Genomic DNA, 60,948 nt, shown 5'->3' on the forward strand with positions numbered 1-60,948 from the left:
AGCCTAAAATCAGTTCTAGTATAGGAGAGAGAAAAATTTAGATATTTTAAAGCTGTCCTCTCAAACAGCATATCTAAAATTGACGACCTATAATCCTTTCTACAATCCTTTCAGGGACTAATTTACAAATAAAATCTTTTTTCAAGAACTAATTCATAACTTACACTCATCTTCTTCGACTCTTCTTCCTCTCATCCCGTCGTCGGCTCCCACCTTGAGCCGCCGCTCGCCCCACCCATGCAGGCGTGCAGCTCCTCTTCTTCTCCCTCTCTCCTCCCTCGCCGCCTTCTCCTCCTTCCCCCGCCGCCCCTCTCCTCCCAGGCCCGGCGCCCTCTATTCCCTCCCATTACCTCCTCTGCTCACCCACATCGGTATCATGGCAACCTCGCCATCCGAGCTCGAGTCAATTTGGCATGGCAGCTCGAGTCGACGACCACGATCACGATCTACTCCGGGTCAATTTGGCATGGCAGGTCCACTCGTCATCGGTTTGGTGCGAGATACTCCGTGTCGTGTACGTATGCAGCTCGGTAGTCCGGGAGGCTGGAGAAAAACCGAAAAACAACGGGGCCTTCGCCGTCACAAGTCGGGTGAAAAGCAGCAACAAAAAAGAAGTCGGATGAAAAGCAAGGGCGAGACGACCGCGCGAGGGAATGGAGAGCTCCCCACGCAACGCAATCGCCGTGCTTGCTTGACGTTTCTGCCCGTCTGACCGTGATCTATGTAGAAACAGAACGTCCTAGGTGGGGCCAAATCACCCAAAAGTGTCGTTCATATGTCGTGTCTCGGCTCACTACTGGGCTACTGGCGGCTCGGAATCGTCTAGTCAGGCAGTTGCCATTTTTTAGGCTTATGACCTTCTGAATTTTTGTATTTCGTTGGGGGCGCCAGGATTCAGGAAGGAGGAAATTTGGGAGCATGCGTATCAGCATTCAGCAAGGATGTATGGAAATTCTTTCTTTCTCTTATTATCTAGGTGGGCGCTCCTTAACCGTATAATAATTAGCATATGAATTATAGATCAGGCCATACAGATTTAGTACCATTAGATTTATATTTGAAAAATGCTTTTATGTGATGTCAATTTCAAATTCATAAATGTGCAATGCACGTGGAATTTGGAGCTAAAGAACCGTGGTGCATGGTATTTGAGGCAAAGGTACAACTGATCAGCTATCCATCTGATGATGTTTCCCAAAACTTAGCAAGGTGTCGTAGTAAAGAAAGTTGACTTAATTAGTGTTTCTGCACTCAGCAGCACGTGGAACTAAGCCTCACATACAGAAATATCTTGATAGTTAGTGGTATATTGGCCTGCAAAGGATATAAGAATTTTGCAAACTGAGAGTAGCTAGGTTGATTTTCTTATGGTCTACTTAGGTTTAAGTCTCCGGTTCGACGGCATAATCGTCGGAGTAGTAGCGTGCATGTATACCAGCATTCACATTTATGTACCGTGCTAAAGAAAAAAAAAGAAGAGAGAATTTCAGAAGGAAAAAATAAAGGATAAGCTTTTGAAATTTGGCAGAAGATCTTTATATGAAAATATGAAGTATTGCAAGGTCCAATTTGTAAAAAAAGATCTCCGTTAAACCTGAACCAGAAGAATTAGTGGCGGCAGAGGCAGTGTCAAAATGGCACAGCGCAGTCCCGCAAAGAAAAGCAAACCCCTTGCCGCCGCCCCCCCCTCGTTCGAGTCCGATCTTGCTGGAGGTTAACCAATGGCTCCCCCTCTCCTCTCGCCGCCGCTGCTCGCCGAACCACTCGTGGCGCTGCCGCGCTCTTTCCCCTGCTCCCGCCCCACACCGCAGCTGGCCACCGTCGGGTTCGCCGGAGCCGTACGGAGCGACCGGCAGGGGAGCTGGAGCGCGCGGAGAAGGAGGGATCTCAGGATCCGTGCCACTGCAACGGAAGCGGATTACGAAAGGCCGGAGGAGGATGTCGCCGACGATTACTACTCCGTTCTGGGTGTGGTAAGTATACGCCGGAACCTTTGGTTCGCCATTTAGCAATCACTTTAGTTTATTTAATTTGGTCAAAGAGGAAATAATTAGTTCTTTGGAGTAAACCACTGTGAATAATCGCTAAATTATTTTGTCTTGGTAGCAATAAGTTCGTAATTTTGTTAACATGCTATATAAAGTTTTGGGGAAGAATCAAAATGCTACTTTTACTTCCAAAAAGGGGGGAAATGATTACTTCTTTTCTTTATCTAGGTTCAGATAATACTCCTGATCTTATTTGTCTCTGAGATAGTGAGTTTGCTCCTAATATGGGATTCCTCTACCACCAGATGCCAGATGCAACCCCTGAGGAAATCAAGAAGGCATACTACAGTTGCATGAAAGCGTGCCACCCCGACCTTAGTGGGGACGACCCTGACGTGACTAACTTCTGCATGTTCATCAACGAGGTTTACTCGGTAAGAGCCAGCAGTCAAGTCTTACATTTATGCAGCTGCGTTTTTTTTTTTGCGGAATTTTTGCCCTGAAATTTGTCATTGCACTGAACTAACATGGGGACTGGGGTGCGTGAGAGCAGGTGCTGAGCGATCCAGCGCAACGTGCAGTGTATGATGAGATCCATGGGTACACAGCAACAGCAATCAACCCTTTCTTTGATGACAGTGCACCCAAGGATCATGTGTTCGTTGATGAGTTTACCTGCATTGGTATATTGATAGCTCTCTTCTGAATAGAAGATTCTCTTTTGGATCATGAGGAGCATAATTCATTTATCTTTGTGGATGCACACCGCTGCAGGATGTAAAAACTGTGCCAATATCTGCCCTAACGTCTTCCAAATTGAGGAAGATTTTGGGAGGTCAAGGGTCTACTCCCAGTCAGGTAGCACAGAACTAATTCAGGATGCCATTGATAGCTGGTGAGACTTTTAAGTGCTTAAATCTTTTCAGTTGTTAGGTCTTGTAGTTATACACAGCATTATTGAAAGCGTTCTTGCAAGTTATTCAGATTTCAGAACAGATAAGTGAATATGTTGCTTATGTTTTCCAAGTTATGCGTATGCTAATGTTTCTGCTCCAAACTTTCTTCTATTTTCATTCTCAGCCCAGTCGATTGTATCCACTGGACTTCCGCTGCACAACTATCACTCCTCGAGAATGAGATGCGTAGAGTAGAGAGGGTGAATGTAAGTAGACTTTCTGTCAGATGGAACTTTTAATTCTGTGTGGTCTTTGTAGCTTTATTGTCATGTTTGACTCTAGAGCAATTCCTTCGCTTAATATGCATTTCTAGATAAGTGATGTATACTGTATATTGCAGTAATGAATTTATAATTGAAGAATTCTCTGGTGGTATTATCCGATATTCTTCTAGCAGTACATTAATCGAAATTTTAAATCTGAGCAGGTTGGTTTGATGCTTTCTGGTATGGGAGCTTCAGTTGATGTTTTTCGGATGGTAATTATCTCTTTATTCGTGTAGTTTTTTTCTGCTTTGTCTAATTTACCCCATGGCATGCTCTCAAGGTTCCAGTCTCTTGTCATGGATGTAAATTGTAAGAAAAATGGCCTCACAAACTAACTTAATTTCTCTGTATGGAAAAAATCAAAATAATATGTTCGTACCATACAATCAATATTGTGGTTACCAAATTGCAATCGTATCAGTAGTATAATTTCTTCTGGACCTCAACACTGTTTGTCTGTCTGTTGTTAAATGTCAACTTATATTGATATATTTTCTATCTGTGGTAGGCAAGTGTTCGCTGGGAAAAGAGGCAAGCAAAAATCTTGGTACTACTCGTTTCTACACCTTATGAAATGATTTTTAAAATACAAAATATAAATGTTTTTAATGTAATTCTGCATATTTTTACAGGAAAAGGTCAGAACACGGATGGTGAACCAAGAGAATTCGGACACAGGCAGGTCTTGGAGCGATATCTGGGGACCCCCACCACGAGATGAAAACAACGGTAATGCTACTAGATTGTCAGAACTCAGAAGTACCCTGATTACTTTGTAGCATTTGAAATTCGCATCGACTTACTGTCTGTGTATCAACTCTTGTATTGTTGAATCTGATTGTTCCTGGTGCGTGCTGTCAGAGGAAGAAGCATCAGAGAGAGCCAAGAGGGCGGCTGCTGCTGCTAGACGTTGGCGAGAGTTCTCAAGGCGAGGCGCAGACAGGCCTCCAACATACAAACTTCCAGAGGCAGTGGGCAACAAGGATTAGCCCACAGAATAGAGAAACACGTGGCATTATTTGGCGAATTTTGGCTACCTGTACAGTGTCATTGTTTGTAGCTCCCAGCCCACACCCACGCTCCATTTGTAAATCTAGACGTAGTGATGTTGATAACCTGTAGAAGACAAGCACCAAATGTATTATATATACATTCAAGGTGTAATAAAAACAAGTGCACATATATGTACATTCACCGTTGCAGTAAATATATAGTACATTGTAATCAAAGGTCTGTTTCCGCCTTTGTGTGTGGTTGTGCAGATGAATTCCGGGGCAAATTTCCTTTGGCAGCAGCCCCAGCCAGCAGCACATCTGCCAAAGGAGAAGTTGCCCAGCAATGCAGCTGCACATCTGAATCTCACGCTCAGAAACCAATTGGGGCTCCCCGTATGGTATGACTATTTGTCCCGTGTGTGTGCAGGCAGGCACACATGGTATCGATCACTGTGCAGGGGTTCTATTTATCCTCCTGCTGCTGCTGCTGCAAGGGCACGATGAGCGGATGAGGAACCGAGGATATGCTGTAGAACAATGCCTTGGTCCAGGACTCTAGATGATGCCCACCTATGAGAACAAAGGCAGGCTGACTGCCATGTGCCTTGCCAAGATTAAGGCCTTCTCTGGTCCATATATCATCCTTGGCCTAATTTTTCGTTTAAAAAAAGTAACTGGCAAGAGCTTCGTCAGGCGTACTCTGTCCGTCATGTAATATAATATAAAGCATTCTAGCGATATAATGCATCGTAGGCACATTTGGATAATTGCTCATTTAATTCTTCCTGAAATTGATATGATAAGGGTAGCTGATTGGTGAATCATTACCGTAAATAAATGACTTGTTATCTGATATGCAACTATTATTACTAAAAATAATTTAGAGGTACATGCATTTTTTATACTCTCATAGTATGACATAGCACGATCTTCCAAATTAAACTTTGATCGTTAATTTATCTTATATTATATTATTTATAGTTATAAATTTATAATCATTGGAGAGTACATTTGATTACAAATCCAACCAGGTCAAATTTACATTAAAAAAATAAAAAACCATTGGCTAAATTTTTATCAAAAATCGTAAACTTTGAATCTTGGTATGCATGTACGCCTTATAAATACGAACGGAGGAGTATGTCCTGAAATTTCAAGGAAGGAAGTATATTAGTACAGAAGAAGCAACTGAAAAACGACAAAAAGATTACACACCCACATGACCATATCCTTGGCCCCATTTCCTGCCAAAGATCCTCCGTTACGTGCGTAATGCAGACATGCCGTGCTTTAAGCTACACGCCCTCGCGCCGGGGTACGTACGCGCTGGGCAAAGAGCGTGCTGCTGCAGTAGCATGCCATGAAGATGGTCACGCTGGCTTTTGCGGATTATTCCCGGTCCTGATTGCGAGACCACTGCAGCGATCGAGGAGATGGAATCATGGAAAGGCGGCCGATCTATCGACGGCACCAAAGGCGAGCAATGCAGGCCGTAAAGAAGAGCATACATATAGGATATCCGTGAGCATGTTCTCCCCTGCTGCTCTTCTCGATCGGCCTGCTGGGAGAGGGATCGGAGGGACCTCATTGCCCTCCATCATGTTGCGCGCCGCATGACGAACGATGATCAGGCTGGTACGCCGCCGCCGCTGGGACTGGGAGCGGCCGGGAACAGCAGCAGCCAGCAGCCGCGCGCCGGTGTACGTGGACGCGCACACGCTGGCTGATGCTGCTAGCTGTCGTGCCAATAGCTGATGGATGGATCGATGCTTGGGCAGGCCAGCCGGCGGCGCGCGCGCACGGTGCTGATCAAGGGGGCGCGCGGACTGGAAGCGATCGGCAGCGCGTGTCAGGGCATGATTGTGCATCGGTCTCGTCCTCTAAATTTCAACACAGTTGGGTTTGCGTGGAATCTGATTTGCTTTACTACTGGTCCGTCTGAGCCTGACCACGATGGACAGGGGCACAGGGCCGGCCGATTGTGCAGCGGACATGCATTTCGATCGGCCGTAAGTCGTGGCAGCTTCAGTCTAAACCGTACTATTCTTTTCGATAATTTCTCCTTTCTTTTTTTAACATGGTATATACGAACATATAAGCTCGTATACACAGATACACACTCAGCAACGCCTCACTTTCGAGGAACATGACATGCCCTCGCCATTTAAAAAATAATTAGCTAAAATCTAAACACCCGTTAAGAATAATTAGCTTGACACGTACGGGAAGAAACTATATGGGCAACACATTTTATTTTATTTAACCAGTACAGTTAAAAAAATCATAAGCTAGCCATCATCATCCATCATATATTCATATGTGGCTATGAATGCAGCCAAGTTCATTTTCTTATCATGCTAAAATGGTTTTGACTTGCAAAGAACCTACATGCATCCATACATACCTCATGTGTTTTTTTTTAAAAAAATTGTAGATACATGAGGTACTTGTTGGCGCTTTTTCTAGCTAACACACGGGTGCGCTAGATCGTGTGGGTCGTGAACAGACCGAATAGCCAAGATGTTGCACAGGTCGATCAGACCGCAACCCGATCAGACCGGTTTTCTCGGGATTAGCTCGAGCTGGTCGTTCGAGGGGGTAACTACCACACTTACGTGTTGGAGGACGGCTAGGTTTACAAGCAAACCAGCAAAGGGATAACCAACGCACTTACGTGGCGAAGAACGACTAGTTTACAGGCAAACTAACGAAGGCCGTCGAAGCTCTCGCCCGAGAGGGACCCTGTCAAGGCGTGGACGTCGCCGGTATGCCCTAGGTCGACCAGCAAGCCTAGAACGCCATCTATGATCATGGAGAACAGTAGATGAACAGCATGGAGGTTGGAAAAGGATTAGAGTTTAGGAGATAAAAGTAAATTGTAGATTGGTTCGATGGGATGCCCTCAATCGGCTGTGGCCCTTTATATTTATAGGGTGGGAAGGTATTGCCCCAGTAGGAGTCAAAGGTTACATAATGTTGGCGCTAGAAATCAGTTAATCGAATTCCCAGCGTCGGACACACGACCCGGGAGAATCTGCTTAGCTCCTGTTCGGGTGATCGCCCTGGTGCGGTTCGCGCGGCGTGCCAGCCAATCTGACCTGTTGATTGGCAAGGAAATAAACGTGTCAGTTCCCAGGGGTTGCGATCAGCTAAGGTTCCGATCTCAAGAAAGCTTATCAGCGATTCAGCCGATTTGCAGTAATAAAGAAATCGGCTATAATGCAGCCGATTACCCGGCAACGTTTGTAAAGAAAACTGCTGAAGTAATCTAGACAACGCTACAGTAGCAATACTAGGAACAGATCTAATCGGCTATGTATAAAATAGATTAAATAATGAAGTACAAGAAAAGCCGAAATTATCGATTCCTAGCTGGATAACTGGTGATAAGACTAGAACAACAGGTAAAACCTAGAATTCTAGTAAATATCGATAACTGATGAATAAATCTAAACGAAACGACAGCGATGCGCCCGAAGTTAAAGCTTAGAATTTACTCGATAAGCGGAACTTACAAGATCGGCCGGAGGTCAAGTTGATGCAGCCCCGCCAACCCGTACGAACTCGTGAAAAAGAAGAAAGTATTGGCGAAGTCGCCTGCTTGAAAGTAAGAACGAGGAAATAGTAGTTTGTTGTATTGAGTTGATGATGAATACAGATCTATAAGGGTGGCTATTTATAGCCCCGTACAAACGACTTCTTATCCGACTAGAACTCTATCCCTAAGTTTAAACAGAAAATGAATATTTACAAGTACGATTCGTACTATTTTCACGCGCTTCATGGGCTGACCCCTTCTTCATCTTCATAATCTTTTTTAAGCCCACATCGGCCCAACTATTCCAACCTCCTAATCGGCCGATCACCTCTTTGGCAAGGGGGTAACCGATCAGGACCCACATGTCGAGGGCTCAGACTCATCCCGACCCTGAGGACTAAGGTCGGACGAGGCGGAGATCCTCCTTTAGAGGGTCGGGTGCGTCCGATCCCAAACCTCAGGGGTCGGGCGAGGCAGAGATCCTCCCTTGGAGGGTTGGGCGCGTCCGATCCCAAACCCCAGGGGTCGGGCGAGGCGAAGATCCTCCCTTGGAGGGTCGGGCGCGTCCGATCCCAAGCCTCAGGGGTCGGGCGAGGTGGAGATCCTCCCCTGGATCAATCGGCCGATCCTCGACTATAGCATCAATTGGCCGATTTCCAATCATCGCCCTTGTATCTCGCCGCATCTTCCAATCTCTTCTTCTCCTAACGCCGATTTTACTCGTGTCAAAATCTGGCGTCAACACATGCCCCCCAGTTTCGGAGTAAAACATAGTCTTTACTTCGAAATTCTTTTCAACTTCCCATCCGAAACAGACGCCATGAAAATATCCTTCTGTTTCGCGGTTTCCAACCTGATGATTGCAATCTTTTTGAAACGGGCGCCCACGACAACCACTACTCGCTAAAAACTCGAAACGCCGGCGCGGTAAAAATTCCACTTTTACCCCTTCTGAGACCTTCTTTAAATATCAGCACATCTCGTACTCGTTACGAGCTCACGTCCTTCTTCTTCAGCGCACCGGCTTTCTTCTCCCTCCAACACTTTTCTAAATCCTCCAATTCTCCAGCGCATCCTTCCTTTCGCATTCCCTCCTACTTTTCCAATGGCGGCACCTTCAGGCACCTCACCAACGCGCGAAGCTCCAGAAATGGTGCCTTCGGCGGAGGTTCCAGTAGCGATAGTGGCGGCTCCATCGACGGAAGAAGGAGCTCCATCAGCGAAAGTTGAAGCCTCATCCGAGATCCCATTGGCGGCTTCATCGTCTGCAGCTGCATCGGCGACGCCGCCGATTACGAGGAGCTTCATCCCGGAGGTCATTACCGAAACTTTCCCTTATCAGTAATGCATTTACTTTAGATCTATTTCTTACCCTCGCACCCCCTTTTCCTTTTTAGGCGGTTAGGCATCGCATCACCATTCGTCTTACAGAAAACCTCGGCCTTATCTGCCTTGGGCCCATGGGAAACCCAGATCCAACCGACTTAATCAATTTGGAAACCCATAGGATCCCCTTCAAACAATCAACTATGGACCTAGATCACTGGTCGGGTACCTTTAGGTCCTGGCCGAACGAAACTCCCGGTTGGAGGGAATGGTACCAGCGGATAGCCGCCTCCAAGAAGGTCCAATGGGACGAGCTCAAAATTGGCCAATGCATCGATCTATCCTTGTCCCAAATGGAACGGAATGAGCCGTTAGTGATGGCAGCTTCTTACTTCTGGTCCGATGCTTTCAACGCATTCCTGTTTGGACACGGACCCATGACCCCCACATTAGCCGATGTAGTCTTGCTGACCGGCCTGGACATTTCTTCCCCGGACACCCCTTTCCGCCTTATAGCCTCAACATCACATCGGCTGGACACAAGGGGAATCGGCGGGTGGAAAGATTTCATCAGATGCAACAAAAGGGCCGGATCTGTCGAGAACAGAGAGTATACGGCCTTCCTGATGATGTGGCTAGAGAAGCACTTCTTCTGTGGGAGAGCAGCTGGTCCATCTACCAATACCCAAGCTCTGGCCGAAGTATTATCGATAGGGACTTCTGTTCCTCTTGGAAAGCACTTACTGGGAGCAGTCTACCACATGCTTCACCAAATCGGCATCAAGCTATCCCAAGGGGAGCCGATTGGAAACCCAGGTGGACCCTGATGGTTCATTAACTTATGGCTGAACTTATACATGAGCGAGATCTCTCAACAGCGAGTGGAACACATGACATTCCCCAGCGTCGAATCGGCAGAGAATCTTACTGTCCAACGCCGGTGTATGTATTTTGGCGAAGCGGCATCAGCCTTCTCTGGTTGCCCGTACTCTGCTACCAAGGTGGCCGAATACTTCCGGTGTTTTTATAACGGCTTCAATGAAGATGCAACCGTCTGGTTCCCTTATCGGAGAGATGACCCAATCTTTGAACTCCCCTCTTGCTTCGACTCAACCACCGGCCGATTCGACGAAGACCTCACAGATGAACTAATTAAACCGGGGATCTTACCGGCCAACTTCTTCTCAGGAAAGGATGCCCCTACATATGAATTCTACAACCCCTCTGTTGCAGCACGACAATTCGGCATGGGTCAACTGCCGATTCAGGCATACTTCGTCGGCCGAGCAAAGTTCAGAGATGAGCTCACCAAGGGTCTAGACTACAGTCGGCTGCGAGATCAGATACCAGACTCCAGTACCATAGACTTGAATGACTGGATAGTAGCCCCCTTTGCTGTCCAACTATTCAAGCTATGGTGGGCCGAATGGAAACAGTACCTGTTCTGCACCTCTGCATCGACATACTGCAATCTCCTCGATCCAGCCAACATCGATCCGAACGCCGAGGTATTTTTTCCCCTAGCCGATTTTCATTCCTTTATTAATGCAGTTAAATATGTACACTAACATCTTGCTGTTGCTTCAGTCTGAAAACCGCGTTCCCCCAACACACAGTCGGAGTAGCCGGCCGATAGAGGACCATCACCCATACACCATCTTCCCCCTTATCGGCTATGATGCCCCTTCCGTGGATGTGATTGCCGGCCGATCGAAGCAGGCGCGGAAGAAGGTTACCAAGAAGACCAGTCGCCGAGTACGAGCTCGTATAGCACCGGCCAACCCTCCTATGATCACATCGGCAGAAACTTCAGCTGCATTGCCCCTTCCAGCTGCTGGAGAAGTGGATACTCAAGTCGTCACACAAGCTGGGGCGGCCGCTGTATCATTACTCGTGGAGGCTATGCAGGTAAACTTGTTGTCTGATCCTACCGATTGCCATCCTTATACTGACTCATCTTATTTTAGACTGCACAAATCACCTCTGTGGACTCACAACAATCGGCAGCAACCCAATCGGTCACCAACACACCCACGCTTCCATCTGCCGAGGTATACTACTCTTCAACCGATTCTTCTAGTATTTGGATAATATTCTTATTCAATCTTTTGACACAGGTCCCCGGTACGCTTAGTGCCCCACCTAACCAACCAATGGTCATCTTTCGGGAAGCTGGCCCGAGCAAAGCACCAATCATGGTGGAGTCTTCTACCTCTGATGAACCAATGGTACCAGCCCCTGAATCGAGGATAACGACCTCCCAAATGCAGTTTGAAGAAATCCGTTTCAAGGAGGTAAGAGATTTTTCACCCTTACTCGGCCGATTTGCTATCATCATCGGCTGACTTGTTCTTCTTCTTAACTCACTATTTTTTCAGGAACAGGACACCCCCAACAACAGCCTTTTCTCGTTTGCGGTCGCACTCTCCGATGACGAGGAAGTCGCCTCTCGCCAGGTCACTTTGAGTTCCGTCCCTGATGACGTCCGTGCCAAACTCGCAATTATCCGATCCCTTCTTCAAGAGGACATCGGCCAATTGGTAGAAGACGCCTCGCCGATTCGGCAACTTTTTGGTGACGTCAGCGGGCGAGTACCAGAAGAAGCGGAAGAGGCCTTGGCGTCGGCAGCGTATATTGAGTCAATGAGGATTCCGGTCTTTAGGGCCCTGCGCCATATGGCCGATCGCGCCAAGTTGACCAAGACTCGTGAAGAAGAAGCCACGTACAAGCATCAAGCTCAAGAGGTGCATCAACGGATTCACTTTCTGGAAGACTCTCGCCCGGGGATCGTCAGCACGATAGATCACCTCAAACGCCGAAGGGCAGAGCTTGCCAAGGAGATGGAGCAGGTGAACAAAGCAATAGACGCCGAAGAGAAGAGGCTTCAAGAACTCCCTTCTGTCATCGCCGATCTGAAACGGGAGAGGCAGCACCTGGCTCACGAAGCCCTCAAACTCCACCGCCATATGTCAGAAGTCCCCGGATCGGCAGAAGATGACCAACGGGTCCTGGACTCTGCCGATCAGATCCGGCACCGGGCCATCACAGCTATCAATGCCCTTCTGGGTATCCTGTAAAAGCACTGGCAGCTCTTGTACGAACATTTAATGACCCCTTTGACCGTCCTTCACGGCGCCCCCTTATTTACTACCTTTTTCACTTTCGATGGGACGCGTCTTACCAAACACCCACGCCTTCCTTTCTTTATAAACACCGGCCTAGGTGACCGTTCCGAGGGTACCTGTTTAGCTCGGCTTCATCTTCTCCGACCTGTTCGCGTCGGTGCGCCTTTCAGTCATGTCTTCTCCATCCTCTACCTCTTCCTCCGTTAATCAGGTAAAAGATCTGCCTTCATTCTCTTTCTTAGTTTGGCTCCTCTGAAGGGAATCACCTTTTCGGCGACTATACGTATATTGTTGTTCTCCGCAGCTGCGGCGCCTTAGCCCCGAACTCGAACGAGCCATCGGACTCGTGTACTCCGACGAACCGTTGTCGCAGGAAGACAAGGATTTAATCAGGGCTCATCGCGATGAGCTTCAAGAGCATGTCCCTGCTGACATCCGCCAAATCTGGGATTTTCTGGACAGCAACGACCACCGGCGACCTCAAGCTGACAGAAGTCATCTGCTTCCTCATCAAATCGTCCTTGAAGATGCAGCAGCAGGAACATCACGCTCGGTAATGGACCGGAGTCACCCTCTTCCCCGTCAAGCCGAAGCTGAGGCTGCGATGAAAGAGATAGAAGAACAGTACATCCGCCTTCTGATAGAACTAGGTCGGACTGAGAGAGAGCTTAAGAAAAAGCGTGGTTAATTATTTTTTGTTCTAAGGGCGACTTGTACCTTGTCGGCCGTGTAACCCACCGTCCGTACCGAATGAAATATATCGGCCGATTTGGACGATTACGTTTTTTCTCTAGACGAATCCTTTTGTATCGGCTGTGTGTTGTTCATTGTGGTCGATCCTTATGCTCCGACCCATATACTAGGGTAGTAGCTTTTCAAGTATCTTCCATTCAGAGCCCTAGTAAACTCTTCTCCTTCGATTGTTTCCAGAATATAAGCGTTTCCTGGAGCACATCTGCCGATTTTGTACGGCCCTTCCCACGTAGGGGACCACTTACCGAATTTAGGATCTTTTGACCCGATCGGCAACACTAACTTCCATACCAAGTCCCCCGGAGAGAATTGTTTGACTTTGACCTTCTTATCATACCACCTGGCCACTTTCTTCTTATTTTCTTCGATGCTTATCAAAGCTCTCAATCGTTGGCCAGCCAAGTCATCAAGTTCCCTTTTCATGAGCGAGGAGTAGTCGTCGGCCGCCAACTGGTCCTGGAGCGAAGTGCGTCTCGACCCTGCCCTCAACTCCCATGGTAGTACTGCCTCGTGACCGTACACTAACTGATAAGGAGACATCTTGGTGGCCCCATGGCAAGCCATCCTGTATGCCCATAGAGCTTCAGTCAGACATAGATGCCACTTTTTCGGCTGCTCCTCTATCTTCCTCTTGATTAACTTGATTATCCCTTTGTTGGAGGATTCGGCCTGGCCATTAGCTTGGGCATAATACGGAGAGGAGTTTAACAATTTGATTCCCATATCGGCCGTGAACTCCTCGAACTCTCCTAACGTAAACATCGTCCCTTGATCGGTTGTGATAGTGTGGGGGATGCCGAAGCAGTAGACGATATGGTCCCTTACGAAGTCAACCATGGCAGCCGATGTTACGACCCTTAACGGAATTGCCTCCACTCATTTGGTGAAATAATCGGTGGCCACCAGAATAAACTTGTGCCCTTTGCTTGACGGAGGATAAATTTGGCCGATGAGGTCTATTCCCCACCCTCTGAACGGCCATGGTTTGATAATGGGATTCATGGCCGATGCAGGCGCACGCTGAACATTCCCGTATTTCTGACAATCTTGGCACCCTTTATAATATTTGAAGCAATCTTCGAGGATCGTCGGCCAGTAATACCCATTATTCCTAATCATCCATTTCATCTTATGTGCCGATTGGTGGGCACCACACACTCCTTCATGGATTTCTCCCATCAGAGTCTTAGCTTCCTCCATTCCTAGACACTGGAGTAGGACGCCATCGATTGTTCGGTAGAACAAGTCATCTTCCAACAACACATATTTGGTAGCATGGAAACGTACTCGCCGATCCACTTTCTTAGATGGATCTTTCAGGTAATCGGCAATCTCTTTTCGCCAGTCATCGGCCGCGAGCTCTAGAGCCATAGCGCCTTGAATCGCCCGATACCCAGATGCGTGTTGGGCGAGCTTGTTGGCATCCTCGTTGTGATTCCTTGGGATGTGCTCAATAACTGCCGATTTGAATTCTTTCAGAAGCTGCAAGCAATCTTCGTAATAAATCCTCAACACATCATCCTTGCATTCGGACTTCCCTGTTAAATGATCCACGATAAGCATGGAATCTCCAAAAACTTCAATGGAATCGGCCTTGATTTCCCTTAGCAATTGTAATCCCTTTAGTACAGCTCGGTACTCTGCTTGATTGTTAGTGGCGGATGCTTCTATCAGCAGAGAAAAATCATAGCTTGCCCCCCGAGGCGATATGAGGACGATGCCGATTCCTTATCCGGCCCCACATGACGATCCATCAAAGTATAAGGTCCAAGGTACCGGTACCACGAAGGTAGTCTCTGGTCCGCAGTGTTGAGCAACGAAATCGGCCATGACCTGACCCTTAACGGCCTTTGCCGATTCATATCGAAGGTCAAACTCCGACAGAGCCAAGATCCATTTTCCGATTCGTCCCTTCAAAATCGACAGCGACAGCATGTATTTTACCACGTCATCCTTGCATACGACCACACATTCCGCTGACAGCAAATAGTGCCTGAGTTTGGTGCATGAGAAGTAAAGGCATAGGCACAACCGTTCCACTGGAGGATACCTTGTTTCAGCGTCCAGAAGTCTTCTACTGACATAATAAATTACTCGTTCCTTTCCCTCGAACTCCTGGACCAGAGCCGACCCAATAGCTCTTTCATCGGCTGATAAATATAGTTTAAACGGCTTACCAGTTTGAGGGGGGACCAATACCGGTGGTGAGACCAAGTACTGCTTGATGTCTTCCAATGTCTTGCGTTGCTCTTCCCCCCATATGAACTCCTGGTCGGGCTTCAACTTTAATAATGGTGTGAAGGCTTGGATTCGCCCAGATAGATTAGATATGAATCTTCTGATGAAATTCACCTTGCCGATTAGAGATTGCAACTCAGTTTTATTCTGCGGGGCCACGACTTTGTTGATGGCCGCTATAATCTTCTGATTGATTTCTATTCCCCGCTCGTGCACCATGAATCCTAAGAATTGTCCGGCGGATACGCCGAAGGCACACTTATTCGGGTTCATCTTCAGCCCATGTTTCTTAGTGCACTCCAATACTTGTCGTAAATCAGCCAGATGCTCCTGGTGTCCTTTTGACTTGACTACGACGTCGTCGATGTAGATTTCTACTAGTATGCCGATAAGTTTGTGAAATATGTAGTTCATGGCTCTCTGATACGTGGCGCCGGCGTTTTTCAAGCCGACAGTCATTACCACCCACTCGAATAAACCAAGGTGACCCGGGCATCTGAAGGCCGTTTTGGATATATCTTCTTCGGCCATAAGTATCTGATTGTACCCAGCGTTTCCATCCATGAAACTAATAACCTTGTGTCCCGCGGCGGCATCTATCAGTACGTCGGCCGTCGGCATGGGGTACCCGTCCATTTGTGTGGCCTGATTGAGGTTCCTGAAATCGACGCATACGCGTACCTTTCCGTTCTTCTTGTATACTGGTACAATGTTGGAGATCCATTCGGCATAGCGGCATTGCCGAATAAATTTCGCTTCGATTAGCCGCGTTATTTCAGCCTTTATGTCTGGTAGGATTTTAGGATTGCACCGCCGTGCAGGCTGTTGATACGGCCGATACCCTAGCTTTATGGGTAACCGATGCTCAACAATAGATCGGTCTAATCCGGGCATCTCATGATATTCCCAAGCAAAGCAATCCTTAAATTTCCTTAACAAACTTGTCAGTTTACATTTGTATACCGGATCTAAATTTGCATAATATATGTCGGCCTTGGTTTGGTACCATCACCTAAATCTATCATTTCTAATGAATCGGCCGACGTGAATCCGTGTCCCAGCTTCCCATCTTCTCGGGCGAACTGATCCATCTTAGTCTGAGTCTTCGGAGCCGACTGCTCAGATTGGCTGTAGGCCAAAATCGGACACCTTCAAGAAGTTAGTATCCCATACTCTCCCGGATATGCACTTGACGGTTTCGCAGCTCCACTGCTGCGTGTCGGCTGCCGCGATGCTGTATGCGGAATCGGCGGTGACCATCTCGATGTTGTCGCCGACCCATTGCACGAGGCATTGATGCATTGTAGATGGGATACAGCAATTCGCATGTATCCAGTCTCGGCCGAGTAGCATGTTGTAGGACCCCTTGCCATTAATGATAAAGAAAGTAGTAGGAAGGGTCTTACTGCCGATGGTGAGGTAGACGCAGAGAGCGCCACGAGCGGGGGATACGTTGCCCTCGAAGTCCTTGAGCATCATATCTGTCTTGGTCAGGTCATCATCGCTCTTCCCTAGCTTCCGGAACACGGCGTACGGCATGATGTTGACTGCAGCCCCTCCGTCTACCAGTAATCTGGTGATGGGTCGGCCATTGACATGCCCTTTAAGAAACAACGCTTTCAGGTGTTGCCGTTTGTCTTCTTCGGGCTTCTCGAATGTGGCTGTCATTGGCTCCAAAGCCAATTGCGCCATCTGCTCTTCCATTGCCGACATGTCATGTCGGTCGGCAGGAGTCATGAATTCCATCGGCAGTATGAAAACCATATCGATGTCGGCTACCGATTCGTCGCCTCCTCCGTTGTTTCTTCTGGGGCGCCATACCTGAGACCTTCCGTTCTTCCCGCCTGCCGAATGCCCTTGCTCTTCCTCCTGTTGTTCCCACTGGCGAAGACGTTGGATTCTCTGTTTTTGAGACTTGGTTAATCCATCAGGGCACCATCTGGGGTTCACCGGTTTGGTTCGTGGTCTAGCACGTTCCCATTCCGGTTCGCGTCCTAAAGGGTTCTTGTCTGATACCCGAGCATCGGCCATCTCTTCAAGTCGACTGTGGACGCTGACCTTGTTTTCTGGCCGGTCATGTCGATCAAACCTGCCCGCCGGCCCATCATTGCGCCTGCTTTCCGTCCGGTCATACCGGTCACTTCTGCCCCCCAGCCGATCACGTACTGGAGGGCGCCGATCATCTTGGTCGCGCCAGTTCCTGCTGATCGGCTCTGATTTCCCATCTCTGGAGCGAGACCTGCTGAACGGCTGATTGTTACGATACGGGCCGTTGCACTCGGGGCAATTATCAGCCGAAGGCAGCCTGAGGTTGCTTTCCTAATAGTGGATGAAGAACGGACATCGCCAGTGATCTTCATGTCGCCGCATTGCTTCTTCCCGGGATCTTGAGCGTTCATGTTGCCGCTGATACTTGTTGAGCAGGAATTGGGAAGTAATGGGTCTGCGTGGCTCCCCTGATTCGTCGTCATCGTCCTCCATCCGCCGTTTCCCCTTGACGTCTTCAGGCGCCATTTGATTTCTGGGGTCTACGGTGCCGCTCTTTTTAGCCGATTCGGATGTCAACACCTTGGTTTGGAGCGAATTCGTTCCCGTGTCAACCATGTTAGTAGGGAAGGGGTGCTGGTCGATCTTCATCGACTTGGCTGGTTTTGTTGGCACTTCAAATTTGAGTCTGCCCTGCTCAATGGCCGACTGTATCTGCTGCCGGAAGATTTTGCATTCATTTGTATCATGGGAGGTAGCGTTGTGCCACTTGCAATATTTCATCTTGTTCAACTGTTCGGCAGAAGGAATCGTATGGTATGGCGAGAGCTTGATCTGTCCTTCCTGGAGGAGGAGGTCGAAGATTTTATCGGCCTTTGATGTGTCAAATCCGAAGGTTTCCGGCTCCTTCTTGCCGAACGGACATGATATCGGCTTCTTCCCTTTAACCCATTCCGCAAGGCCGATTTCTGTGTCTTCTTCGGTTTCAACCTCTTCTAAGTATGCCACCTTCTTCTGGAAGTTCCTCTGTGGATCGAAAGAACGTACTTCTTGACCAGACAATCGGTGGACGATCTGGCTCAAACTCTCAAACTCTTGTGAGGCGTATTTTTCTTTGATGTGAGGTAGGAGACCTTGGAAGGCTATATCGGCCAACTGAGCATCAGTCAGGGCCAGGGAGTAGCACTTATTTCTGATTTCCCTGAACCTTTGCACATATGAGAAAATTGGCTCGTCGCTTCTCTGTCTGAGGCTGGTTAAATCGGACAACTTCATTTCATGTATTCCGGCGTAGAAGTATTTATGAAATTGCCTTTCCAGATCGGCCCATGTAATTATCGAGTTGGGTGGTAAGGTGGTGAACCACTGGAAGGCCGACCCAGACAGGGATGACGAGAAAAGGCGCACCCGTAGAGCATCCTGCGCCGCTGCTTCCCCACATTGGATGATGAATCTGTTTACGTGTTCCACGGTTGAGGTGTCGTCCAGCCCCGAAAACCTGGTGAAATCAGGAACTTTATACCGATGGGGAAACGGCAGTAAGTCGTATGTAGGCGGGTACGGTGTCCTGTATGTGTAGGTCTGTACCTTCGGTTTCAAGCCGAATTGTTCCTGAATCACCTCAGCTATACGTGCCGACCAGTCTGGCTGTTGCTGCTAAACCGTCGGCTGAGGAACTGGTACGTGCTGGTATATTGGCGGCGGGATGACTTGATGTTGAGTGAAAGCATGTGGCGTTTGATGTGTCATAGCCGGCTGCGTAGTTAGGGCCGGCTGTTTGAATGAGCCGCTTGTCTCGTCATATAGTGTGAGCGGCGCGACGCCCCGGAGTACTTCTGTTGACTCTGCTGCTCTGCTCATCTCTGGTGCGACAGGCTGGTACTGCGGCATGGTAGGTCGAGTGGCCTCCTGGAAAGACACCTGGAATTGGGGGCTTCCATGGTTGGCCGATTGATCCTGGACGGCCGTCACTGATGGTGCCCCCCAAGGCGCTGGATTAACCGGAGGAAACTGCGCAGAGGACAACTTAATGGGACGTGGCTGGAGGTGTTGCGTGCCATTAAACCCCATAGGGACCGATGATGAGGAAGCGCCAAAACCCCCAACTGGAAATTGGATCGGCTGAGAAGCCGAATAAGATGTATTCTTGTTCGGAGCCGTAATCGGTGGAGCATATGCCGGCCCCTGGTACCCTTGAGATACACCGCTAGCCAAGGAGCTGATGACGGCATTGAATACTGTATTAGAAAGCACCGGGGATTGATCAGTTAATCGAATTCCCAGCGTCGGACACATGACCCGGGAGAATCTGCTTAGCTCCTGTTCGGGTGATCGCCCTGGTGCGGTTCGCGCGGCGTGCCAGCCAATCTGACCTGTTGATTGGCAAGGAAATAAACGTGTCAGTTCCTAGGGGTTGCGATCGGCTAAGGTTCCGATCTCAAGAAAGCTTATCAGCAATTCGGCCGATTTGCAGTAATAAAGAAATCGGCTATAATGCAGCCGATTACCCGGCAACGTTTGTAAAGAAAACTGCTGAAGTAATCTAGACAACGCTACAGTAGCAACACTAGGAACAGATCTAATCGGCTATGTATAAAATAGATTAAATAATGAAGTACAAGAAAAGCCGAAATTACCGATTCCTAGCTGGATAACTGGTGATAAGACTAGAACAACAGGTAAAACCTAGAATTCTAGTAAATATCGATAACTGATGAATAAATCTAAACGAAACGACAGCGATGCGCCCGAAGTTAAAGCTTAGAATTTACTCGTTAAGAGGAACTTATAAGATCGGCCGGAGGTCAAGTTGATGCAGCCCCGCCAACCCGTACGAACTCGTGAAAAAGAAGAAAGTATTGGCGAAGTCGCCTGCTTGAAAGTAAGAACGAGGAAATAGTAGTTTGTTGTATTGAGTTGATGATGAATACAGATCTATAAGGGTGGCTATTTATAGCCCCGTACAAACGACTTCTTATCCGACTAGAACTCTATCCCTAAGTTTAAACAGAAAACGAATATTTACAAGTACGATTCGTACTATTTTCACGCGCTTCATGGGCTGACCCCTTCTTCATCTTCATAATCTTTTTTAAGCCCACATCGGCCCAACTATTCCAACCTCCTAATCGGCCGATCACCTCTTTGGCAAGGGGGTAACCGATCAGGACCCACACGTCGAGGGCTCAGACTCATCCCGACCCTGAGGACTAAGGTCGGACGAGGCGGAGATCCTCCTTCAGAGGGTCGGGTGCGTCCGATCCCAAACCTCAGGGGTCGGGCGAGGCGGAGATCCTCCCTTGGAGGGTCGGGCGCGTCCGATCCCAAACCCCAGGGGTCGGGCGAGGCGGAGATCCTCCCTTGGAGGGTCGGGCGCGTCCGATCCCAAGCCTCAGGGGTCGGGCAAGGCGGAGATCCTCCCCTGGATCAATCGGCCGATCCTCGACTATAGCATCAATATGCCGATTTCCAATTATCGCCCTTGTATCTCGCCGCATCTTCCAATCTCTTCTTCTCCTAACGCCAATTTTATTCATGTCAAAATCTGGCGTCAACACATAAATCTCATGTCAAAATACAACTTCCAACTCGGATTAGGCTTGACTGACCGGTCAGACCGGTCAGCACAGGGCTAAACCTTGCTAGAGACATATCTCTCTCATCCGGACTCAGATTTGGACGTTCTACATATGCATTTTGATTGTATCGACGAGATCTACGCAATGGTGAAGTCCAATTTGCATTTTAACACTCTGGTCAGACCGGTTGGCCGTGCCAAACCCCGGCTGGTCTCAGCCTGATTGGCTTGCTGCCACTTTTGGGCTCCAACACATGCCCCCATATTTCTTGGTAAAGCTTGCATACCAAGAAATATTTATCAGAACCTGAACTACACAGGAACAATGTAGAGCACAAGTGCATCAACCATGCTTCACTTTTAAGGACGATAGTGTCTATCGGCCATATTACTCAATTCTGCCCAATATGAAGAAATCATCCTGTTGTTGATGTTTACACATCTTGTGTGAGTGAGATAAACTTGAGTATCACTGCCTCGGTTGTGGATTCTTGAAATACTAATTCAAAGTCATTCTCACCCTCACAAGCTATTGCAGATGCATAAAGCGGCCAAATTTCTATAATGTCAATTGGCGTTTGCAATACCTCTCAGATTGAAAATAAAAAAATATAAATGATTCAATAGTGCACCCGCAAGTCATTTCGACCATAAACAAAGTAAGGCGAGTAATCAGCCTAAAAGGTGAATATGACACAACTACCTTCGAATTGATGATGGCCAGATTACTCTTGAACCCCTTTTGTTCACTCTCGCCTCGTCTTTCAATGCATCTTATATTATGCAAATAGACGACAACAGACTTTCCCCAACTACCAACTTTGGCTACAGCAAGTTCTAAAACTTTATTGGCCAAAGTGCTAGACATACCAGTCAGACCAGTCTCAATGACGGTTAGGCCGGTCTACCCAGGATGTGCCCTCTGATATTGCCTAACATCGGCCTTTAAATACGAAAGCATCCCCATGGACATTATAGCCTGATGCTTGTTATGCCAGAATGTTAACCTCTAATTCTCATGCCTAGGTACAGGATTGTACTTATCAAATATGATCTCTAGGCATTGACTAATATAAACATTCAATGATCCATTTACACATGGATATCTTCTGCACTGCTAGCAATGAATCATCAAATGCCTCTGCATGATTTACGCTCATGGATTGCAAACTTTCTAGCTTGAACCGAAAAATTCAGATTCGACTTAATTCCTAATATTAAATCTTTTAATCGGCTAAAGATCAAGCCTTTGAAAGCCGATCCATCAGATATAATCCCCATAAGGTAAATTAGCCATACCGGTCAGACCGGTCTTAGATGGCAGTCAGACCGGTTGCCCAGGATGTACCTTCTGACATTGCTAAACATCGGTCTTCTCTCATGAGAATGTCCTTTTGGACGCTGCGACCTGATGTTCATTGTTCCAGAGTGATGATCCTGGATTTCTAATGTCTAGAGACATGACACATAATAAAATTGAGATGATCCTCTAGACATCTACTAAGGAAACCATATAATGACTCATTTAAGCATAAATATTTGCTGCACCTTCAGCAACGAGTCATTAGATACTTTAGCGTGCTTTCCAACCATGGATTCCAAAATCTCTAGCCTCATATTCAGCTTGATTACTGATGTTAAATATTTCAACCGGCTAAAAGGTGTCAAAACAACACCATTTGGTGAAATAAAGACAACACCAACGTTTTGAAAACACTTCACAAGCCGATTTAATAAATACAAACTTCATGATGGTAAATCACTTATTTTGCTAATATCTTGCCCCCCGAGCACTTAAGGCACCAATAAGGTCATAAATGATCTCTCATCGGGAAGCTATTACTTTAGGACAATGATCAAAGAGATTCATCGGCCATATATATTGCCAAGGACGATAATTCAATATCATCCATAATGAATCCATCCATAAGAATATGCACAACCGAAATAATAGCAATATCATTTTCTTTTATTTCAGCTTCTGAGAATCAGTAGCAACACCTATTGCAATTTAATCAACGTGCATAGCAATTTGGTGATAACCCTTTATGATATAAAGACCCATATGACCAAGGATCAAAATAAGAGTGTGAGGGATAACCAGACATATCCAAGGATGAATTCCAAGGTATAGGCACATATGGCACTTGTAAAGCAAATGGATGACGTAATGACCAATAACTTTGATGATTCGGTGCAAACCTCAGTTTTGGAGATCGTCTCTCAAACTTCCTCTTCTCCTTGAACTGTGCTACACCCTTTGATTGAACATCATCCTTGCTTTGAGTTTGAATGCTTCTTTTAGGATCTCAAGCTATGCTCTTCTTTCTCAGTTCTTGAGCACTAAGCTTTTGCAACTTCTTCATCTTCCAATTTGATAAACCAAGTGGATGTCTTCGCTTTGCTTCGATTTTGGACAGCAGTGCTCTTTTCTTATTTTCTAGCTTCTTCAACTTCTTTGGTTCAGATTTAACACTCAGAGGATCAATATCTAATTTTTCCTCATCTTTGATATTAATAGCCGAAGTACTTAGCATGTTAATCAGCTTTTCACTAATTGAATTCAGATCTGAACTCTTATCTTTACGACCATCTCTTTTCACTCGATAAACTTTCTTGACAACCTTTTTCTTCTTTTGAACATTAGACCGATCCTTTTGCTTAAAACAGTCATTTTCAACATAAGGTTGCCTTGAACACGATGGTTCTCTTGGTGCTACATACTCTACATGATATGGTCTAAAATATGATGGAGTATGTGCCCATGGATCATTCCACCCCCATGATGAGTACGGATGAAAACTAGTGGGGTGTGAAGCATATGGAACTCACATTGCTGGCTCGGAAGGAGGATAGGATGCTACTGAATGAAACTCTTTCATTTGCCAATTCCAATTCCCAGAATTATTTTAGGAGGCAATCTTGATGATTTAACATCATTTGACATATTAGCACGCTTTGCCTCATTATCCTTCTCATATTTAGCCAGAAGTTCATCGAAAGTGAGCTTCAGCTTTTTACCATGGTGCTTAACACGGTCTTTACCTCCAGCCACTACAGGATGCTCAAACCTCAACATTCCTGAATTTTTCAGATCCGAACCAGTCTGACCAGTTTGGGAGACTGGTCTGACCTATTGGTCTAAACCGGTCAGACCTATTTGCTCAACCGGTCTGACATGTTCGCTTAGCACAGCAGGAGTAACAGGTTCTTGATCTGATGGAGAAAAATCCGTTTGCCCCCCAGTAATTTCTGGGATTTTGATAGGCTCATTGTCCTCAATTGTTGCCTGAACTTGCAATTCATGGATGATGTCCTTCTCATTACTTGGGAGTTTCGAATCTTCCTCTTTGGCAATTAAGCTTGGATCTTTAGATGAATAGCCTGACTCTAACCGATTTAATGATCCTTTGCCATCAAGACTAATTGCAGCCAACTGGTCATCCTCTTGTGTTTGAGAAAATCTCAATCGTTCGGTATCAATGGCCGATTGTATAAGTTGACAAAATATATTGCAATTGCTAGTATTATGATCAAACGAATTATGCCACTTGCAATACTTTCGATCTCCTAATTCAATAGGTGATGGAAGAACTTTGCGATCAAATAATCTAATAAACTTATTCTCTAGCAACATATCAAATAGATTATCACACAAAGTTAAATTAAAGGTATAATTTATCTTTTCCAACCGATGCTTTTGTGGAGAAGGCTTCAAGGCCAAGCAAGCAAATGGTTCAAATTTCTCAATCCATTTAGCTATACCTTTCCTTGCGTTTCTCATATCCGATGCTTTAGAGTTTATCACTATATTAGCATCAGATTTCATAATAGCTCTCGGCTTTGGTCTTTTGCTTTTAAATTCAGAATGACCATAAGTAAGCTATGTAGATAAAAACTTTGGCAATGATGATGGAGAGATTAAATGCTAAAGTATTACTATGATCAGCCTTTCTAATTTTCACAATGCATTGGCTGACACTATTTGAAGGCATACTACTCCTAGCAAGTAAATTACCATCCTCAGTCGATCTCTTGGAATTATTTATATCAAAATCACTAATAGATGAATTAACTAAATATATAGGATTTGATTAGGAATTACTTGCAAAATATATCTTATCAAGTATGTTGGAGAGGCGAGGAACCTTGATGTGGATGATATCATGCTTCTTCTCTTGATGATAGCCCACAACTACATTCTACCTAGACCGGTCAGACCGGACCATAGAACCGGTCAGACCAATGCTTCCAGAATTGCTAGAAACCACCAAACGTTGAGATGCCACTATTTCCTTACTGCCTCCATTGTTACGTTCCTCGATAGTTTGATGTTCTAAACTATTTTCATCCAGAACTTGTCATTTAATGATGCGATAATCACTAGAAAAACGCACGACACCTTCGACTTTAGAAGAATCAAGTATGGTCATTTTCTTTTGCTTAACATGTTCTCTTACAACTAAGCTTGACTCTTTCGGTGCAACAAATTCAGAATATGTATTAGCTGTTCGGTTGTTGTAATAACCAAACTATTGCTCAAATCTAAATAATTCTCCTTCTCTTTTATCATTCGTTTCTCCAGTATTAAAGCCGCTATATGTACTAACTCATCCGAAATAAAAATCATGACTACCCATTCTATCCCTGATAGATGATTTAAGTCCTTAAAAGCAATATCAGCGAGACCCTTATTAGAAATTGATAAATTAAAGCAACAGTTATTAGTTTCCAAGAATCGTATTATATAATTAGAAACCGATTCATCTCTACCTTGCTAAATGCTATAGAGATCAATAGCACATGATGTTTGAGAACAACTGGCCGGATAGCTAGAATTAGCATGGCCAATCTTCTCATTCACCGGCATGTTTTGTGGTGTAATCACATATTGTGAGTTTCCAGCCGATGAATATACAGATGAAATACTTTACTGAATATTATTGAAATTACCAGCATATGATGTCTCATACAAATTGGCCAAACTCACTTTGTTAGTTTGGCCTTGATAATTGCCCACCGGCTCTTGAACTTGTTGTACAGACGATGCGTGAGAGTAATGTTGTATTTTGCTAGTAGCATTAAAATTTAAAGCATGCATATTATTTGACAATGGCTTTTGCATATAATATTCAGAATTATAATTTGCAGAAGTAGAACCATTTGAATAATGACTAGCCAATGCAATATGCCTACTAGTATCATATCTAGCAATATCAACATGAGGATTCATGGTACTTGCAAAATAATTATTATAACCATATAAGGTATTTGCAACTTGTACCTTGGGCTTGCCGTACTGATATCCTTGTGAAACACAAGGATAGCCCACCATCATAGGTCTTGATGCTTCTGATCTTGTGGTAAATAAATCTAGGTATTGTTGATAAAGCAACCAATAACCAATACTTTGCTTCTCTTTTAATCTTCAATACGTAGTAGCAAGCAAAACACAATGCAATCGACTTGAGCAGCCTGATGGAAAGTCACAAGTATAGATGCAATCGGTCCAAAAAGATCAGATGCAACTACAGCAGCAAATCAAAATAGTAGATCAATTAGATATTTGGCTAGGGTTTGATAGAACGGTTTGAGCAACCAGATCTTTCTTCCCTAGCGGAGTCGCCAAAATACGTTGGCGCTTTTTCTGATCAACACACGAGTGCGCTAGATCGTGCGGGTCACGAACAGACCGAATAGCCAAGATGTTGCACAGGCCGGTCAGACCGGTCCAGCAACCTGGTCATACTGGTTTCCTGGGGATTGGCTCGAACTGGTCGTTCGAGGGGGTAATTACTACACTTACGTGGTGGAGGACGGCTAGATTTACAAGCAAACCAGCAAAGGGATAACTAACACACTTATGTGGCAAAGAACTACTAGTTTACGAGCAAACTAGCAAAGGCCGTCGAAGCTCTCGCCCGGGAGGGACCCCATCAGGGCGTGGATGTCGCCGGCGTGCCCTAGGTTGACCAGCAAGCCTAGAACGCCTTCTATGATCGTGGAGAACAGTATATGAACAGCATGGAGGTTGGAAAAGGATTAGGTTTAGGAGACAAAAGTAAGTTGTAGATTGATTCGATTGGGAGGCCGTGGCCCTTTATATTTATAGGGTGGGGAGGTCTTGTCCCAGTAGGAGTAGAAGGTTACATAAATCCCATGTCAAAATACAACTCCCAACTTAGATTAGGCTGGACTGACCGGTCAGACCGCCCATCCCGACCGGTCAGCACAGGGCTGAACCTTGCCAGAGACATATCTCTCTCATTCGGACTCCGATTTGGATGTTCCACGTATGCATTTCGATCGTCTCGATGAGATCTACGCAATGGTTAAGTACAATTTACATTTTGATCACTTTGGTCAGACCGGTCTGACCGGTTGGCCGTGCCAGACCCCGGCTGGTCTCAGTCTGATCGGCTTGCTGCCACTTTTGGGCTCTAACAGTACTATTTGTTGGTTTGAGAAGAACGATACATGTTCAGAAAATCCGATACACTACTAGAGTAAAAAAGTTACATAGGGCAATAGAATATTCGCATATTGAGCGGTGCATGCTGGCCATGCACAATTCGCACTGACGCTACGGTGCTTGCTAGACCGTACCATGTATGAAACATAGTCCTCGCTAATTCGAATCAGAGAGTGCAATCAGACCGTAGCGGCATTATGCTAGTAGAAAATGATGCAAGTTAGATCTTATACATATGCAAGAGTTCATACAACATCAACGTACGTAGAGACTGAACATGCAAGTTAGATAATAATAATAATAATAAACTTTATGATGATCGCAATTTCGTAGAGACCGAACAGCAGCAGCAGCTACACAAACTAACACACATGATCTTGGGGCCTCAAAGCTGCATTGCTGGGCAATTCTCCTTTGGCGGTGTCTGCGCGACTGCGCAGCACGTAGCTCATCAGCCAGGTCACTGCCAAAGGAGACCCACCCAGTAATGCGTGGGCCCCGTGCGTCAGACACCCCGCAGCTTCCCTACTACCTACGTCTGGTCTTGCCGGCTCCTGCCTCTTCTGAGATCTTCACGTCCGAGGTTTCACGTATTTATAGGCGCACGGCGAGGCGGCGACACGCAGTCGCGCGCGCACGGATGCGCCCAGCTCGCGCCCAAGAGATCGAATCGGCATTATTCCGAGCACAAGCTGTGAAGATAAAACAGTACATGTTTTCTGATGAACGATGCATGAAGATATTTCAGGCTTGATTATATGTCCAATGGCTTCATTGCCATTTGCATTTGATGGCTTCTGCTGTCGACTTTGGGCGCTTGATCATTCTGGCCATGACTGACGACTGATCTGACTGCATGCGCTGGTATAGAGGTTAGTGGTGGTCATTGATCCGTGTTCTTGATCAAACTGCTCCTGGATATGCCGGTCCTGCGGCATATGCTGGCTGCAGAAAGCAGCTGTAAGCGTGGAGGAACGTGTGCCTAGCCTCAGCAGCAGCAGCGGTCTTCAAGGCCATATGAGCTACCGATATTTTTCTTACCTTAACAGTTTCCCTAGAGCTACCTGTTTATTTTTAGAGAAGAAACTAACCGTAGGTGACTAGGTATATAGCCGTATTTCGTTCATGCACGATGCGTGATTTTTACCTCAACAACTGCGCCCGAATAGAGAAGATCCAATGGAATGTACCCTTGTAGCAGCAAGAAGCAAATCCATACGAACCAAAAGCATATATGCATCAACGATTCCTTGGCTCCATGTGGAACGCCAGGGTGATTTCAACAGCAACATCTCAGTTAAAAGCTGGCAATAAGGCGGCTATCCAAGAATAAAATCTATTCATATCTGTGTGGACATACTACCTGTCTCTCTCTACTGGTAGCTTCTGCTAAGACCAGCTTGGTTTCATGCTAAATGCTATCTGTGCAATCACCTGCTTCTGAATCTGTGGCATTACTTGAACAGAAATAGTTTGGCTTGGCGTCCTGAGAGGTAACCGTGTCTGCCTTACAGGATGAACTTACACAAAAGTTGTTGTACTGAACATCAGCAAAAGGCAGCAGGTTGGCTAACTTTAAGAGGACCATTCCACGAGCACATTCCAAAGGGAACCGGATAGAGAGACCACCTGCAAGAAAGGTTTAGCTCCTCGAGAATAGTCCTCGGCCTCGGAGCATATGCCGTTCCATGGTGCGCTATATAAACGAGGTCAAGGCGAAAACGCATTCATCAGTGAGCGTCAGAGTTCATAAACTTGATGGGAGGGCTAGTTGGCATGTCCACATGTGCCGAGCATGAATTACAGGGTAGATCTCCTTTGGCACGGAGGCATGCAGCCATGCATAGGTACGCTACTGGATGGAGGTAAGGTAGCTTGGAATTGAAGATGCTGCATAATAGCCATGCGTGCCAAAGGAGAATTGCCCTGCGATTCACGGTTCTGTAACTTTTTATGATCTGACAGTTGACCAAGCTGTGTGTAAATCCAATTAAGCACCAATATCATATACACGGTGTAACCGTGTGGGATGGCTTTGCAATGCGAGTACAACTAACAGACTGTTCAGATGATTGTCATTATCAGCTAGGTACCCAGTGAGGAACTTATGTCGGTAATTAACTGTATGTTGTATGTACATATGAATCTGGCAATAGTGGCTTCTGAAATTATTCAGACTAGCTTGCAGGTGTCTTCAGCCTTTAGAATGGATCGAAGAAGCTACCCTGCTGACCCCAACCTCTCAAGATAACAAGCGAATTCATCTTTGGGCATGTGAGTTTCCTCATTCTGTCGCCAAAGGCAAAATCATTCCTTTTTCCTCACAACAGAAAATTCAGTTGTACAGTTTGATATACTCTACTAGCTTCCCAGCGACCCATGTTCTTTTAGATAGACTTACCAGACTACCAACTGTTGATCGGATTGCGCATTGGACATGTCGGGAAGAGGCATGGAGCCAGTTACACTTCTTGCTTCTACCTCTCTTGCCACAAGCAACTAATGCACAGGCAGTGCAGCACCGTACATTACTAGTAGTCTCTTCCATCCTCCAGGCACCAGCCAACCAAGACAAAGCAGTATATAGTAGTGTAGCAATACCTATCCTCTCTCAATCCAGCCTTGCGGTTCTTTTATTTTATTCCTTTGCTGGATATACTAGTGTTCTTTGCCCACTTTTTCTTGCAACAGATTAATGTCTTCTACTAATTCGGTATCTTCTTTTAATTTTGAAAATTGCCCCTACGATATGGCGATAGTAATTTCAAGGAACTATGCAACATTTGGCCAAAAACTCAGCATGTTTCATGAGTGACCTGGACTACTGGGCCAGCCGCTCAACAATTTGCAACATTTGAGGCTGTCAAATTCTGAGGAGCCGCGAACTTGTTAATCAAACTCAAATGAAGATCACAGTCGCCCTCATCCTAGCAGTGTTGGGAGGTTGGCAACATATTAAACAAGCAGGGAGTGCGGTAGCCCAGCTTAATTGTTGCAGCTGTCCAAGCTCACTTCACTGCTATGGTGTCATTTTTCTGGGCATACAGTGAGGACGACCATGATCTACTGACAACAGGTTGTTGCAAACGCCCAACAGCCTGCTTGGTTTTGAGAACCCGGGCAGCAGCTGCCTCAAATGTTGCAGACGCTTGAGCTGATAACCCAGTAATTACTTGCCCATGAATGATAAATAGTTTTCCCAGAAAATATTGAAGACTTCACTGAATTTTGCAATGGTGCCCTACTGATCATATTATGAAAGCAAATTTGTCACTGGAATCTAGAATCAGTTAATTAGTTTACATGAAAAAGAAATCAGACAAAGAACACTTACAGCATTATGGAGGGCCATCAACAAAGCAAGTAGGATGACAAGCAAAAGCAATGGTGATACTAATTAAATGCTGCATTAGCCAAGGTGCGAGAGAGATTCATGTATATACAAGGCCATATTAATATACAACTACATCTACATGCAAATAATGGGCTCCTAAACATATTAGAAATGTGTAAGCCAACTCTTGTATAACTTCAGTTTTCCTCTATTTTTAGCTGACCTTTTCCTAAGCAATTTGCAAATATTAGCTAGACTCAAAGTACTATGCTTTTTTCGAGCAATAAATGCAAGCTCTCCAAGATCTGATTCCAAAGGGAGATAATATAATGGGTTTACAGATAATGAGAGATAATGGGTTTATTCATGTTTTCAACGTATGTTAACAAAAAAATTGTAGATGAAAACAAATACATGTCCTTACAAAAATTGTAGACTATCTAATACTCCCTCCGTCCCAAATTACTATTCATTTTGACTTTTCTAGATGCATAGCTTTTGCAATGTATCTACACATATGTATATCTAGATCCATAGCAAAAGCTATGCATCTAGAAAAACAAAAACTAATAGTAGTTTGGGACGGAGGGAGTACTAAATAGCTCCACCGAGATAACTGCACCCACCAAAAAGGCTTGCTTAATTACATGTCCTTAAAAATCTACCCCACATTGTTCGGTAGCAGTAAGAAGCATGCCTTTGCGTTTTGAGCATGATAGATGAGATCACCGAGCAGAGCTGAAGTAGACTTTTGCGAGCTATCCAAACCATCACACTAGACAATAGACATAACGAGCACGCAAGTGTGAAATTTCTCTAGCTTTGGTGTCCATCTCACAGGAGCCACTTTGAGAAGCAGGGTATGTAAGGATATGCACGCATAGAGTTCTGCCCAAGGATCCGGATAGCATACAATTTATTGTTATTGAAATTGTATGACGCAAGAAGTTCCCCCCCCCCCCCCCCCCCACAGGCAGAAAAATCAAGCTATCATCCGGATGGATTGCATGCACCATGTAAAACTCGGGGATCTATACAGTTGGACAGTTTGCTTTAGGATCCACTCATGTCTACCATAATCCTCTGAGAACCCAAACAGATAGTCGATAATCACACTACTACAAAAACGGTTTCCAGGAGTGGTTGAAATGGAATTTGCAGGAGCGGATGTGCTACCCGCTCCTGACTTTCACAGCTACAAATAGTTGTTTGCAGGAGCGAGTAACACACCCGCCCCTAAAGCCGTTTCCAGGGGCAGTTGATGCTATCACCCGCCCCTATAAAGCCGTTCCCAAGGGTGGGTGACGCCATCATCCGCTCCTGGAAATTGCATTTCCACGAGTGGGTAAAGCCATCACCCGCTCCCGGAAATGTTATCTTCAGGGGCGGGTGGCACCATGACCCGCCCCTACAAATCGATTAAAAAAATAATTAAAAAATTGTACGGACGGCCGCAACCACACGCCACTTCTACCCATCCCTGTCGATCCCCGAACCTCGACGGACCCCACGGGAATCAACCACTGAAAGGATCTTGTGATGCCTAGAGGGGAGAGGGAGGTGAATAGGCTCACTTCAAAATTTTCCTGAAAAACTTCACAGCGGTATTAGATTTGCCAGAACTTCTGACGCTGTGCCGGAACTTCCGACGGGTTGGAACTTCTGTTACAGGGTCAGAACTTTCGATAGTAGAAAGTGAGCTGAACGAAATTCAAAATAAAACCTAAATCTGCCAATTCGGTTTGAATCAAAAGATTGTAAATGAAGTGTATAGACTACTGCATATGATAGATATGCAAGGAACCACACAAATTTATAGATCGGCTCAAATCCAGCTTCTAGGTCAAAATGAAATATAGAAACATAACAAGCAATTCAGACAAAGAATTTGTTTACCAAAGTTCACTTCCACAAAGGAAGCTACGTCTCCGTTGAGGAGCTCACAAAGAGTCGGGTCCTCACTAACCCTTTACCTCTCTCAATCAACCACAAAGGAGGATTGAGTCACTTACTATGAATCCACGAAGGATGGGGTGATACAAACGTTCCCGGGCGCACCACACAAAGAGAGCGCTCAAACGGGCAACGCCTAACCGTCTAGAAGCAAGCTTCAAGAGTAACAAACACGAATCAAAGGCCGAAGATGCTTCAAGTGCTCTTGAGATGAACTTGTTGGACCTTACACTCAAATCCTCAAGACTCACACCTTCAATCTTGCTCTCACCCAATCCCTAGCTCAAACTCTCAAGGATCTAGCTCAAAAGGGAGTGGGAGAGGTGTATTCAATGCTCAAGAGGTGTTTTGGCTCGGGGTTGTTCAGCAGCAATAAATGGGGGGCTGAGGGGGTATTTATACCCGAGCCCCCAAAACTAGCTGTTACAATGCGTTTATGTGCCTGTCAGAACTTCCAACGAAGTTAAATTAAAATGGCTGAGAGCCTCTTCTTGGAAGTTTTAAGAAACTTCTGGTGGCCATTACCAGAACTTCCAACACAGGATCGGAACTTCCCATATTGTTAGATTAAATCGGCCGAGGACCCCCGGTCGGAAGTTTCTGAATAATTCCGGCCGGTGTCGGAACTTCTGACACTCACAGAATCTATGAGAAAACAAATGTGCAGGTGAGTGATTTGTGTCTCTCAAGGATGGTTAACATCTCAATTGAGTACTTTAACATCTTCAAGCTATCCATTCGCATCCCCCTTTATAGCACGGTGTTCCTATACTCAAATTCAAAATTAGAAAATATAGAAAAATCTTCTTTTGAGCTCAACACCATTGTTTCTTTGAAATTGGGTTGCTTGAGGTTCTTTTCATACACCTTTACACTTCTTTAGAATTAAAACCTATCAATTACTTGATAAAGTCATTAGTCCCTTAATCATGCAGGTCATCAACACCAAAACCCACTTAGGGGGCCAAATGCACTTTCAACCACTCAGATGTAAAAACAGAAGTTCAGAACAACCAATCTTGGTAAACTAGTCATAATCATGGATCGAATCGAAGTACATGGTCACAAATTGAGCATAAGCTAGCAGATCGACCACAAAGCTAGTACAAGTAACACATCAGGTACAAGCTAAGCTCCCTACTAATACTGATTGGCTATAGGATGCAGATGCAGAGATTTGCACAGCAGCTCGAGAGGTACCCTCGACGGATCGTGGCCTTCGTGGATGACAGACGGAGCAACCAGTGGCGTCGGCGGCTTGTTCTTCTTCACCGGCGCTGCGGCCCCTCCGGCGCCCAGCCCTTCCCACCATCAATTTGCGCCGCCCCTGCCCCACCGTAGGGGCCGGCCGCACCGCCTGTGCCCCACCGCAGGGGCGGGTCACGCCGTGCGGCCGCGCCGTGCGCCCGCGCCGCCCATGGCAGCCGAGCTGGGGCCGGCCACACCTCCGAGGCCCTCGCTAGTCTTCGCAGGAGGGAGGAAAGAGAGAGATTGGGAAGGGGAAGTAAGAGAGGCAGAGAGGAGATATCAAGAAGAAGATAAGATAGGGACGGAGGGATTCTGGACTCTGGATTGAGGTTGGGCTAATAAGAATGCTTCGTTTGGAAGTCGTGGATCGATGACGTGGTTGGACGTGTTTCTTTCATGAGCTTATAATGATTTTTTGGACCATCAAATGATGTTAAATAAAAAGTTGTCAACTACAAAGTTTAGATCTCGTCGAGCTCTACAACTTTAATATAAAGTTTATCTTCATCCGAAATAGTATGAAAAAGTTATAATTTTTTTTTGCACAGAACAATTTCTAGGATCGGGTCATGCCATCACCCGCTCCTAGAAATTATTTCCAGGTGCGGGTGATGCCATCACCTGCCGCTACAACTATTTTTCCATTTTTTATTTTAAAATATATTTTTGAGCTATTAAATAATCTAAAATGCAAAAATTTTCAACTACAAAGTTTTATGTCTCGTCGAGCTCTACAATTTTGATATAAAGTTGTATTTATTCAAGATGGTATGAAAAAGTTTGTATTCAAAAAATACATCAATTAAACTCATTCACATATAATCATACATTCACAATAAAAAGTGTCCACGAATGATCTGTGTATTCCCGGTTGGAGCCGATCGCGCCTCGGGGCGATCGCGCGAGCTGCACGCACGCACCGTCTACCTCTTCAATGCAACGCCCAGCCCAGTTCGGTTCCCGTCCGCGCTTGCGTCGAGGCCGTCTACTTCGCCTCCGAGCGCGCTCACGTATTTCTTCCCGTACCGTTCATCAAGCCAAGCTACTCTCTTCTTTACACTCTCACTTTCTCCACTGCAGGTTAGCAACACTTTCCTTCAATGGAGCATGGACTCGTTCGTGGCGTGAACTGGGTGCCCAACTCCAGCAATGAAGAAGATGAGTAGATCACGGTCACCGGTGCCGTAGACGTGGAAGAATCTGAAGACGTTTGGTACGTTGTCGATTCCTTAGCCGGTGAGACCGAGGTGCTGGATTCGCAAGTCACCGACGCCGTTGCCATTGAAGCCCATGTCGCTCTCGCCATACTCCAACTCGCTTCAACCAAGGTTAGCATCTTTGACTCCCACAGGGAGCTGGACAAGGTCTCCAAATTGATGCTGCTCGTTATGGTTCCTGGTTTGTACGGAGAGCACGAAGAGGCCACACAAAGTCGTAGTCGAGCTCATGGGCAGGACCATCCCAATCTTCAATGCCATCCCAATCATTGAGGATGGGATGGTTTAGATCCAAATCATCAGCTGGTGGCTCTAGGTTTAGGTCGAGGGATGGTGAGGCCATGGATTAGAGGAAGCTGCTGTAGTGCTGGCCGGTGAACTAATGAACTTCCTTCAAACCCATGGCGGCATATATATATAGGTCAGGGATCAGAGGCGAGATGGAAGGAGGTAGGCTTCCTAAAATTTCAACTTTGATCGATGATGACGCGTCCATAAAAATTTGATTTTTTATCTCTCTTTAAGCGGGCGATCAAATCTCCATGGAGAATTTGGAAGCGGTGCTGAGGGTTTCTTTCGTTTGGGCACGTGAAATTTCGGAAGGGAGGAAGATTGCGGAGATGGCGGGTGAAATTTCGAAAGTGAGGGAGAGACTGGCCGGGTTACGCGGGAGGCAGCGATCAATACGCGTGGGATACGAAGCATTTTCCTTGGAGCGCTGGATGGAACGGACGGAGAGAGTAAACCTCAGCCTGGTTCGTTAACTTCACCTTGGTCTCTACGTTCCTAGCTTAGGCGCATATCATAACTAGATGAAGGGAGTAACATATACTCACGCATATACTCATTTATTTATTGTATACTTATATACATTTAGATATCGTTAAGTGTTACAGCTTTCATATAAAGCTTCTCTATGACCCAAGACCTTTGAAAATTTTAAAATGTGTAGATTTCAAAACTAAAGAACTTATAATAATATTTTATAATAATATTTTAGAGTAATAAACAATCTCAGATGAAAAACATGCCAACTTCAAAGTGCTAAAATAAACAATCTCAAATGAAAAACATGCCAGCTTCAAAGTGTTAGGTCCTGTCGACTTCTATAATTTCGATATAGAGCTTCTCTATAATTGAAGTCATTTGAAAATTTAAAAAAATTATATTTCAAAACTAGAGAACTTATAATGATATTTTGAAGTATTAAACAATCTCAAATTGAAAACTTATCAACTCCAAAGTTTTAGGTCTCGTCGAGCTCTACAAGTTTGATGTAGCAGAAGCCATTTGAAACTTCAAAAGTTTTAGATTTCAAAATTAGAGAAGTTATAATAATATTTTGAAGTACTAAACAATCTCAAATGAAAAACTTTTGAACTACAAAGTTTTAGGTCTCGTCGAGCTATACAATTTTGATATAAAGTTTGTCTTTATCTGAGAACATCTGTCGCAGGATTGCAGACGAAATAGCAAGATGCATACACATCTAGTAAGAGCAAATTCAGGCGACAGCACAGGAGGAGCCCATTGCAGCAGTCGACGATGGCCACGTCCCTGTGGCTAGGGGGCAGGAAGGAGAGGGAGGGATCGACCATGGGCAAATCTCTCCCCGACGCGTTGACGAAGTGGGAGACGTAGCCGGAGGGGTAGATCTCCTTGCTACGGAAGAAGAAGCCGGAGAGGGTCTGGGGGCACTTGCGGCGGACGCCGGGGTCGGAGCAGAGCGCGAGCCACGGCCGGGAGGCGCACTTGAAGCGGCAGAGCGAGCGGTAGGGCACCCGCGTGAGGATCTCGGCGATGAGGCCGTCGGGGAGGCTGGCCGCGCGCGGAATCTTCGCGGGCATCACCTCCATCTCGAAGTAATGGCGGTGGCCGGTGGGAACCGATCTGCAACTGCCGAGGATGGGTAGGGCTAGGAGTTCATTAGTCTCCTATCAATACGTAATCTTGAGATGATTCAACAGGCAACATGTATAAGTTGTCTTCTAAGTTATCTGGTAGAGCTATATAATTTTCTAATTTGTGCATATGAAAAAAGAAATATTATGAGTTGCATGACAACAATAAATCTTACAATGATTGTTGAGATCCTACAATTTACCTTATGTGGTGGTTGTTTTGCGAAACAACATTTTTCTCTCTCCTCGTTCTCTCACCTTCACGTTATCAAAAATCCTACGTGACACTGCATCAGACGATCTATGAAATTGCTAACATGTAGTAATGTACTTGCTCTTAACCCACCGTATAGTAATGTACTTGCTCTTAGCCCACCGTACTGCACGACACCCGGCAACACTAGATGGAGTGACTTCAAATTCCGTCGTCGAACTGCACGAGGCTAGCACATAAACTAGCACATAAACAGGCAGTCAAGCATTGGATCTAAAATCTTCGAGGAAACACCACTGAAATTATTCTCTTTCGAACAGTACTGAAACAACGTATAGTGGACTGCTGGTTTGCAGCATCGCCCTCGAAGGCTGAAACTGGACACACACGCATATAGGATCGCTAACCGGTAACAGGCATACACATGCAAACCATTTGAAGAGGATCCTTACAGTACTAATATTTTGATAAACCCCAGTTTCATAAATGTCCCTCTGTTTGGTCAAACGTGCCAAAATCTCCAGATATCATCAGGGTGCTACCTTGTAGTGTAAAGGGGGCAAACGTTACACAAGAAAGATGCAGCATAAGAGAAAATCAATCCAGAGGAGACAGACGAAACTTGCAGCTTTCTCAGTGTGACATACATCACCGTGCCCTGTCCAGATTTGAGGCACACATAATCAATCATATCGGTGTACACTGTACAAGTCGCATAAAAAAAACTTATGAAATGAAAACAGTGCACAGAACAACTTTAAGACTATAGAAGACCGCACAACAAATCGTTCGAGCACAAACTGCATGTATTCATATCAGGAAGCACAAATGTCATTTGCCATAACTGTCATACAAGATATAATGATAAGCAAATCAGGATACTATATCAGCTTTTGGTTGTTTCAACAGAATAAAAAAACAGTAAGTTTGCAAAAAAAAATTATAGGACTTCTTCTAGAACTGTGTAATATTCAGACAACAGTTTTTGAAGAAGAATAGTGAAAGGGATAAATTCATGCCATTGAATCGTTGATCAATATACTGGATCAACATATATTGTAGCAAGTAGCATACTGAACTACAGAAGGAATAATTACATAAAGAACCCTGGAGCACAAAAGCATTTCATATATGAATTTAGATAGAGAAGAACACAGATTAATTCAAAGATAACAGGACGGTCCTATAAATTATAATTTATCCCATGTTAGCTAGTGGGTGCCGATGAGATGATACACTCAAGAATTTGAGACAAAAATTGTCAGCCACAGACAGCTATATACGAACGAGAATAAACACACATGACTGAAAGTATGACAGAGACAAACAGCAAAACCATGTAGGCATGTACCCAAATGTCAGTCTAAAACATAGGGATACTATAGAATTAGTTATCCAGATCGCACAGCTCAGAAAAACTATGCAGATAGTATTAAAAGAACTTGATCTTTCTTCATCTCATGTGAATATGGAACAAAACAGAAAGACCAATCCAGGCATCAATTGACAACAAAGTTGTATGCAATTCAAATACCAACTGAGTGTAAAACTACCCTATGCAAGCAAGGATAATCACATTCGTTATCTAACATTGATGGATAGGAAATTGCATCCTGAAGATGTACTTCCATCAAAATACATAGGAAATGGAGCTAAAAACACATAATTTATAACATAGACAATGGGCGTGTTTGGATTTCGGCCACGCTTAGCCACGCCAAAACAGTGGCAGTGCCACAAAATGCAGGCGTGTGCTTGGTTGGTGAATAAGTTAAGGCACGCCATCACCTTTTCTACTGCCAGCGCGCCGCAGTTGTGGCGCCGATTTTCGGCGCCGCACCTTAGGCAGCTGCCACAGATACGGCGTGGCGAGCCGTGGCTGGCTGCCAAACATGCTCAATAGATTTACTCATGTTTCGCCATATGAGGAACTAGAGCATATTCAGAACAATTTGTAGATGAAAGCAAATAGTGCAACCAAGTAGGTAAACTGAAATAGTGACAGTACAAATCACAAGGCTTCCGTACATATTCTTCAAAGGTTGCCAAGTCCCCCAACATTATCCGCAGCGACAAGAAGACATGCCTTTGAGTGAAGTGAAATGAGAACATTGAACTGAAGTAAACTTATGACCCAAGCCACCACCCCGGTACTAGATTATCTGAGTTCCTTCTAACAAACACTTCTGAGGATAGAACTGAAGTAATGACAATAGCTTTATTTACTTTAGTGTCCTTCTGGCAACCACTTTGAAAAGCAGGGAGTATAAGGATATTTGTGCATAAAGTTTTCCCCAAGAGTATGGATAGCATGCACTTTCCCAGTATCAATGTCATATGACATAAGACTTCTCATGTTCCCAGCGGTAAGGAAAATCAAACTATGTTCTGGATGGATTGCATGCACAGCCATGTAAATATCATCCAGCTCTGGTGCACTGACAGTATGCTTTAGGGTCTTGTTGCCCCACATAATCCTCGAGAACCCAAACTTCACCATAGTTCACAGCATACAAGCGCCCCTGAGACAGCCCTATGGTATCGAAGTTACACGCGCCCCTGAGACAGCCCTATGGTATCGAAGTTACACGGAGTAAGGATTTTTCTCCATGTCTTCCCATCTGTGTCCACTGCGATCACTGAATTATCAAGGGTTGTCAAATGCAGAGTGCTGTTAAAGAAGGCACTTCTTGAATTACCAAAGACTCTAATCCCATCACCCCACTCGCTCGGCGTGTATGTCCATCCACCAGTTCCCGACGAGTAGATTTCCAACCCCGTGACTCGATCCTGCCGGTGGCAAATGTCACCATCGTGCACAAGCGGAAACACTCTGAAGTGGGAGGACACGGCTGGGTCGAAGCCCAAACGGATGACCGGATACCTTCTCTTCATCGGTTCTGTATCCGGCAGATCGATCCACTTCTCGGTCGCAGGATTGCCGACAAAATACCTAGATCCAACTTGTGTGGGCACATCCTTGAACCGACATAGGAGAAGGCCATTGCAGCTGTCGTAGATGGTCGCGTCCCTGTGGCCGGGCGGCAGGAAAGAGAGGCTGGGATCGACAATGGGCGGGCCTCTGCCCGACGCGTTGACGAAGTGTCTGGTGGAAGTGAAGACTTTGGGATAGGGGTCCAGTGTGCTAAAGAAGAAGCACGACAGGGTCTGGGGGCACCTGCGGCGGACACCGGGGTCGGAGCAGAGGGCGAGCCATGGCCGGGAGACGCACTTGAAGCAGCAGAGCGACTTGTAGGGCACCCGCGAGAGGATCTCAGCGATGAGGTCATCGGGGAGGCTGGCCGCCCCCGGCTTCTTGCTGGAAGTTCGCTCCATCCCCTGGTGGTGGTGGTGGCGGCGGCGGCGGCGGTGGAGCCGCAAGTGGCGGCCGCTATGCATGGTTTTGGCAAAATTGCCCTTCAAGGTCCACCTACCTCTACTCTACCCCTCGCCTGGAGTCGCCGTTTGCCCAGTCTAGTATGGGCCTCTGCTTTTAGAAGAAAAATATGGGCCTCTGGAGTCTAAAAGAGAAGCCTCTATTGGATCGCCTGCTGGCGCGCCGTCTGCTATCATTCACAGCTAGAGGATCAATTTTATCGTTAACTGCAACACAAACAGGATCAATTTGCTGCAATGCCTTGGCTTCACATCAACAAATTCTGGAGCATTTGCCCAATAAAAACAAATTATGGAGCAATTATTCCCAGCGTTCCACGGAAAAGAATGGGCTACGGTGTTTCTCTCATTCTCCTACATGTTACACGCTACTATATACTAGTACATAATAGCACCTAACAAAGTGCTGCTACAGCTACAGAAAAAACAAGTTATGGATCCCTACTAAGTTAGCTACACGTAAATCTGGGGCGACTGCCCCCAACGTTTCATCTCGGAGATCTCACTGAAATGCACCTCCCGCACAAAGCGAGCCTTGATAAAGCTCGTGATCTTCGGGTCCTGATCTTCAGTGCGGACATCTGCGGTGAAAATGGCTGAGTCAGAGAGAAAGAGAGTGGGAAGCGTCACCACAAACAGAAAAAACCGTGCTAACAGCGTTGATACACTCCCTGCTTTAATATACGATATTTAGAACAGCTAATTAGTTTAAAATGAACAAAACTAAACTAATTAGTTTGTCCTAAACATCATATATTTAAAAACGATAGGAGTATGTTATACAAATAGTCCATGATATACAAGCATTTGAAATTAACTAAAAAAATATGCAACAGCCTACAGTTACTGCTATTATGTGGTAGCAAACTCGAGGAGTAGTCTTATGAAAAATAATTTTAAGACTAATTGGCAATTGGTTGCTTCCTACATTTTATGACTTATGACACCTGGAACAATGGATACCGTATTGTGGAGTACGAGGAGAAATTTGAAGGATACCAACCAATAAGTTCCAAGCTACACCTTTTTCTTTGTGTTACAACCATGTGATTTGTGACAATATTTTAGCATTTTATTATCATGCCATGATTAATTAATTAATGACACCCAATTACTGATTCCATAAGAAAAGGAAAATAGTGGAAATTAAGTTGGCCTGAGCATGCCATCAAAATCATTACCTTTCGTCTGGAAGTGCTTGAAGCTTTCCAACAAAGCAAACTGGATCTAGGCTCCAATCTCCTGCAGATGGATTAACATTCAAGAATACATCAAAAGCCATCTTCTGAGGATTGAAATCTGGAATCTGGGACTTTCACATAATTTGCATGCAGACTACTACTGCTTGATCTAGGTTTCAAGTATCTAAATGGAATACTGAGTGTATGATAGTATATCACGTAGCATGGTGCGTGGATAGAAGTTAGGTCTCACAGGTCTGATAGCATATGACCGACTTTGTATGGTATGGTACCGATAATGACCATTTTCATTTGAAGTGAAGTATTCAACAGTTGCAAGTACTAAGATACCAATAACAAGTACCGGGCAGGCATGTTTACCTATAGTGCAGTACTTCTGCAAATTACTCAACTAGTACAAGAGAGTTGGACGAACATGAATTAATTGTAGCGTGGAATTACTTACAAATTATCTTGTTCTAGTTTTTCCGCAATAGATACAGCTTTGTGTCTAGACCAGCCACCTTGTTGAGAACAAGCTTCCGCCTGGTTAATAACATGAGCCAGAGATACCTTGCCTCTCACAATGTTCTTTTGCCGACCATGTTCATTATTCGCATTGCTTCCTCCTTGAGGAGGTTCTTGGTTCTGTGATGACAAACATTCTCCCCAGTCACCTTCTTGTCTTTTGTTTGACATAACAATGCTGTTATCTGGTTCAGCCCGCCAATCCATTTGAGACCCAACTTCAATAATTTCGCCTTCAGTCAATATGTGTGGATCAGATTGCATCCAGCGTGTCTGATTTGAGCTACCACCCTGGACCACACTGTCTTTTTGAAGCCTTCTAATTAAATTCTCGCCTCCAGAAGAAACTGAACTATGTTTAGTGAAAGACCTCCTCAATACCATATTTGAACCATCCTCAGGATAGGGAGAAACAACTGGAGCATGACCTGCTGTCAGATCATCCTTTGATTCATATCGGATTTCAAGTATTATAGCAGAAGAAAGAACAGATTCAAATGCCTGCAGAATGTGGCCCCTATACTTCTCAGCTTTGGACTTATTCACACGAGAACTGAATATTAATTGGACAGTTGGAGCTGCATGACCAAAACAATGCAAATGTCAGAAGAATCTTAGAAATGTTACCAACTTACCGAGCTACCGTTATAGTGTTGAGTGAATCTTACCTGTGCCTAGGCTGACAGAAATCAGTCGACCCTCTCTAGCAAGCAATTTTCTTAATGAGTCTGACTGAACATTATCTAGCACAGCCTGCCAGATCATTTCACTATCAGTTTTGCTGTACCTAGATCCTTCATTCACTCTAGTAGCACCTGTTGACAATACATGGCTGTCTGGAGTATGTTCCCCAGGTCTCCTTCCAGCATGGTAATTGCTCGCCATATTGTTGCTCAAACCAGCCGCTAGATTAACATCTCTATACTGCTGATTTCCAAGATCAGATGCTCTTGGTAAGCCATGATTACCAGCATATATCTCCCTATGATCCATACCAGAGTTCCTTGCTATGTCTCCCTCAGGGCGGGTAAGCAGACCCTGATTAAGACTAGTACTTGGAGATGAACTTGGCAATATATATTGTTTATCTGGAGCAAGCTGAAGAAGAGCAGCTGTAAGCCAGGTCATCTTGTCATTAGAGACCCTCAACTGTTTTTCTGCTTCAGAGAGTGTTTTCAAGGCCTGACGTAGTTTTTCCATATCATCCTTTGATACTGAAATCAGTATAAAAAAATTCACAAACATGCTGTGTAGAATACAACTATTTACAGTAACAAGACTGATTGTAAGAGAGAAAAGTTTGATAGACACAACTAGTGCGGAACTGTTACTAACACTGTTTCTATCTTGTCGTAAAGAAGAGATATAAATACATGACAAATAGGCAAATCAGGGGGAAATATTCTTAAACAATCCATTAGTACTAGAAAGGACTGGAGTATGAATTTGTTAATAAGAAAGGGCAATGCTGCTTACAGGTTGGACGTTTGAAGAATTTTCTTCGCACTCTTTCTCGAGCGAATGTATAGGTGCCAGCAAGGATGTCAGTGATTATTGTAGCAAGTTGAGACATCAGGGCCAATGGCTCAACACCTGTTTCGGTGATATCTCGCAAGGTTTTCACTGTGTTCACTGTGTCAGCAGATAGTGCCAAATCAAGCAAATCAACCAACTTATCATCAGAAACCAAGCCAACCTGTGGACAAGGGGACATTGTTTTGTTTTGTCAGGTAATTTCAAATGAAGAATTTAATAAGGTAGTAAATTACTAGTCAGCACTCTGCATAGGTGTCAGATGCTATACTTTGAAGCCATATATACATTCTTTAAGAAAAAGAAATGCAAAACAGAGAGTTTGGCCATTTAAAATGAACATTACAGTTCTTCTATGTTATAAATATTTAGCAAAGAAGGAAAAAATAAAAGAGGGAACAAAACAGCAATTTTGATGACTGTTGTTGGATAACTTACAAGTTCTTGAACAAGCGACATCGAAATTCTCTGTCCAAGCAAACTCAACTGATCCAGAGTCATCTCTGCATCCCTCAGTGACCCATCTGACCGGGAAGCGATAAGTTTCAATGCATCTCTATCAACATCTAGACCTTCGCTAGTAGAAATCCACTGCAAAGTGTTGATAATGTCGCACTCCTTCAGCTTCGGGAAAAAGAACTTTTGGCACCTTGACACGATTATATGAGGGAGATCGAGACTGGGGCTGATGAGAATAAAAACTACACGCCGCGGTGCACGTTCGACGACCTTGGATATGACACTCCATGTATCAGGTGGCAATGTGTTGCAATCATCAATTATAAACACCCTATGCTGGGATGGCACGGGTGAAAGCATTACATTATCAAGGATATCCACGATGCTGTCCAGATCAATGTTACCCACCGGTCCAATCTCCAACAAACTCCTACTCTTGCCCAGATTGTGTGCAATACAAGAAGCACATGAATCACAGGGCCTTGGGTGTTCAGCAGAATGGCAATTCAAAGCCTTTGCGAATACCCTGGCACACGAGGTCTTGCCTGTGCCGTGTGGTCCGTAGAAGACATACACCAGTCCAATCTTTTTCCTCAGAATGGCATTGGACAGCGCCTGCACCACCAAGCTCTGCCCAACGACGTCCTTGAATGTCCTCGGAGCATACTTCTGTGCCAAGCTCCGGTGCCGGCCACGGTGTGAGCCCCGTGACTTCTGCCCTGACCGTGCCTCGGACGCGAGGTCAGAATCGAGCTCGCTACTCTTGGAGAAGATCCCGAGCTCCCCAGAGAAGCTACTAGAAATGCCACCGACGCCGTTGCGCGCACCGTCGACAAGCAGAGGCAGAGAGTCCGAATCTGAACTCGTCGAGGAAGTCAGCCTCGCGGTAACCGGGAAATGCGGGTGCGAACGCGACCCGTTCATATTACCGCACGAGGCCGCGGAGGTGGCGGCTTCCGACCTCCGCGCCGCCGACGCCGACTTGGGGTCTGACAGGCCGCACGAGAGGCTACGGCCGGCCATGTCGAGGATGGACTTGCCGCGGTGGTGGATGCGCGACCAGTTCCAGGGGATGCCGCACACGTTGCGCGACTCCTGCGACACCTGCTGCCGCATCAGCTCGTCGCCACCGCCGCCGTCGCCGTCGGCTCCGCCGGCGCGGAACAGGTTCTTGTTGCCACAGACGGCCTCCTGGGAGCTGGAGTTGACGGAAACGCGCGGCGCGGCGGCGTGGCGATCTAGACCGCTGGCGGCGGCGGCCGCGGGGGCGGCGCGCCGGCCGGCCCCGCGCTTGAAGCGGCGCCGGGGCCGGCGGGCGGGCTTGGGGTGCGGGTTCTCCGCGAGCTGGTCGAGGAGGGTCTTGAGTGCGCCGCGGCTGGAGCGGTCGGGGTGGTCGGCGTCGTCGTCGGGGTCGGCGGCGACCCTGTTGTTGTTGTTGGACGCGGAGTCGACGGAGCGGCGGGTGGAGGGGTCCCGCAGCGAGCGCGAGCGCTGGAGGGCGAGGAGGTCCCGCATCAGCGCGGCCGACGCCGACGCGGAGGACCCCGTCGGGCTGCGCCTCCGCCCGGACGCGCCGTGCGCGTGCGCGTGGTGGTGGCGCAGGTGGATGCAGTTGGTCAGGTGCGCGTGGCCGCGGAGGTGGTCCCCGCCGCCGCCGCCGCCACTGCTCCCCGCCGCCACCGACGCCGCGGCCCGGTCGGGCGCTGCAGGCGCCGGCATTGCGCGGATTCGAACTCTCCCTCCGGCTTAGACCATTTCGGGGGCACTGGTGATTAGCGCTTCGGTCGGCGGGGACTAGAGAGTGGCGTAGCGTTTCACGGCAAGGCCGAGATGGTGGTGGTGGTGGTGGCCAAGTTGCGGGGAGGTGGGCGCGACCTCCCTCTCCCTCGGGCCGGGTGCGGGACTGGCTGTGCCTGCGAGGGCGACGTCGTGTCCGTGGCCGTAGGCGTAGGGGACCGCAGAGCACGCGGCTGCCACGGCCGATCTGGGAATAGCAGGATTTCGGCCGTTACCCGCTTGGTGGTTTGGGCAATTCCGCAATGGATCTATACGTCGCAGTCGCTAACACGTTGCACCGTTACGAGCATCCGCATCCGCATCCGCATGGCTCGGCCACGATTGGGAGAGGCTAGAAACTCTGCTTCCTGGACCTGAAGTGTTCTCTGTCGGAGTTGCTCTTCGGCTAGAAACGCTGCTTCCCGAACCACGGGATTCCATTCTTTTTCCGAGCATCAGTGTCTCAGTGGGCAAGCAAAATGAGCGGTGCAGAGCTGCAGTCGGTTGTGTCATCTGTCCATCCACGCGTGTAAACCGAGCTGACGCGGCTTCAAAAAGGAACGGCGCGCACTGCAGCCATGCGCTTTTGTTCGATTCCATGATTGTTTTTGGTTTCTTACCCTGTCTCGTGCTACGGTTTAAAAACGCCTCCCTCTTTACCCTCACATGGGCAGGGATGGGTAAGATCACATTTTAAATCTGCGAGTTACGAAGAAGGCTCGTTCCAGTATTCTATGGCTCCAGGATCTCTCCGTGCACTTCCTGATGCTCAGCATCTCCTTGACCTGGCTGCCGGCTGCCGCGTTTATGCTCCATGACCCGTATACAGCGAGCACGTCACTAACTTCTGGCCACCACCGCACCCTCAACTAACCAGAGAGTACTACTGTACTGGTACTTTAGTAGTAGCAATGTAGCATTACATTGCCGTATGATCACTTGTCAGATCATGCATTACTGTTCCCATCACAGGAGGGTCGGCACGGCGGCACGGTAAAAGGTGATATTAAGGTGGGCCCACTTCGTGGTTAAAAAAGGAGTCCAATTCATCTACCGCACCCCTTCATCCCTATCGCCTCATCCTGCCGCTGATCCTCTCTCCCGCTGGCATCGCACGCCTGCCGCCCCTCGGCAGAACGGCGAACGGGCGGAGATCAGATAGGAGATCGTCAATTCGCTTCTGTGATCAGATGATTCGATTGTCAATTCCTCAATCCTCCATACCATTAATTATTAATTCACTATTGCAAGTTATTTAATCTCAACTGATTTATAATTATTGTGTATTTATAATAATTTCAGCAATATGTGATATCATGTCGTCTAGATATATTCGGATTTTTATTGAGCTCAAGCACTTTGAAGTCATTAAATGATAATGAACTTGAAGAATGTTGCACTAAATTTGTAGAATTTTTTTCTTTTGATGGTCCATCTGATGTTGAGGTATATGATCTTATTTCTGAATTAAATATTATGAAATTCACTTTGCCAGATGGCGTAATGTCTGCTATGGAGATTTTCGATCATGTCAGAGATGTGGATTGTTATCCTAATATCTTCATTGCTTACCGACTCTTATTTACTGTGCCTGTGATTGTCGCATCGGCCCAAAGAAGCTTTTCAAAGTTGAATGAGGTTAAATGCTTTGGCAACATTATGCATCGAGAAGAAATTGTTGGATGAGATTGACATCAACCTATCATAAGTGACTTTGCATCGAGGAATGTTAGAAAAGTTTTTAAGGTAATATGTATAAATAATTTGATATGAATATTGCTTTTAGATACATTTAAGTATTTATGAATAACATTTTTTATATATTTGTTATAATATTTATATTAAAGGTTCCGAGTTCTACGTTCCTATCGGGCCTCAATCTCATGACCGGCTCTGCATCACAGTGTGTAGCACAGTGCCGTACGGAACTGTACGACCAGCGCGACGACCCCATGTCTCCTCGTCGTACTCGTCCTCGCCCACATGTTCCCGCCGCCGCAATCATCGCCACCCGCCAACCGTCCGATCGCCCATCGGATGTTCGAATTTTTAATGCGGGCGCGAGCGCGATGCGTAACGGAAGAGCAATATGTGTTGAATTGAAGGACACAATGATTGATTTGCCCTGGTGTCCCGCGCGCGTGGTGTTGTTTAGTTGCCCAACTTTGGAGATGCAAAATCACTATTGTAATACTGTAGCACACTGTAGCGTTTCGTTTGTATTTGTGAATTATTGTCCAAATATTAACTAATTATGCTCAAAAGATTCGTCTCGCAAAGTACAACAAAATTGTGCAATTAGTTTTTAATTTCGTCTACATTTAGTACTTCATGCATGTACCGCAAGTTTGATATGATAAGAAATTTTCTTTTTCTATAGTGTCAAAGTTGGGAGTTTGGAGCAATTAAAGAGGCCCCAACGTCCAATGCGATTCAGACGGAGATGGCGACGGCCGCCAGGACACCAGCGGCGGGGGCCAGGGAAAGGCGTGACGGGACAGATTTTGCTCATGTTGGATGTTTGCCGACGGGTCCAGTCTGATCCAAATGGTCGATCGGGTCGATTCGTCGTGCTGGCTGGGTGTGTGCGCAGCAAAAGTTTCAGCTCGCGAACCAGCAACTGCAATGCGATCGCGGGAAACGGCAGGATCCTTGCAAGAGCAAGAAATAGCACGAGCAGTTTGCCCCCTGCCGGCACAGTCTGACACGTCTGGTATGGCCATGGCACTGAAAAGGAGAAACGTCACGACCCACGCCACGCAGCTTTCCGAATTCCGACTCTGCCTCCACTCGAGTTTCAGTTTCCAATCCAGTTGGAGGGCACGGTCTATTGCGAGGGTGTTTGGGAACACCATGTTAAAGTTTAACACCTGTCACATCGGATGTTTGGAGGCTAATTAGGAGTATTAAACATAGGCTAATTACAAAACTAATTGCATAGATGGAGTATAATTCGCGAGACGAATTTATTAAGCTTAATTAGTCCATGATTTGACAATGTGGTGCTACAGTAACCATTTGCTAATGATGAATTAATTGGGCTTAATAGATTCGTCTCGTGAATTAGCACAGGGTTCTGCAATTAGTTTTATAATTAGCTCATGTTAGTCCTCCTAATTAGCATCCGAATATCCGATGTAACACTGTTAAAGTTTAGCACCTCGTATCCAAACACCCCCAGACAGAGCGCAGAGGGCAGAGATAACTTGAGCTCGACGCGAGTCAACGGCTGAAGCTTGCTGTTAGCGTGTTGCTCCTCATTGACCAGATCGTCCGGTGAAAACGCATCGAGATCGATGGATGGCCCTCAACACGTGGTGGTAAATAGCTCTCTAATTTAGCTAAGTAAATTTAAGAATCGGTTCAATAATACCCAAGCTAAAAAACTATATAAATTTAACCTAAATATATATGGAAAAGACGTACGAGGGCCATGCGCTGCGGGTACAGCTGTCACACGGAATCGTCAAGCGTAGATGCCACTCTACCGCGCCGCAAGTACGAGGACTAACGGCTGTTCGTCCTTGTCTCCTACATTAATCACGTGGCCTGGCCTGTCAGCGATTGGAGAGACACCGTAGTTGTACTCAGTTTCTTAATTCTCACTCAAAACGACTTCCACAAACCTGGACAGTGTGCACGCGCGAACTCCCGGTAACAGTCGTGATCGAAGGAAGCAAACAGGCTAGGCGCCTAGGCCGGCTACAAGCATGCAGTACTCTGGAGGAAGGAGTAGTAATGAGTTGCCAAACTGCTCCCGCAACCCTCGTAATACCCCCGGTCCGTACTGATAGAGTGACGGTCACAGTCTGATGCTAGACCACTAGGTTAGTGACCGACCACGGTATTATGGTAGGACGGAGTTGGAGGAATCCTGCCTACCAAAGTTTACTCTAGCATTTGATCACGTAATTTGGCTAAGTTTGACATGAGGGTCTGTTTGGAGACACCCTCCTAATATTTAGGGGTCCACTTTTAGAACACTTTTAGGACTTGTGCATCCAAACATGGGTCCTAAAAGTGCACTCCTAAACTTTAGGAGGGCCATTTTTATTAGGAGAGCCAAGGGGTACTAATGGATCCTATTTCTTCTAAAAGTGGTCCACAAGTCCCCCTTTACTCCTATTGCCCTCGCATGCATTAATGACGTGAACAGTGCAGGGTAATTTAGAGGAGTAATTGGGGGGTAAATATGACATTTTCCCTCTAATGTCCTAAAGATTAGTAGTCCATCCAAACAGCCCTGTACTAAACTTTAGGACTAGCAATTTGAGGATCCTAAACTTTAGTACACTACTAAACTTTAGGAGTTTGTATCCAAACACGGCCTAAGTTGTTGTGCACGCACGTGCAGGTTCTGCGTTGTTGTCAAGATTTGTGGATCAAGACTACGGCTAGTAAATTTCTTTTATGCGCGTAAGGCTTCCGATGGTGGCGTGAGAGGACACGAGTTAGACTGGTTCGGGCAAGGAAAGCCCTACGTCCAGTATGAGGAGCTGCTCATGTTACTCACGCAAGGTCTGTAGCAGGGGTTACAAACGGGCGAGAGAGGGAGCCGGTCCCAAGTCTCTTGGGTGTGCACTGATGCTCTAGAGGCGAGTGTGTGGGTTCTGTTGGCTTGAGAGTCCTCCTGTCTCAGGGCTCCGATTCTCCTTTTATAGCGTAAGGAGAGCTCAAGGTTACAGATGAGCCAGGTGTGAGGAGAAGTAGAGAGATAAGCTAAGTGAAGTAAAGTACAAGGAGAAGGACCAAGTCCCTGGGTCGCCGCCTCCTGCTCCGGCCTTCGGCTCCTGTCAGCGCGTCCACCGGAGGAGGGCGGCCGTCTTTGGATCCTATCGATGATCTTCCTGGCGACCGCTGCCGCCAAGCGTGATGATGGTGTTTGGTCGTAGCAACTGTGCACGTTAGGAGAGACGGCTGACCCCTGTTGTCTTGCTTGTGGCCCACGGGACACGGACGTCGCGTCCCTGTCGCCGGATATGCGGGGCGCGAGAACGGGCGGAGCTCTCTCCTGTGCCTGGCGGCGCATGTCATGAGTGCCCTATGGCGAATCAGGGGGTTCCGCGGCCACTGTAGCCTGTGCGGTCGTGGCTACAGTGTTCCGCTCGGGTACTTGTGACGGGTCACGTCGAGGGGCGCCGTCGCCTTTCTGCGCGCCAGACCTGCGGTGCATTTATGGCGAGATCAGTGGGGGGCGCACGAGATCCGCACTCTCGTCCGCCGATCTGCGCCTGAGGTGGATACTTATCTTGTGGGCTTGGATGAGTCCAACCCCCTACGCCCGGGGTCGGGCGAGGTGGAGTCTTGCAGCGAGGGGTCGGGCGCTCCCGACCCTGGGACCGCGGGTCGGGCGAGGCGGAATTCTGCCATCGAGGGGTCGGGAGTGTCTAACTCCGGGGCCCTAGGTCGGGCGAGACAGAGTAGGATGTTCTCTGCCTCTGCTGGGTTGGCGGTAATCGTTATTACCGCAGGTGGGCCTGGGCCTTCATGATTGTTGCTTTAAGGGGCATTAGAAGGTCGTTAATACTCCCCCCCAACAGTAGCCCCCGAGCCTGTGGTGGAGCGAGGATGCTCCTCCAGAGGCTGCTTTCGTCGTTCGTCGGGGGTCTCTGCTCGCCATGCAAGCTACAGTTAATCAAGGATAGGGAGTGTTCTTTGCTCGGCTTGGCCGAGGAGATTGATCTGGCGGGGCGTCTTGTGGATGTCTTGGCGCGGGATGATTCTTCATTGTTTCGTAGGGCACTCCCGCCTTGAGACCTCAAACCGCGACCACACGCGTGGTCATTAGTTGCCATGCTAGCCCCCGAGCCCCCGCGCGTTGCAGGAGACCGGTCGGGAGGCTAGATCGACTTTTGAACGTTACCCCTCAAGCGTCCGTTCGCTGAGACGTAGGGGGTGAGCCGTGCCACGCTATCCTCGCCGACGAACTGTGGTGCTCATTGAGCTGCAAACGGGTTGATTCGAGTGGGGTCCCGGTCCTCGTTCGGGGGGGTTCGGCTCGGGCCAAGCTGGTGGCGTACCCCAGATTCCGGCCGACTAATTCATATAGTTCCCAAATCCGTTCGATCGGACCCAGGGGCTCGTTGCCTTTCTTCAGGGAAAAACTATGAACTTTGATGCCAGTCCGGACTCGAATATGAAGTCGGGACGCCCTAGGCTGACGTGCGCCCGGGTGATGGCCGCTAGCGGACCCGTCCCTTCTCACCCCTTGCTCGGGATTATCCTGGGGTGGCTGTTGAACCCGTAGTGGGCCAGCCTTCGAACCCCTAGAACGTAATGGGCCGTAGGGGCGTTTTCGGCCCCGTATCCCTTTCTTACCTATTGATAGGCCCTGGGCCGGACGTGGAGGAGGTTGTGCGTGTGCGTTCTCTGGGAGGCGAAGTGGCGGAAGACGCCGGCCCGCGAAACAAGGAAGGAGAGGATGTTTTCCTGCAGCAGGTTGTGCGCACGACTTCCAAAAAAGGCGGGCATGACGGGGTGTACCTGGCGCTGCATTTACTGCGATGGGGCCACCTGTTCTGCTTCCCACGCGCCTCCCTATAAGATGGGGGGTCTGCCTCGCCGGTTCCGCCCGTAACTGCTCCCAAATCTTTTCGCCTTCTCGTGCGCCCTTTGCCTTCTTGCGCGCCGTTCGCCTTCCTCCCCCTAGCGCAACAGCTTTCCTCGCCCTCTGCCGTCGAACCTTTCTCCCCTTCGCGATGGGGTCCTGGGCGCGCTCAAGCTTTGGTACATCACGCATCGACAACCTCATGAGGAAAGGCCTCCTCTGCCAAAGGACCGAGAGGGGCGAATGGCAGTTCCCCGAGAGGGAAGATGTGCCGAGTCCGCCCGTCGGCTACGTCGTGTCGTTCGCCCACTTCCACGAGAGGGGGTTTGCGACCCCGCCGAGCCTCTTCTTTCGCGGGCTGCTGCACTACTACGGGCTCGAGCTGCAGCACCTTAATCCCAACGGGATCCAACACATCGCGACGTTCGTTGCGCTGTGCGAGGGGTTCCTGGGCATCAAGCCCAACTTCTCGCTCTGGAAGTACTTCTTCGCGGTCAGCTTGTACCAGAGGGCCGAGAAGAACGGGAGCCAGCAGCGGGTGACCCCCGTGCCGATAGGGTGCGCCGCCATCCACCTCCGCCAGAACCGCACCAAGGAATACATGGCGATGAAGACCGCGACGTCTCACAAGGGGTGGCATCAGCAGTGGTTCTATGTGAAGAACTACTCTAACTCCCCCTTGCCGGCGTTCACCGGCCGCGTCATCGAAGCGGCGTCGGAGCTGTGGTCGTACGGCCCGGTGGAGAAGGAGAAGAAGCGGATCGCCGGTTTGCTTCAGGCCATCGAGCACCTAAAGGGAAAGAGGCTGACCGGGGCCGGAATCATCGTGGCGTACCATGCTCGGAGGGTGGCGCCGCTGATGCTCCGGGTTCACTCGCTCGCTGAGATGGTTCCCGGCGCGCCGACCAAGGGCACCGTCCTTGCGACGGGTGCACTTGCTGCCACCGAGATCCGGCAGCGAGTCCGGGAGGCGCTGGACGACAAGGATGCCGATTACCTAGTGCCCGGTCACCCTCCGATGTGCCCGGATGAGAATTTCATCGAGCTGGTGAGGACCTCATGCTCTCGTTCTTTTTTTCTGCATTTCTTGGTTCGTTGCTCTGACGCGGAGTTCTCGTGTAAGTAGGGCCACATGACCAACGTCATGGACTCGCGCCCGCTGGTGCCAGAGGACGCTGAGCGGCGGCAGCAGAACCGCCTCCTCGCTAAGAAGCAGAAGAGGCGCAAGGGCAAAGAGATGGTGAGGAAGAAAAAGAAGGCCGCCAAGGAGCTCCAACGGCGGCGGCGAGGCCTGGTCATGTCGGACGATGACGACGATGAGGAGGAGGAGGAAGACGAGGAAGACGAGGAGGAGGAGGAGGAGGAGGAGTTCTGGCCCCCCGGCCGGGCGTGCTCGTCATCCAGGAGCAGCACCCCCAAACGGCCACGAGGAACAAGCCGAGCAGACCGCCCGCCCAGGACTCGACCCCGCAAAGCTCTGGGGCCGCACCCCAGGGGTCGGCGCGGGACACGCCTCGGGAGTTGATGGAGCCGACCCCCGACCCTCTGCCCGCACCCCAAGAGCAAAGGAATAGCGGCAAGCAGCCACTGCCAGATGCCCCGGGGTCGGCGTCAGGCTCGGAGGCGAAACGCGCCCGCCGTCGTCGCGCTGAGGGAGTGTAAGTGGAAATTCCTTGCGCATCTTATTCCTTCCCCGGCATCAAGCCATTTTTGATGATGTTGTTTGTTGTTTAACAGTGCCGCCCCTCGGGACTTCGTCCCGCCGCTGGCGCCGAAGAAGGCGCTACGAGTGACGTCCGCCTCTGCGGGGCAGGCCGCGACCCCGCTGGCAGCGAGCGGCGGTGTCGCCGGGAAGACCGCGGAGCCTATCGCGGAGGCGGCTTCTGCGGCGGCAACCGAAGGGAGGGCGTCGCAGCCGGGCACGGGGCAGGGTCCGACCCCTGCTCCGCCTTCTGACTCCGCGGCTAACCCTGCGGGACAGGGCGTTGCCCCTGGGGTCCCTTCGGCCGGCGAGGTGATAGACCTCGATGATGAGGCGGAGGAGGAGCCTGCGGCTCCGACGGTGACAGCGGAGATGGGGGCAGTTGCCCCAGTGACCGCGACAGAGACGGCGGTGGCGACGGAGCAGGGAAAGTCCGCCCCCGCGGCCACGACGGGGACAACGACGGCGGTGGAGGTAGGGGTACCTACCCCAGTGGCCGCGACGAAGGCGGCAGCGGAAGCGGGGGTGCCGGCCCCGGCGGCCACGACGGAGGCGGGGACGCCTGCCTCAGCGGTCACGATGAAGGCTGCGGCGGCGGCGGGAACGGGAACGCCCGCTCCGGCAGCCGCGATGAAGACGGTGGCGGCAGCGGAGGGAGCGGGATGCGTCGGCGTCGACGACGGCCGTGGCGACTTCGACAGAGACGGCGGCGCATGTGCCGGGGCCGTCAACGAGGCTGGCGGCATCAGGGGCGGTGGCGCCTTCCCCGGCGGCGGTGGCGGGGACGGCGGCGCCGGGGTCGGCCGGAGCGGCCTCCACCCTTGTATCGGTTAATCCCGTTCCCAAGGCGTGGGGTGCGACTACCCTGCGCTGGATGTCTCGTGATGATCCGCAGAGACCCCTCTTCGTGCTGAGTGACGCCGAGGAGTGGGGCAAGTGGCAGGCGGTGCAGGGCGGGCTTGCAAATGTCCGCGCTGCCCTGTCTTCGGCGATGGGGGAGCTGGACGGCGTCGTCATCCCCGGTGGCCAGGTACGGTGTTCTTCCCAGTGGTTATTTTCCTCCCGTCTCTCCGTTACTGAGCATAAATTGTTTTGTAGGCCCTCCAGGAGTGCAGTCGGGGGAAGTCTGATTTCCTCCGGCTCGAGCGGGGGCTCTGGGAACGCTTCTCCGCGGAGAGGCAGCGGACCGGGGAGCTGACCACGCAGGTCGCCGCCGCTCAGCAAGTCATCGACGACCTGCACAGGCGCGAGCAGGCGGCGCGGGAGGACGCGCGGCGGTCGGAGGACAAGTTCCAGGCCGTCGTCGAGAAGGCTCGCCTCGATCTCGAGGAGTTCCAGGCTACTGCTGAGAAGGCCCGTCACGATGCCGAAGAGCTTGCACGACTAAAGGGGGACTATGAAGCCCTTCAGAAAACCGTCGAGCGTATCCGGTGCGAGCGGCAGAAGGCTCGGCAGGAGCGGGACTTTGAGGCGACCCGAAAGGCTGAGGCCGAGAAGATAGCGGCCGAGCTTGGGGCGAAGGTCGGTCAGCTCCACATGCAAGTGCAGGGGCTTCAGACCGCCGTGACCCAGGGGCTCGATCGGGAGCGTTAGCTGAAGGCTCAGTCCGAGGGTAAGATTCTTCTCGTTCCTTTGTTTTTGCAGGTTTGTGCTGGTTTCTGACTTGAACTTCTGTGGACGGACCTCACAGACGAACTCGCTTGGCTGAGGGAGGTCCTCCATGCGGAGCGCGCCGAGCACGGCAACCAGCGGGATACGGTCCGCGTCGTCTGCGATGGCCTCGGCGTGGTTCAGGGGGAGGGGACGAGTTTGTTGGCCGCTCGTGTCCTTGGGACGTACCGGCGGGCTCGCGAGATCGCTCTGGAGGCACTCCATATCGGCGTGAGGCGGACCTTCGGCGTCTTCGGCTCCCACTATTCCGGCATCAACTTCGCCGGGATGAGCGGGGGGTACACCTCCGGCTACTCCGAGGCTGAGCTGGACGAGATCGATGCATCGGTGCTCAACCCAGCGGAGGCCTTGGCGAAGCTTCTGGATGATGAAGCCATCCCGCCCGAAGACCCAAGGACGAGTTAGCTGTATCAGGCTTAGACGGCCCAGAATGTAAATATGTTAGTTAACTTTAAACTTGTTTCTGTGATGGCCGCAGAGGCCTTTTCTATTATTTGTCGAAAAAAAGTTTTCGATCCTCTTTCTTGTTTTTTGGGTTTGGAAAGTTTAGAGCGCGGGTCGGGCGCGTCAGTAAGCGCTGATGAGCGAAGGTACCGTAGCCGCTGGGGCGTAGGTTTTTTTGCAGTCCGATCAGTCTTGCCTGAGCGTCGTTCGTGCACTCTCTCCTTTTCACGCCCAAACGTTTAGGAAGAGGGTCGGTTCGAGAAGAAATGGTGTTTTGAGAAGACGTCAAGTGACTTGGGCCGGAGCCCTTGATAGCCCCCGAGGGATATGCGACCCTGGGGCAGAGCCAGGGTCGGATATCCCTGAGTTCCGCATGAAACTCGAACGAAATTGACTCAAAACTGCCCTTTTCCGTGAATTAACAAGTTATAGGGGTATATATGTACAAACTTGGAAACAATAACTAAGGGTAGAAACGTCTTAGCTGCTCTATGTTCCAAGCATTGTTGAAGATCTGTCCATCAGGGGTTGCCAGCTTGTACGTGCCTGGCCGTAGTACTTGCGCGACGATGAAGGGGCCTTCCCATGGAGGGGTCAGCTTGTGCCGGCCTCTGTTGTCCTGGACGAGGCGAAGCACTAGGTCGCCGACGTTGAAGGCTCGGCCTCGTACCTTACGGTTGTGGTATCGTTGTAAGGCCTGCTGGTACTTGGCCGAGTGCAGCAGGGCCACATCGCGCGCTTCGTCGAGCTGGTCTTGCGCGTCTTCGAGCGATGCCTGGTTCCCCTGTTCATCGTACGCCTTGACCCTCGGCGACTCGTACTCCAGGTCGGTGGGGAGGATTGCCTTGGACCCGTAGAGGATGAAGAACGGGGTGAAGCCGTTCGCCCTACTAGGGGTCGTCCTCAGACTCCATAGGACCGCGGGGAGCTTCGCAACCCACCGGCCGTCGAACTTTTTGAGGCGGTCAAAGATCCGGGGCTTGAGACCCTAGAGTATCATGCCGTTGGCCTGCTCAACCTGCCCGTTCGTGCGGGGATGCGCCACAGCCGACCAGTCCACTTGGATGTGGTGGTCGTCGCAGAACTAGAGGAACTTCTTCCTGGTGAACTGCGTGTCGTTGTCCGTGGTGATGGAGTTGGGGACTCCGAAGCGATGGATGATGTCGGTGAAAAATTGTACCACCTGCTTGAACTTGATTTGTGCAACCAGTTGTACCTTGATCCACTTTGAGAACTTGTTGACGGCGACAAGTAAGTGGGTGAAGCCCCCAGGCGCCTTCTTGAAAGGTCCGATGAGGTCCAGTCCCCAGACCGCGAACGACCACGTGGTAGGGATGGTCTGGAGCGCCTGTGCGGGCAGATGGGTTTGGCGCGCGAAGAATTGGCACCCCTCGTAGGTGCGCACCACGTGGGTGACGTCGGCTACTGCCGTTGGCCAGTAGAAGCCCTGTCGGAAGGCGTTCCCAATGAGGGTTCTTAGGGCGACGTGGTGGCCGCAGGCCCCGGCGTGGATATCCTGAATCAACGCCTTTCCCTGCTCAATCGGGATGCAGTGCTGGAGGATGCCGGTGTGGCTCCGCTTGTAGAGATCCTGATCGATGATGACCAATGATTTGGCGCGACGTGCAATCCTCCGTGCCTCCATCTTGTTTGTCAGGAGCGTCTCGCGGACGAGGTAGTCGAGGTACGGGGCTCTCCAGTCAGGCGGGGGGTCGGGCGCCTCTGCCGAGTTTGCGTTGATCTCCGTGACCTCGGGGTCAGAGGGATCGGCTTCCGGGTCCAGGCCAGATGGAGAGTCGCCGACCTTTCCAGGGTCGGCGTTCGAGTCCGAGACAGGTGGCGCATTGCCGACCTCTCCTGGGTCGGCGCTCGAGTCCGGGGCAGGTGGCGCGTTGCCGACCCTTCCCGGCTCCTTGTAACGGATCGAGGGCTTGTACTCGTCACTGACGAAGACGCCGTCGGGGACGGGCTTTCGGCTGGATGCCGCCTTCGCCAGTTCGTCAGCTGCCTCGTTGAAACGCCTTGCGACGTGGTTGAGCTCTAGTCCATCGAACTTGTCTTCGAGCTTGCGGACTTCGTTGCAGTAAGCCACCATCTTGGGGTCGTGGCAGCTCCACTCCTTCATGACTTGTTCGACGACTAGCTGAGAGTTGCCTCGGATGTCCAGCTGCCGGATGCCCAGCTCGATGGTGATACGAAGCCTGTTGAGGAGAGCCTTGTATTCAGCGACATTGTTAGATGTAGGAAAGTGGAGGTGGATCATGTACCTCATGCGCACGCCGAGAGGAGAGACGAAGACTAGACCCGCTCCGGCGCGAGCCTTCATCAACGACCCATCGAAGTACATCATCCAGTACTCCTGCTTCTCCGGCGCCGATGGCGTCTGGATCTCCGTCCACTCTGCAACAAAGTCGGCGAGCACTTGGGATTTGATGGCCGTGCAGGAGGCGTAGGTGATGCCCTGGTCCATGAGCTCGAGTGCCCACTTCGTGATCTGTCCCGTGGCGTCTTGATTTCGGATCACTTCGCCAAGAGGAAATGACGAGACGACCGTCACGGAATGGGAGGTGAAGTAGTGACGCAGCTTCCTCTTCGTGATGAGGACGGCGTAGATGAGCTTCTGGATCTACGGGTAGCACGCCTTGGACTCAGATAAGACCTCGCTGACGAAGTACACCGGGCGCTGCACCTTGAGGGCGTGTCCCTCCTCTTCTCGCTCCACCACCAGAGCCACACTAACCACCTGGGTGGTCACCACGATGTAGAGCGGGAGTGGCTCCCCGTCGGTTGGCGGGACCAGGATCGGGGCCTTCGTCAGGAGGTTCTTGAGCCGGTCAAGCGCCTCCTGGGCCTCGGCGGTCCACTCGAAGCGGTTGGTCTTCTTCAGGACTCGGTAGAGAGGGAGCCCCCATTCGCCGAGGCGCGAGATGAAGTGGATCAGGGCCGCCAGGCATCCCGTGACGCGCTGAACTCCCTTTATGTTTCGAATCGGCCCCATGTCGCTGATGGCCGCTATTTTTTCTGGATTGGCTTCGATGCCTCGCACGGAGATGATGAAACCCAGTAGCATACCCCTCGGAACCCCAAAAACGCACTTTTTAGGGTTGAGCTTGATGCGCTTGTCTCTCAGCCTTTCGAAGGCTAGTTCGAGGTCGGGGATGAGCTGGTTGTCCTTCTTGGACTTGACTATGATGTCATCGATGTAAGTCTCAACGGTTCGCCCGATGAGGTCCCCGAAACACTTAAGCATGCATCGTTGGAACGTAGCCCCCGTATTTTTGAGGCCGAAAGGCATCTTAACGTAGCAAAAGGGGCCGAAAGGGGTGATGAAAGAGGTCGCGAGCTGGTCGGACTCTTTCATCGCGATTTGATGGTAGCCGGAATATGCGTCAAGGAAGCTAAGGGTTTCGCACCGAGCGGTTGAGTCGACTATCTGATCTATACGTGGCAAAGGAAACGGATCCTTTGGCCACACCTTGTTGAGACTGGTGTAATCAACACACATCCTCCATTTCCCATTCTTTTTTCGTACAAGAATAGGATTAGCTAGCCACTCAGGGTGGTACACTTCCTTGATGAATCCGGCCGCCAACAGCTTCTGGAGCTCCTCGCCGATGGCCTTGCGCCTCTCCTCATCGAAGCGACGCAAGCCTTGCTTCACTGGTTTGGAGCCAGCCTTGATGTTCAAGGAGTGCTCGGCGACTTCTCTCGGAATGCCGGGCATGTCCGAGGGTTTCCACGTGAAAACATCGCTGTTCGTGCGGAGGAAGTCGACGAGCGCGGTTTCCTATTTGGGAGATAGGGTAGCGCCTATCCGTACGGTCCGGCCGTCGGAGCTGCTGGGGTCGAGGGGGACCTCCTTGACACCTTCGGTGGCTTCGAAGGAGGTGGCAGATTGCTTGGAGTCGTGCTGGTCCTCGCGCTCTCCACGAGCTGGACCGCAGGATCCTCCGTGCAGGTGATGGCTGCGGCGTATTCGCAGCACTCTACGTCGCACTCGTACGCCTTCTGGAAAGACGTGCGGACGGTGATGACCCCGTTGGGTCCTGGCAGCTTGAGCTGGAGGTAGGTGTAGTTGGGGATGGCCATGAACTTGGCGTAGCATGGCCGCCCCAAGATGACGTGGTAGGTTCCACGGAAACCCACCACCTCGAAGGTGAGGATCTCCTTCCTGTAGTTGGAAGGAGTCCCGAAAGTGACGGGCAGGTCGATCTACCACAGAGGCATCGCCCGTTTCCCCGGCACGATGCCGTGGAACGGCGCCACGCTGGGGCGGAGGCGGGAGCGGTCGATCCCCATGGCATCAAGAGTCTCGGCGTAGAGGATGTTGAGGCCGCTGCCTCCGTCCATGAGCACCTTGGTGAGGCGCGTCGTGCCAACGACGGGGTCGATGACGAGCGGGTAGCGTCCTGGCTGTAGGACGCGCGCTGGGTGGTCAGATCAGTTGAAGGTGGTGGCGGATCACCAGTCAAGGAAGGCCGGTGTAGCAGGCTCAGCCGCGTAGACCTCACGGCGCTCCAGCTTCCGGCGGCACTTGGAGTCGTAAACCGCCGGCCCGTCGAAGATCATGAAGCAGCCGTCCACCTTGGGAAAGCCACCTTCCTTCTCCTCGCCGTCCTTCTTC

The 60,948-nt window shown here is 48.6% G+C and overlaps 4 protein-coding genes and 1 long non-coding RNA gene across 5 annotated transcripts; 2 read left to right on the forward strand and 3 right to left on the reverse strand.

Moving 5' to 3' along the window:
- The first annotated feature begins 1,647 nt into the window (after positions 1 to 1,647).
- Positions 1,648 to 4,439, forward strand: LOC117846869 (uncharacterized). The gene is made up of 9 exons (XM_034727977.2): positions 1,648 to 1,973; positions 2,294 to 2,422; positions 2,542 to 2,671; positions 2,763 to 2,883; positions 3,069 to 3,150; positions 3,372 to 3,422; positions 3,719 to 3,757; positions 3,843 to 3,939; positions 4,072 to 4,439. The coding sequence occupies exons 1-9, from the start codon at positions 1,722 to 1,724 to the stop codon at positions 4,197 to 4,199; spliced, it is 1,029 nt and encodes a 342-aa protein (XP_034583868.1). The 5' UTR covers positions 1,648 to 1,721; the 3' UTR covers positions 4,200 to 4,439.
- A 24,525-nt stretch (positions 4,440 to 28,964) lies between these two features.
- LOC117848719 (uncharacterized) lies at positions 28,965 to 31,032 on the forward strand. The gene is made up of 2 exons (XR_011897664.1): positions 28,965 to 29,309; positions 29,409 to 31,032. It is a non-coding gene; the product is annotated as an uncharacterized lncRNA (long non-coding RNA).
- Positions 31,033 to 36,405: 5,373 nt separating this feature from the next.
- LOC140222150 (F-box protein At5g07610-like) lies at positions 36,406 to 36,828 on the reverse strand. The gene has a single exon (XM_072292352.1). It carries the CDS (start codon positions 36,826 to 36,828, stop codon positions 36,406 to 36,408), a length of 423 nt encoding a protein of 140 aa, XP_072148453.1.
- Positions 36,829 to 39,046: 2,218 nt separating this feature from the next.
- Positions 39,047 to 40,609, reverse strand: LOC117849044 (F-box protein At5g49610). Its single transcript, XM_034730649.2, has 2 exons — positions 39,639 to 40,609; positions 39,047 to 39,588 (listed from the first exon to the last, which is right to left on the reverse strand). The coding sequence occupies exons 1-2, from the start codon at positions 40,484 to 40,486 to the stop codon at positions 39,315 to 39,317; spliced, it is 1,122 nt and encodes a 373-aa protein (XP_034586540.2). The 5' UTR covers positions 40,487 to 40,609; the 3' UTR covers positions 39,047 to 39,314.
- A 102-nt stretch (positions 40,610 to 40,711) lies between these two features.
- LOC117848718 (protein STICHEL-like 4) lies at positions 40,712 to 46,142 on the reverse strand. The gene is made up of 6 exons (XM_034730240.2): positions 44,164 to 46,142; positions 43,669 to 43,888; positions 42,861 to 43,406; positions 42,131 to 42,770; positions 41,665 to 41,725; positions 40,712 to 41,064 (listed from the first exon to the last, which is right to left on the reverse strand). Exons 1-6 carry the CDS (start codon positions 45,901 to 45,903, stop codon positions 40,972 to 40,974), a joined length of 3,300 nt encoding a protein of 1,099 aa, XP_034586131.1. The 5' UTR covers positions 45,904 to 46,142; the 3' UTR covers positions 40,712 to 40,971.
- Between the last annotated feature and the right edge of the window lie 14,806 nt (positions 46,143 to 60,948).

Source organism: Setaria viridis, chromosome 3, assembly GCF_005286985.2.
Source record: "Setaria viridis chromosome 3, Setaria_viridis_v4.0, whole genome shotgun sequence".
Taxonomy (NCBI): Eukaryota; Viridiplantae; Streptophyta; class Magnoliopsida; order Poales; family Poaceae; genus Setaria; species Setaria viridis.

Excerpts from the sequence above, each read along its gene's own strand:
- LOC117846869 (XM_034727977.2), top strand. The coding sequence starts at position 1,722 with ATGGCTCCCCCTCTCCTCTCGCCGCCGCTGCTCGCCGAACCACTCGTG. Across the intron at positions 2,423-2,541 it reads TCATCAACGAGGTTTACTCG|GTGCTGAGCGATCCAGCGCA; the intron begins GTAAGAGCCAGC and ends GCGTGAGAGCAG. Across the intron at positions 3,423-3,718 it reads CAGTTGATGTTTTTCGGATG|GCAAGTGTTCGCTGGGAAAA; the intron begins GTAATTATCTCT and ends TATCTGTGGTAG.
- LOC140222150 (XM_072292352.1), bottom strand. The coding sequence starts at position 36,828 with ATGGAGGTGATGCCCGCGAAGATTCCGCGCGCGGCCAGCCTCCCCGAC.
- LOC117849044 (XM_034730649.2), bottom strand. The coding sequence starts at position 40,486 with ATGCATAGCGGCCGCCACTTGCGGCTCCACCGCCGCCGCCGCCGCCAC. Across the intron at positions 39,589-39,638 it reads GGGCTGTCTCAGGGGCGCGT|TATGGTGAAGTTTGGGTTCT; the intron begins GTAACTTCGATA and ends TATGCTGTGAAC.
- LOC117848718 (XM_034730240.2), bottom strand. The coding sequence starts at position 45,903 with ATGCCGGCGCCTGCAGCGCCCGACCGGGCCGCGGCGTCGGTGGCGGCG. Across the intron at positions 41,726-42,130 it reads AAACTAGAACAAGATAATTT|GAGATTGGAGCCTAGATCCA; the intron begins GTAAGTAATTCC and ends ATCCATCTGCAG. Across the intron at positions 41,065-41,664 it reads CAAGCACTTCCAGACGAAAG|ATGTCCGCACTGAAGATCAG; the intron begins GTAATGATTTTG and ends TTTTCACCGCAG.